The sequence below is a fragment of the Chiroxiphia lanceolata genome, chromosome 1, assembly GCF_009829145.1.
Source record: "Chiroxiphia lanceolata isolate bChiLan1 chromosome 1, bChiLan1.pri, whole genome shotgun sequence".
NCBI lineage: Eukaryota > Metazoa > Chordata > Aves > Passeriformes > Pipridae > Chiroxiphia > Chiroxiphia lanceolata.
Genome location: NC_045637.1, coordinates 86,576,037 through 86,647,638, shown reverse-complemented (window position 1 = coordinate 86,647,638; position 71,602 = coordinate 86,576,037). Strand labels below are relative to the sequence as shown.

The window sequence follows — 71,602 nt, the reverse complement described above, 5'->3', positions numbered from 1 at the left end:
GAAAGCCTTCAGGTGCTCCTGGGGCAACAGAAGAATGGTGGAAGCAATTGCTTCTGTTGTCCTGATGATTGCTGCCACCTTGAGTACACCCATCCCTTCATCAGTAACCCACCTTGCTTCCCAGGGCTTTGAATAAGACAAAGTTGGCCATTTGGATATCCTTCCTGAATCTTATGCATAACATCTTTTCCTTTAATTCTTCAGAAATTGAGTGAATCTGTACGGTTCTCATTTTACTCTTCTTATATTCCCTACCAGTGCTCCCTGGGCCCAACATGGTCCCAGCAATGGGATTCTGTGTCAGCTCTTCCAGAAGGCAGTGGGACTGACTACATTTGTACTGTAATTTTGAGTTCAATTCCTAAGAAAATACTAAGATCCATAATTTTACCTCAAAAATCTGAACAACTACATCATGTTGTCTGCACCAATTTTACTGCCTTCTTGTTGTCCTATTGCTTTAGAGGAGCTTTGTATGAAGACAGAGGTATTTCCTAGCAAAGGAGTGAGACTCAAGTTTACTGATGAGTGTAAAGTCTGGCTGTCTTGAAACATGAGCACTCTGGGTTGGAATGGCTGAGTTCTGAGAAAAGAGGGTAAAAGCTAAAAAGTTAATCTCTTACGAAATTAATTTATGATTTGAAGGTATCTAGAAGTGCGTAGGGAGAAAAAAATGGGATGAAGCCTAAAACAAAATTCCAGTAATTTATTTTGAAACCAAATTAAAAAAAAATTATTAGAACCACACCATGTCCCTTCATTAAAGGCTAGCACTATCTTCTAGTGAATTTTCTAATTGTCCTTTAAAAAAATTAAACCAGTATGATTTCCTTTCTTTCTTGAGTTCAACTTGCTTTTGACTGTTAACTGAACAAAATCTGATGAGGATGTTTTGCATGAAGTTATAATGTATTGCTGATATGTTATAATTTATACAAATTGAACTTCCACTGATCACTTCCGTGCTCACAGTAAAAAATTGAGTCTTGACTTCAAAGACAGATTAGAACTTGAATAGTGGTGTACTGATGGGCTGTCTTTTGTGGGTGTTTGTTTGTTTGTTTACATCGATGCGGTGTGCTAAGAAATCTATTGAACTTTCTGTAATTCATTCAACTTACACGTCAAGAGTCTGATTTGTAGGGGCTGCTCTAGTCCCCTTCAGACCTCGTTGGAAAGTTGCTATGACAGAGGAGCTAGGGATTTCCCCATCAAGGGAAGTCCCCACTTGATGGTGAAGCAGATCTAGACCCTTAAAGATACCTTTTGGTTATGAAAAGATACCTTTTGGTTTCATATACCTCTAGGCATATGAAAAAGTTTGTCCTCTGGCATATTGGCTCCAGGAAAATCATTATCCCTCCCATTCTACCTGTGTATTCAGGGAACTGGGTGTGTTACAGCAGTTACAGGAGGCACCTTTGCTTGCCTTGTTGATTCAGTTGTGTGCTAGGCATAGCTTATTCATACCCAAGTCTCCAATGAGTTAGTATGTAAGATTAAAACCGGTACATCTCCAGCCACATAAATTTGGCTTCATTTTCTTTGATCTTCTTTTCCTTTTAGTCACCAAATATATGTGCATATGCCTATACTTATGTGAAAAGCATGTACTCTCATAAGTAATAAAAGTAAAGGACAGAATATAAGGCCTGCACAAAAACACAGAATCCTATTTTTTTTCCCAATGTAGAATTGGTTTCTAAATATTTACATTTAACTAACACAATAAAGATGAGGAGCCATTTCCCCTCAATTTATATAATACATATTTCCAAAAGGGCCGAAAGCTTGATACATTGACAGGATATAAAACATAAAAACCCTTCAACTGAAATCAGCGCATTTCTACTTCCCTGGCTGCTTGGTAGACTCCAAGATGCTTTTTAGAGAGAGGGTTTTTCCTCCCTCTAGAAGTGTAGTTCCTCAGGTTTTTATTTGTAGGGCTTTTACAGTTCCCTTTCTAAACAATTCCTTTCCTCCCATTATTAGAAAATTTGATTTCATGGAGATCATTTGGGAGATTCAATAACCACTGGTTTTCAAAATATTGCAAATATGCAGGAAGGTAAATTAGCTATGTGAATTTAGGAGTTCCCTGGCAAATTTGAAAGTAATCATCTCACATTTATGTAGTTCCATTCATTACCAGGGATCTAGGTGCTTGCCAAATACACAGAAAGATGACAAATAATATTTAATGTGCTAAATTATGGTATCCAGTCAGTTAGAAGAAAGCTATGAATGAAATTACACTTCAATTTTATTTCAAGTTTATTTCCATTAGAATTTGATCCAGTTAGAACGTGTACTATTGGGAATCCGTAACTAATGGTTTGAATTGACCACCACACTGACTTTTACAGCCAACATTTGCAAAAACTGACAGAAGATCCCTGATGTGTTCTCTTTCCTTCATAGGGCAGTAAAACAGTGTTTTCAGCTCACTGTTCCTGAAGGGAGGTTGACCCAGAGACAAGAGTGCTCCTATGCAGATCCCAGCCTTGTGCTTGCATTTTGGCTTGCTTGATAACTCCCATCCTAATATGAACAAGGTCCAGGGCTGTGGCATGGAATTATTCATGAGCAGTTAGTTTCACTGTGAAATGTGCCCTCAAGCAAGAGGAACATGTTCTATCAACATTTTCTGGTAACCCACAGCACCCACATCCTCTGCAAGTGAGAGGCAATAGGTAACAAGGGTGATAAAAGCACTGCATACATTCTCTGAAACTCACAGGTCAAGATGAGTTTATTAATGATAGAAAACTCCTGAATGTTACCACTCAGTCCCCAATGCAGGGGAACCCCTCTTCCTCCCACCCAGCCTTTCTTTTTGAAGAGCACATAAAAGGTTTTGGACAAAATTTTATGTTTGTTTTATGGTGTCTGAATTACTGCACTAGTACTGTGTTTGATACTGTACTCTTGTGAGAAATAGATTGTTTTTGCATTAGACTCAGCACAGAGATGAAACAAGTTGCCCAGCACTGTTCAAAGGGAGTCTGTGGCAAAAGAGCTTTGGCTATCTTGCACATGACATAAATTTGGGATCTTTATATCATTTTGTGCTTTCCTCCATGTTTTGAGTGGCAGCTAATGGAAAAATAGGAACATGCAATGTTGTGAAGAGAAGTTTCTCTAGGATCAGTCAACAGACTGGTGGCAGCAAAGAAAATGGAAGTGGCCCTGCTGTGGAAAGTTTTCTTTTGACTCTGCATGCTATGAGGAATCTGCCTCCTGGTTAGTGTGAAGAAATGGTGTGATGTTTCTTTAAACAGCTGTCATTATCTGGTGCATTTCCCGATCTGAAATGATTTGAAAATCACTGCAGCCCTGCTACAAGAAATAGATGAACTGATATTTTGTATCAGTAGCAAATTGTTTGTGTGCACCCTAGAGTGCTAATGGAATTCCTGTAGAAGATATTCTGCAGGAACGTGAAGGAAAGGCATACAGATATCTCAAAGGTTTTGGAAAATGGTAAGCTGCTTGGTTACCCCCATTTGTATCTGGTAGTTGGTCATTCCCTTCAGTATTTCAGGGCAATAAGAGACTGAATGTCCAATGATACCTAAAGTGAGGCCAGTTTTGATTGAAAAAGACTGTGACTTGCTTTTCCCATAGGCTTTTTTCCTGCTGGTAGTTTCTGGGACTTTCCCTTCCTGGAAGGTAGTTCTCTGTGGCTTGCAGCTTATGACAAGCTTTCTCTCCAGTGCCCATCTGGCACTCTCGGGAGCTAAGCCAGCTTTCTGCCTCGTCTCACTACTCCCACTCAGAAAAGTTTTCAGAGCAGAGTAGAGTTGCAGATACAATTGTAAGGGGGTCACTTTTCTTAACCCAGCACAGCACTGTAGAGATTTTCCATTCTTTGGGTGTGGATATGAATGCTTTGCACAGTCTGGTTGGCAGGTTCTGTGTGGCCAGTTAGGTAAGTAGAGAAGGTAACTTTCTTCTGTTGACTCCATTTTGCAAGGTGTCAGCCTTCCACATGAAGATGTGTTCATTTTTGCACTTCTATTCATGCGGCAAAAATACTGGCAGACTCTTCACTTGCCACACAGCTACGTGTTTCCCAGAATAAGCAACACATTCTGGCTGGTGAAAGAAAGTTTCACCTGTCTGAAGTCTGAAAATAAATCCCTGTTGGTTGCTAAAAGCTGGCAGGTGCCTTCTAAAGGACATTGTGAATGAGGCAACAGAAATCTCTGGTAATCTTCCCTTAGAATGGGGTCAGTTGTATAGGAGGGAACAGAGCAGCGGATGGTGGACAAGAAGAGTCAAATCTGTTGAGGGGTTTTGGTGTATTGGCACTAGACTAGAAGTAGTTGCTGGTTTCACCCATGTTGTTTCATGCAACTGTGCTACACATGGCAGAAGTTATTTGAAGACATAACATAAGCACATTTGAATAAACCAAGCAGCATTTACTCTTACTATGGCATTTAGTACTCTGACCTGTTGCCTAGCAGTTTGAAGTAAGTTATATACTAAAGATTGGTGTGGTGACAATAGTCTTAGGCTGTATGTCAGGCTAACCAAAAGGTGCATTCTGATGGCTCTTGCAGAGCTTAACTTGGGTTGTTTGCTGGGGCAAAACAAAATATGGCCATTTGGCATAATTGCGACCTGGATCTGAGATACTTTTTTCTGGATCTCTTTCCCCCCGTGGTGTGGGGCTGCCCAGTTCTAGTTCCATCTCCATCTGAGGAACCATTTCCGACGGCTTAAGTGGATGGGGGGGGGGGGACGACGACTCCAGCGCCAGGGGTTTCTTCAGGTCCTGAGCCTGGAGGGGAGAGGTGCTCTCCCCTCCCCACGTGGTCCCATGGCAGCCACAGAGACAGCACACAGGGCACAGAGAGGAGGCAAGAGAGGGTTTATTGTTGGGGGGGTTACATTTATAGGCTTAGGAGGATTCACAGAGTAACCAATTACAGGTTGCAGGAAGGGGTTAACAACCAATAGGAAGGGGTTAAAAGGGGCCAATGAGAACACCTTAGGACATCTTCCCAGGACATTCCTGTATGGGAGACAATAGTCTTTCACAGGGGATGTCGGGAAGAAGAAAGCATGAGTTAGCAAAGAGACTACAAAAAGCCATTTTGAAACATGTTTAAACCACAGTTTTCTTGTATACTGCAGATTTCCTGCCACACTTTTTCACTGAGATTTTTGATGCATTCAAACCCACAATGGAGCAAGACTCTAGGACAGAGACTACAAACAGATTGCAGTTGAAAGGCTTGACATGAACACCTGTGCATTGATCTTGCTGCACTACCTAGTACAAGAATCATATCTCTTTGCCATGGGTCTAAACATTTCATTGTGTTGTTTATTCACTGCTTATTTCATCAAACTGAAGAGAAGGAGTGCATAATATTCTGTGAAAGATTAAATCTGAAGCCACGTTTCTCCAGGCAGGCTTGGTGTGAGTTGTCATGTTCAGTCTCTAACTGAAATTCATTTTACTGCTTTACTGTCTTTTTTAAAAATAAAAATATTTCCTAGTGCAAAACAGCAAAATAACTGCTTTACTCTGAACAGCATTTTTTCCTTGTAGTATTTTTGGTTACATGATTGATTAAAGTTCATTTTTTCTTTAGTAATGAAGTGACTAATAAACTATCTGTGCATGCAAAAAAAGATAATATTATAGTTGAGATGCTGAGACTCATGGTCTTCATTTTTAATTTCTTCAATTTTCGTATTCTTCACAAAAAAGTCAGTTCCTGATTTAGATTATGACAAGGTATATTGACAGACACCCACAAGAAACTATTAATATAGATTTTTTTTCCTTATGACTCTTTCTTATTCATGCCTTCTTAAAATAGGGGGAGAAAGTAGTAACTTTGCATGGATTAGTATCTGTGGCATAAGGATCTAGTGCAAGATTTTTATCTCAAGATCCAATGTAGAGACAAGGAAGGAAGTGGGATGTCAAGTGAGAAGCTTCAGGACCTGATTCTGTTACAGAATGTGTAGGTTCTAAATTTCAGTGTTTGTCTGAATCTTCGTTTCATCACTAATACAAGAGAAAAGGCAAAACTGGAATTACGGCTGAAGGAATTCATACTATGTAATGTGCATCCACTGAATTGCAGCTAAAAAAAAATTTACCCTTCAAAGCAATGATCCAAAGTAAAAAATATTGGTTGCAGTACTTCAGTGTAAACAAAAGATGTCACTATGAGATGCAAAAAACATTGAGGTAATTAAAGTTTGTCCTGAAACTTTTCAGATCATACCATTATGCTTTAAGAGTGATTATTTTTAGTTTCTTTCTTTCTACAAAGGGAAACCACTGAAGACACTCTGTGAAACTACTTCATCAAAAAAAAAAAAAAAAGCACCCCATGTTCTGATTTAGAATGCTCCTTTCTTGATAGGAATGTTTATAGAAATGCTTCCAAGTTCCTGTAAATGCCCCCACGTTTCACACGTTCTGGACCCTAAAGAAGATGCGGGTGAATCATTAAACCAAAATGAAAGAAGAAGGATATGGAGAATACAAAGTTTGTGAGTTGTAAAGACAAAGCATAGTATAAAGTGGAACAAAAGGGGAAGTTTCAAAGCAGTAGATATTAGAGAAAAAATGACACCAAACAAAGAGATTTTCTTCTGTCCTCATCCATACTTCAGTGGGATTAAACTAAATGCAACAGAACAATGTCTTATGCAGTGTGTATCTCAATTTTCATGATCCCATTGATGTCAAACTCCTCCTGACTCTTCTGGAAATAGGACTGCACTCGTGTTGTCATCAGGCTAAGCAGTAGGGCAGCATTTTCCCAAAAGTAGCATTATTAACAGCAAAGATGCATCTGCAGACACAGCCACGCTCCTTCCAAGGTCGGTTGGACTGACACTCTTGTTCTGAGTTACTTCCTCCAGAGGTACCTCCTGGGCTAGATCTGAAAATTTTTACCCGGGCCAACTGTCTCTGTTCCAGCTTTCTTGAGAGTTTCAGCTCTCCTCTCTGCTTCTCAAGTATGATAGAGCAGAGGGTGGTTGTCAGGCTTTTCTCCGTCTTTATTGAGGTCAAGTCCCCAGAAGCCCAGGCCATTTCCTCAAAACTAGTATTTGGCAGAAATGTCATCTCTGCATGCTTGATGCTCTTTATCCCTGCTTCCACTTCTGACTAGGCATCCTCTGCTAGACTATCATGATTCTTACGTGAATCTTATACATATTTTTCAGTCTTTGCTTTTTGTGGTTTTGGTTTTTTTTTCTTCTTTCTGAAGTGTGAGCACAAGATTCAGAGAGGAGGTAGTTCATGGGAAGAAATTAATTGTCACTCTGTTAGTCCTTTGGGGAATCTTTTCAATGCTCAGTACAACTGGAGACTTGCATTGATTTCTCTGTGAGTCCTGTCTGCTCTGAGGAACCTCCCCATTTAGGGGGAAATCCACATTCAGCCGCAGCTGGGGGAGTCCCAGGCAGCTGGACAAGACAAGAGAGGGATGTAAAGGACCTAGAAATTGCTTCAGAGAAACTAAGGCATCTGTGTAGGCAATCTGCAGTGCACACCAATAGATGTAACTGAGCTTGGAAGACCTGTAGACTTGAGAGCTAAGCCTGCTAGCTGTCCCATAATGAAACAAGCTGGCCACCTTGATCTCACTCCCTGGAAATAATGAGTCTGGAAATTTGGTGAAAGCTAGTTGTGGGAAGTGATGGGAACTTTTGCCTCATAAAGCAGTGGGGAAAAGCTGAGCAAACATGTCGGGATTTCACCACGTGAAAGAAGAAGAGAGGAGGCCTCTGATATTTGCAGAATTAAAAAAAAAATGTTTGTTTCACTAGTTGGGATGCAGAAGTTTCATATACCACATTGGGTCACATTCTGGTGAGACTTTATGCAGGGATACATGGGCAGGTACAGTGCGACAGGAAGCAGGCCATGTAGCTCAGCTGCTTGTCAATATATCTAGAAGTCAAACCCTTTCTTTCAATATTTATTTCCAGGTCCAATTTTGATTACTGGCACTATGCCATTGAATTAACACATCACTAGGTCAAGTCAACTGTGGACATAATCCTATGCTGTGTTTAGGATGAGAATCTACATATACATTTGCCTCCATTTAAGCAGTTTGTTCTGTGAAAACAACTCAGAAAAATAAGTTGGTTCGAGCCTATCCAAACCAATGGAAGTTTTCCTGTTTCTTCAACAGGATCTTCAGACCACAATATCATTTTCTAGCTGAATGGTAATGGAAGTGTTAGTGGTTTGATCTTACTAGAAAAAGTAAGATCACTGTACTAGGAAAAGTACAGTGCTGGTTTTTTGCCATCTTATGAAAATTATAAGGTAGGTGACAGCAGAAGATGTATTAAAAAATATTCAAATGTTGATAAAAGTGTTGATGAATTTTGGATCCTGTAAGAACTTCCCTGAAAGGTAAAAAGCACATGTTTCTTGCATTTTCATTACCTTGGCACCTCCTTAAATGAATCAGGTATGTCACTCTGCAGACTGTGGTGTTACATTAATTATAGTATGCCGTACAGCATTTAATGAGAGCAAGCCCATTAAATCAAATTCAGAAAAAAATCTGAAAGTCAAATTAATTCTACTTCTTAAAAAGTTTGTATAATATGTAGTATTTCCATTTCTTAGGCTATTTCTATCGTTACCACCTTTTCCTAAAATTTTTACATGTGTTTCTATATAGTAAGTCGTTACACGATATATTTATAAATGTTCTTTAGTTGCCAATTCTCATTTTTATTTTCTAACAATTTTAGGATATTCCTCTGTAGCTGTTCTTTCCAATTATACTGTTGTAAAATCTCATATATAGATCAAGAATCTTCACCGGTTAAATAAATCTCTATATGTAAACAGCTTCTTTTTTTTCTGGCCATGCAACAGCATAGTGCCTTCACTTGGCACTCATATCATATTCCAATAGTGGCATATGTAGACATATCTCTGTCTACATATGCACTGGATGCTGATTTATGAAAAAAGTGGTTTAAAATAAATCTACTCAGATGTAAGTGTTAAGGAGCTCATCAGAACTCTGAATTTGTACTGTATTTATTAATAGCTTATTGATTTCCCAGGGTGTCCAGACTGAAAATAAATATTGTATGGTATCGTGGCTGGAAATTAGAGTAAAACTTATCTGCTTTTTTTAGTAGGCTTTTTTTTTTCTTCTTCTTTGCAGTACACTTCACCGTTGCGGTAGATTCTTTAGAGTATCCTCATTTTACTTGACTGTAGTAAAATAAGGGATGCACCTGCTCTAGTAAGTAAATAATACTAAACTGTTTAATTTGGTAGACAATTATTTGAATTGTGCAAGCATTTACGAATCTCAGCCAGGGTACTGTAGAAGCAAATTGTATTTGGAAAATGTGTAATTCACAGAAGTGTTATAGTACTTTGGAATACTGTACAGTACCATAAAATAATACAAGGACAAGATATTATTAATTTGCATACAATTCTATTAAAACTAAAATTTTTACTCAGGTATCGCAAGACCCTTTGCTGTAAAGGGGGTTCTCTCCTCTTAGAGCTTACAATCAAAGAGTAGTCCAAAACCACAACAGTGTAACACAGTCTAGTAAGAAAGAGGGAACTTGAACTGGTCTCACTGTTATCATAATTAGGAAGCACAACAAAGGACCAGTTTACAGGAAAACATCAAGGCACATATAAGTAGGATAGAAGGATATACGGTGGTGTAGATCGCAAAATTTGACAGGTGGCTGTAGCACAAGTTCTTTGGTAGGACCCTCTCATACTAAGCATTTCAATGGCAAGCAATACAATTAGTAGATTAGGACTAGACTGTGATGGGTCCTACAAAAAGAATACTGGTAGGATTATAATTCATATGATTAAAAAAACCCCACGAATAAGAGGTGTCTCAAGAAAGGAGATGAAATAAAAATATTAATGTAGAAAGTTTGGCTTTGCTAAAACATTGGCATGGTGCAAGACTCTGCTGCCAAAGCTAGGAAAAAAAAAATTACTGGGCGAGTACAATTAACCATATTAAGCTTACTCTGATGATTACACATCCACAGTGAGTTGTCAGAAAGACAGGCTGAGTTATTAGTTTGGCTGAAATGATTCATGCCTAGAGTCGAAATGTGGATTTGTAAATGATGAGCATGAAGTTGTTAAGTGCATGGGGGGAGTGATTATTCAGAGATAAGGGGCAGAAGAAGCTAAGGGAACCAAACTGAGGGTTTGACAGAACACCCTGTCTGCCTTGGAGTGCTGGAGGGGAATGAAGTTGCCTCCAAACATCTTTCTGCTATAGAGGACGGAGAAGAATTAGGAAAAAATGGAGATCCTGAAGCCAAGTGTGAAATTTTCAGAAATGACGTTGTACTTGTGCAAAGAACAACTGGCAGACCACGAACGAGAAGCCTGCAGTGCTAGAACTGTAAGCTTCAGTTAAGAAGTCACTAGAGACAATGGTGAAAACAGTTCAGTTGAACTCAATTGCCAGGAACTGAACTGGGGAAGGCCTGAGATGTAATTAAAAAAACAGCTCTACACAGTGTGCTTAGAGGTGCCATGTGCAACACATCTGGAGTATCCGACATCATTAGTTAGGTGTATTTGCTAAGTAGAGACCATGTCACTAAATAATTCTAAAAGAAAGAGCTCTTCCATGTTTCAAGTATAAATCCTGCAAGAAATAGCTGCAATTAGTTAAGGGAGAAGACTGGTAGTATAGGATGAATTAATTGAAAGAGATTAAAATGCATATAAAGAAAACTGAGTAGATGGTTCGGAAGAAAACAAACCCAACCCAAACCAAAAACCCCACCTATGCAAAGGTGCATAGTGAAAAGAAAGAAAAATAACACAGATGTTGTAAATTAACAGGTAGAAATAATTGATAGAGTTCAGAAAAAAATACATTTTAAAATCAACAGGAAGAGCTATGTTTGCATTGCACTGATTTTGAAGAGAAAAATATGCTGCTTATATTTTTATCAATTCCTTTTATGTGAGTGTTGGCCATAATTTTAGGTATTTTGCCTTATTGATCAAAATTATGTTTACCTGCTCCATAATGAATCTTATTCCAAGAGAGATGGGAAGAGAAAAATCTGTAGAAGTAGCAGAAATAAGGACAGGATATAATCAAGGTTATTTGTGTGGGGAAGAGAAACAGACAGATAAGAAAAAAAGTTAAGAAAAAAGAGAGAGAGAGTGATGAAAGGAGGTGCAAAAGACCAGGAGATGGAATAGGGAAGGATCGTGATGGACAGAGAAGATATTAAATGAGGAAAGCAGATGAAAACTTACACTTGTGAGGTGAGAAGAAGGAGAAAGCCAAAGAAAAAGCATGAGCAACTGAAGGCAAGCTAAAACAAGGAGAAAAATCACAGTATATTTAATCGATTATCACTGGAAAGAAATTGGTGGCTTCTGGTATGATTTAGTACATCTTCCATAACATCCTGAAAGTTCTCAGCGAGAAAGGAGACCCACTATATTAGGCACTAAATAGCTATAAGGACTGATTTTAACACTTTTTCCCTGCTGGGCTTTTTTTGAGTGAAATCAACCTCTTCCCACAAGTATCTTTTTTTTGATCACAAATTCTAGCTCCAAGTTTATATCTGCCTTTTTCTTTTATGAATATTATTTTTTTTCACCAGAAGAAGATGGTTAAAAAGAATTTACTTTGTTCTGGATTATTTGTTCACTCTCCAATTCTCACTTTATGAACCCATGCTCTTATATTAGAAAGTTCTTCTGCTGATCATTACTGGAATGAGTGATCTTTCTACGCAGAAACATAGTGAAGCTACCTTTCATCTTTTCTTTCTAAAATGGTATCAAGAAGCTGCTGTCAGTATAGGTTCAGTTTGCTTCAGTCCTGTTAATTCTGTCTTCATTGCCTGTGGTAGGAGATAAATTTTTATTTCCTTTTTCAGACTAGAAGTCTTTTGGAAATCACCAGAAGATTTGTTTTAATGTGGTCTGTATCTCAGATACAAAGGTAACATTTTAGAGCTAACTTCAGGATAGGAGACTGAAGGGATAGATCTGAATGATGAAATGAAACTTGGGAGTACTTGGAACATTGCAAGACAGCAAAACAAAATCAAATATTTTGAGTTCTAATTGGAATGCACCCAAACCCAGCAAAATGTTTCAGTCAGGAGCAAAGGGTGAGAAATGCTTTGGGAAGTTCCAGCAAAAGCTGAGATTTGATTAAAATTAATCTTGAAGTTCCCCCACCCACATGTGTCACTTGATATTCAAAAATACTCACAGAAAACAGAAACTGTATGGAAGATTTTAGTTTCAGCTGCATTTCCTAGCCTAACTTGCAGGACCAAGAAGAAATGACAGAAGTTACTCTCATTGATTCTCTTAGAAAGTGGGAATCTCTTCTGAAAGGCTGCAGCGTAAGGAAAGATGCATTTCTTAAAAGGCTGTCCTTTAAAAGCTGAAGCAGTACAACCTGTTGGTGGTGGGTTTTTTTAATTTCTGCTTAAAGCTCTCCATTTATTCAAAAGAGTGAATGTCTAGTTATGCTTTGGAAACACATAATAAAATATGTTCCTCACTGGAAAGATGTTAAGATCCCCATAATTAGATGAAGAACAGTAAGAGGGAGGAAACAGTGTTATGCTCATTTTTCTGAGGTGCAGTTTTTAGCTTTTGGATATTTTTACCCCTTAGACTTCAATAGGTAAATAGATACAAAAGGCAGGTTTAAATAAAGAACTCTACTTTCAAAATGTAAATTAGATGTTTCAAAGTCTTCAGATATTCCAACTGAAGTATGTTGTCTAATTCATATGAAACTCTGCACTGTAGACCTACTGAAATGCAGAAAACAATGCCAAGTTTTATGAATCTTAAATCCAGTATCTTTGCTAATACCCTTCCTGTCATCCAGTAGTAAGGATGTGACATGAGAACTGGAAGGAGAGCTAAGACCATGGAATTAATATTAATTTTAGCTTACATAAATTATCTTTTTTATTATTATTATCTGAGGAGTTTAAGACTTTTAACAAAAGGGAAAAAAAAGGAAAGCAAAAAAATCTGTGAAATTGTAGAATATTGTAAGCAAGTCACCAAAAGCTGCAGGAAAAAGCAAACCCACACAAAATGATGTATAGAAGTAGATACAATACTAACATAAAGTTCAGATCCCCATCTTAGGTCCCTGATTACTGAAAGAGAGGGATGAATGTAAGAGATTTGATGTACAAAGAAACTGCAATGTTTAGATATAGCTTGAATATGGAGGTTTACAGAGCTGGTTAAGTAAAAGATGGTACATAACAGTGAGACTGAGCTGAGGATGTCTTGACAACTGAGAATGTGGAGAAGGTTTTTGGAAGAAAGGCTTGAAGTTCTGTCTGTGTTGTTTTTAAAGCTGATGGCTAGACACTATGAGAAAATATAGAAACAGGGTGTTCATTAGGAAGGCAGAGGGAAGGTCTAGGCAAAAAAATTGTGAAAGGCCGAGGCTAGTGGGGCAGAGCTACAATAGCAGCATTTTTATGTGAGATCTCCCTTAGCGGTAGGAGATACAAGGGAAAAAGAAGCAGAATCATTGAGTCTAAGACTTAGTTGAAGTTGGAAGCGATCTCTGGAGGTCACTTAGTCCAAGCTCCTGGTCAAAACAGGGAGTACATTACAGACAGATAAGCTTGCTCAGGCCTCGCCCAGTTGGGTTTTTGTTGCACACAATCTCTCTGGGCAGCTGTTTCAGTGCTTAACCACCCTCCCTATGGCCAGGTGTGAAAATCCAGAGGACCACGTTTGATGTTGAAGAATGGTACAACCATTTTATTTTAAAGGGATGATTTCAGCTTTAGGAAAAAGTGCCAGTGAATGAGATTTCAGAACTGGCCCTAAAGTATGGCACAGAAAGAATTGAGACTTTTCTGAAAAACTTTGGTGAGCTCTAGGGATAAGAGAACTTCTAATTTATTTACATTGGTACGTAGACAGTTAATGCTTATGTGATTTTGCAGATGCTATCCCTTTCAGTGGTTGACCTATCCATATTTATGACCCAGGTTTTTGTCCCTGTCTGTCTGAAATGTTCGTGGTCAGATATCTTTCCCGATGTTCAAAATATTCTGGGGAATCAGAGACAGAATTAAAAAGAAAGATTTAGTCTAGCCAGAATGCCTTCAATAGTGAGTGTTCTGTTTGGAGGTTCTTTTTGGCTTTCAAATATAAGATGAAATGCTTTATAGTGTGCAACCATCACCCAAAACCAAAGTCAATAAAAATACTGTTGATTTTGTTGAAAATAGAGTTAGGCTGACACTTTGCGGTTTTGAAAATTCTCCCCATAGGTGTCAACTGAAACTACTCAGAATATTGACTGTGATGGAAAAAAATGCATAAGTAATATTATTTGAGACTGAGAGTTACATTGCACAACCTAGTAATGCCATGTATTTGTGTAGGTGCTGGATCAACTCAGTTTTCTCACCTCTGTGCCAAACACAGTGTGACACCCTGCTCAAGGCAAGGCAGAACTACTTTATTATCAGAGCTACTTTTGTGCCAGGGGGCCACAAAATCATGAAACAGTAGCGTGAATGTCACAAGTGCACAACAAGCATGCAAAGCATGTAGCAGGCTCACAGCTAAACAGCATTCTGGATGTTTATTCAACTGCTAAGTAAAATTCATAATATAAGTAGTAGATTTCAGGCCCTAGAAGAGACTTGTACCTGGTGTAAATTTAAATTATCTGCTGGAGTGTGCGTTAGTTCCTTACAAGTTTGTGCATCTGGACTTCACTGTCAAAGGATCAGTGAGTGTAGTAGTGTTTTGACGTCAAAATCCAGTCAAGCTGATGTTTGGATGCAGCCTAAGGTGGGTACTTGGTTTCAGGAACTGGATAGTTTTCTTCTGTTTCTTCATCTAGAATTAACTTCAAGGCCTGTCTTTCATTTCCAAGTAGTGTAGTGCTTCTGACTTTGCTGCTGCCCACACAACTGTCATTTCTCCTGCATTTTTGCTGAAATAGTGACTTTCTCTCTGGTCAGCCACCAAACTAACATCATGGTAGAGTCACTGAAGGCTCACTAGAAAGAAATCTTGTCTAAAGACAAGAAGAGCCAAAGGCCAGTTTAAATGTGACATTGATCTGAAGTCACCACGGAATAATTCCACCTCCTGTAGGAACAACTGACGTCATCACTTGCATTGAACAAAGGGGTTTCCCCGGATTTTATCTCTCTGCAGCTAGTAGGTGTGGCCAGCTAAAGGAGGTGAGATTTGATTCAGTTCTTTGTGAAGAAGTTCAGTCTTTTGCAGCAAGGATTTCCATGCCTTGACTCAATGTATATAGGAGCATGCCCTTTGTTTCACATTATATTCCAGTCACTCTGAAAGTGGTGAGTTTGAGTAGAAAATATGAAGGCACATAATATGGTATTCTGGAGAAAAAAATCAGGAAGGAAAGAAGCCATCACAAGCTTTAGAGATCTGGTTGGATTTATGCTATCATGTACATGAAAATAAGTATATTTATGATGGGAAACACTGAAGATGACAAAGGTGAAACCCCATTACTGGAAACATTTTACAGAGTAGAACTGCCCTTGAGACGTTAATTCATAAAGCTGAACAATACCTTCAGTGAGCTCAATGAGCAGTAGATACTGCTGTATATAAAAGATCCTTATTTTGAGTCAAAGTTGAAGAACAAAGGCACAGTTGTGTCTGGTCAAACTGGTCAGCTGGCATGTCCAATGGTAGCTGAGAGCAGATGCCTAGGGGGGAATCAGAAGGTAAGGTAAGAATATAGTGTAACTTTTCCAGAATCTTCTTCTGGCCTTCAATAATGTGTAGCTCATGGACTTCCATTGCTAAAGGATTTCCTATTTAGTGATCCTTTATGGATTTTTCTAGTTGCTTATTGAGCCCATGCAGCACCTTTTTACATACACACTTGTGCAGCAAGGATTTACAAAGTTTAGCTCAATGTATAAAGGACCACTTCCTTTGTTCCAGCCTGCTCTGTGCAGGTTTTATCCAATGCCCCTTAGCTCTGGCATTGGAAAAGAGACTAGGGACAGCCATTGCCCATTCACTTTTCCTATGGCACCTAGTTTAATAGATCTCTAAACATATCCTTTGTCAGTCATCTTTTTTGCATAATGGAGTCTTCTAAGTCCATGTCTTACAGAGCCACATGTGGTATGTGTACCTGTGAATTATTCTCAAGCTCCAAAGCTTCCAGTTGAACAGGTGGTTTGGAAGGAAGGTTTGAGATCTGTTTTTCTCCTCAGAAAATACTGATTAATTTAAAATAATGTATTATTGTCATTGAAAATTATTAATTTGGTGGTAAAAACATTAAAGATTTAACAATACTCACTTTCATTTTTCTTCATCCCACTGTTTCCCATAAGCTGGTTTAGAAAGAAGATACTTTTCTTTACTTGAAAGATCAACTTTATTTTTGTACTGGAAACAGTTTATCAAGAAAAATACAGGCACTTCTCTGGGAAAAAAGGTCCAAAATCAAACTCCTCTCTGTGGTTGCTTTCATTCTCAGTGGCTGAAGCATAGATCCTTGGAGGGCAGGAGTGAAGATAAAAGGCAGACTTTCAGAAAAAGGAAAGCAAGCATTCACTTGTAACTAGTGTTTGACCCATCATGTTTTTTTCTTCTGCCATTTGATCTCTAGAGAGTGGAAGATAGTAAGGCTTGGAGCTGTGATGTGCAAGCAAGAAGGGGACTGGGAGGAATGGTGAGGTAAGTGAGGGACAAAGATTAAAGGGAAGAATAAAAGGGGAGTTGAATAAATATGTATGGCAGAAACAGGGTAATCTTGCTTCCACGTATGCAGAAAACCTGTGCTTTGGCTGTTGTATTGAGTAATGATTCATCACTGCAACACAATAAAGAAAACAATTTTACACTTTCTTTCTCGTTTCACATGGGCAGAGGAAAACAGCTTCTCGATTTTAAGATTTAGCATCAATGTTTTCAGTAGAGAATCAAGTATGGATTGAAGGTGCCAGACTGCCAAGTACACCAGAAGGTGCACAGAGACCGAAATCCTCTGTGTAACCACAGAAAGGCTCAGAGGCAGCAGCCTGTAGACTTCCCAAACATCAACATACAGTAGTCTTGTTCTAAGGGGATCCTTCCTTCCCTTTCTCTCTCCCTCCTTCCCTGGTACTAAAAATGGTTGAATGACCTCTTCCATGTCAGCAACTTGTTGAAAACCTTTCAGACTTAGGGGCAAAGGATACAGGTCTGTTGATTTCAGTGAATGTTGCACTTGATGGACTGGAGCTAGCTGACAGTCACTTTTTGGTGTCCAATAGAACATAAACTACATTGAGGTTTTCTGAGCACAGAGACATGTAGTAGTTTGATTTGATTCAGCAAAATCAACCCTTTTTATGAACATTCTATTCTGAATTTCTCTTATGGTCAAAGAAGCTCTAAATGTGCAGCACAGACAGGCTGTCATAGCTCCTGTTCCTCAAAAGTCGGTGCTTTGCCTTGTTCTGTTTCTTGATGAACTGCAGAAAATATTATTTCATGTCACTTGTGTTCTAAAATAATCCCCACTCTCAGAATGAGGTCTGCTTGTTTCAGACAGCATCCTGCTGCTACATAGACTGTCCACTGTAATGTCAAATGGAAATACTTTTCTTCTGTAGGATCACTCCCACAGGTGCCAGTGAAGGAGGCTTCAGCAAAGAAAGGATGGAAGATCCAGTGGAACAGCTCCTAGCTACCTGCTGTGTGAAGTTTTTTGCCCTTGAGCTTCTTGGGATTGGTATTTCAACCAGTATAACCTATTGCCATCAGGACTAGCACCAGCTCTGCTGCTCAGCTGTGAGTTGTAACAACACACATAACAGAGATATAGTCTTGGGAAAGTCAGAGCAGCAACTACCCACCACAGGGGACGTGTATCCCAATACCTACAGCTTCTGCTAGCCCTCCTCCTTCTTACATCCTTTCTGCTGAAAAAGACAACACACAAAGAGACATGGAGAAAAGTTAACGTGTTCATCTCTTTATATTGCTTCTCTGTTTCCTGTATTGAAGGGGCCAACATATTTGGTTAATATAGCTGCTAGCCTTTTGCAAATGCATTTGTCATAATCCTAATGACCCCACTATGTGGAATGAAGGTGAATCTGGTGAAGATGTTTAGATTCATGCACTGTGTTTGTGAACTTCTTCAAGTCTGGAAAATCTGCTGTTGTTCTTTAGCTTTGGCTTTTCGATCGTGTTTTCTGGGCAGTAAATCTCTGGAAACACTTCCAGAAAAAGGGATCTTGTGGTTCACCTGCCTGATCTATTTTTTGAAAGCAGGTTTGCTCTAGAAGATTTTGACTTTGGTATTTTTTTCCTACTGTGATATTTTATGTTCAGACCTTTAGAAAACCTGGTGGCGTTAAGCCGCTGCCATCCCATTGTTCTGTGGTGCTTCCGATTTGCATGGAAAATTATTCATGTTAATAACTCTCCATTGTTCACGTCTTATCTTCCTAAGTCATGTCAGAGAGCTACACAGTGCAAGGCCTCCTGTCAAAAGGCTTCTTTACACTTAAAGGCATGAAGGGATTTGCCTGAAGTGAATTCAGATGAATTAAAGGTTTTAGAGACTTAAGTAAAATCATGCCGAATTCTTAAGATTTTCTTAATTTCTCCTCAGGTCACGTTGTCCACCTGTGCCTCTGCTAGTAGTCTTTGACCCAAATACTTCTGCCTATGCTACTGCCAAGCCTTGTTGTGTTTTAAAGGGAGACTGACTATTGTTTTGCATGGTGATGGAAGACATTCAGCTCACAGTGTGATGGAAAGGTACTTTTTCAGCTGTGGTGGAGTTAGGATATTGATTACAGATATCACTTGAATTCAGCATTGCCTACCCTTGCATTTGCTGCAAAGGGGTATGCGTGTTCCTAAAAACTGTGAGGATAATTGCTGGTCAAGTAAAGTTATCGAGGCCTTTAGATTCATTGCCATTTTTCCCCATTTGTATACATAAGGTAATGTTCTGGATAAAAAAAATAATGGGTTTTAGAATTTAGGTTCATGAGCATCTTTTCTTAATCTTCAAAAACTGCTAACATGCTCATATTACAAGAAAAAAGCTAATGTTTGATGGATATAATCCAAACTGCAGAACTAATACTAATATAAGATGCAGTGACTTGTATGTAACTGCAGAAAATTGTAAAAACATGTTAAAAAAACATTAAAGCATCTTTTCAGTTGCTGTTTAAAACCACTCTTGTTTCTCAGTTTTTAAGCACTATCACTCAGCGCTGGTTTTGCTTCCTAATGTTGATTTGCTTTAAGCTGAGCTTTTGTTTCACAAACTTTGTGAAACACACCTGTTTAAACACTTTGGCAATATGGAGCAAACCTGAAAATGCCTCAGTATCTATTATTTCATAACTGAAACCCAGTCAGGTTTCTTTTGTATTTTAGTATGATATTGTAAGCCACACAGGAAACCTACCTTCATTTCTATAGTGACTTATTCTAGAATATTTGTTCAGATATTATCAACTATATTATATATTAAAATTACTCAGTGTTGGCACCACTCCTAAAGACAAATCCATGTACATGCATTATAGCTTTATTCAGATATTAAAAGAGTATAAAATGAGTTTCATTTTCTGACAGATGACAAATAAAGTAACCATCAAAGCAAGTGGAATAATAATCAAATGAAAAAAGTCACTGTGAAATTTCCTGAAATGTCTTCTCTCTTTGTTTACAAAAAGATAGGTCAAATGAATCTTGTGTGACAAATGGTGTTCCTTTTCCTACTGAAGTCAATGACTGAGCTACATGAGTTCACTGACAGCATAAGCTGTTCCTGTTAAGCAGTATGTGCCTTCATGGACTTCAGTGTAAATTTGCATTACCCTATCCAGGTCTAACTAGAGTTTGACTATTGCATTCCCTCCTGGTGGGTTTGACTTTTCCTGAACAAAGTACAACTGTCTACAATGAAGAGACAAAAATATTTTTGCTTACAGAACCAAATTCAAAGACATGAGTAAATGAAACATACTTAGTAATTCTACTAATAAGCTGAACATTCAGCCCATGTTATCAGCATTGCCAGATGGATTTCAGTGGAAATATGCTGCTTTTTCACAAGTAGTGCTCTGGAAGATTACACAGTTTTCTCAGGTTAAGGGGGAGTTTAGACATAAGGAGGACTGAAAACTTTCTGGTCTCAGAGACAAACACATGCCCTTTCTTTCCACCCTTCTCCACATTCCAGTTTCCCTCAGAATTTGTATAATGGCATTTTTCAGAAACCTTTTCACAATATTACCCAAACCTCAAAAGACTCATTAAAAAGCCTTACCTGGAAGGAAGGTCCTTTTTTGAATTAGTAACTGTTTTGAAGATGAAAAGCAAAGGTGGGAGCTATTCATCATTTTTCACAATTAAAGGAAGTCACAAGAGGAAGGTAGGCGCAGGAGTCAGTGCCAGGTCCAGCATTGTCCAACACATTCACAAATAGGCTGGAGAAGATGGTGGATAGGCAAAGTGGCTGATGATAAAAGTTGTTTCAATAGTCCAAAACAAAAGCTGCCCGAGAAAGTAGCACAGGGATCTTACATTATCAACTGACTGGGCAGTAAAATGGCACAGAAAATATAATGCTGATAGAATACAAAAGAGTGCATATGGGAAAAATACAGCCCTAATAAATGCAAACAGTCCTGAATGAGCACTTGTCACTCAAGAAAGAGATCTTGGAGTTGCTGTAAATATTAACATAAAAACACCAATTTAACATTCAGGGATGGGGTGTGTCCTTGGCTCATAAACTTGACCTGCTGGTTGCCAGAAACTGGAAGATATAAAAGGAAAAAGAACCCCGTTCTGTACTCACCCTGTTTCTCATAGGTATCCACTACTTGCCACTGTTGAGAGAAGATGTGGAGCTATATGGATCCTTACTAAGACCTGGAACAGCTGCTCTTCTATTCTTATGTAGAATTAATGGTTTGAGAGAGTAGATCTAACCTGGAGTCACAAAGGAAAGTGAAACTATTGAGAAGTATACAACCTTGGAACCAATGTGTCAAGTCCCAGACAAAGGACCAAAGGATCAGAACAAAAAAAAAAAAGCCTTAGAAGAGACCACAATGAGACTCTGAATTAACCCTTGACAGCTTGGAAGCTTACAGGGTGTTCTGGTGCTTTAGCACAGGGGTTGACCAGGAGTCTAAAATACCACAGTAAAATATCACAGAAACACCTGAAGAGCTCAGAGACAGATGTGAGCATTACCTCCTGCAACTGCAAGGTGTTCAGTAGTAGCAGAAAGTGAAAGACATCAGCTTAGAGAACAGAGTGTATACAAAGAAGGTAATATCATCAGTTCCAGTAGTTCTTCCCTTGGAAGGAGACAATGGTTGAAAAGAAAACCAATGAGCTGTCAGCCTCAAAGCAGACAGTACCCATCCCAGACCAGTAATTCTTATCTTCTCTGACACAACTTTACTGGTGATTTCACCTGCTGTGCTGAACAAGGCATATGGGATATTGTAATGTCTGAAAATATCTTTAGTTTAATACCTTGAATTTACACCATGTGCAGCGGAGTGCAGGTTTACATATCAACATCGGGTGTTAATCTGTACTTAACTGAGCCACATCAGTGGAATGCTTTGTCAGCAGTGGATACATTGCTCAGGAGACACAGTGCTCAGCAGGAGATGATGTTAGAACAGGGATTTGCAAACATCAGGATGTGAAGTCCTGTCATTGTTACTGCTTCCTGAGCTTGACATGATTCACATCCCCAAAGGTATTTAATTGTTGAGAGAAGTAGCAATTATACTGATCTAGGGTGTCTCAGGTGGCCATATGTTTGGAGAGAAAACACATTTTTTATTATAACTAACAGAAGGCAGGCAGACAGGCAAGAGGCAATGAGTTTGCTGCTTAACCTGAGAACAACTTAGGGGTTTACACCTACACAGTCTAAGAGGCATGTTTCTTCCTGTAAGCATGCTCTGTGCTCTGCTTCCCACTCATCTTCTGTTCTCAGCTGTGCTATGGACTACTCCCAGCCCACTGAAGTGTCCTGGACATGCAGAATCCCAGATGCACTGGAGAAATACTGCCAGACTTTCTAGGTAATCATGTGGCTTGGAAGGACCCTGTTGCCACAGTCAGACAGGCAACTGCAACAGGCCAAAACAGGAAACCAAGTGAAAACTCTGCAAGAAAAATCAAGCAACTGACTCTGGACGATAATATTATTGTATCAAGAGTGAGCCACCAGGAAAAGTAACAGTGCAAGCCCCTCAAAGACTAACTGAACGTTCTTGGAGAATGTAGTGAATATGTTGGACATATAAGTATTTGGATTATGTTTTTCATATGTGGTATTTAAGGGCTAATATCTTAGATTTTGGCCAAGAAAATGTAACATGGAATTAAGAACTGTAGCTTTAACTGCTTTCAAATTTTCAAACACAGGAGATCTTAAGATATACCCCATTAAGGAAAAGCTATTGGGAAAATGTCAACAAAATAAAGATCTCTGCCCAGCACTTTGGCTGTAGCCAGGCCATGATTACTGAAAATCACATTTTACAATGGATATCATGTGATGGTGGAGGATGGGGAACTACCTCCTGGCACTGACCACTGCTACTTCTGCAGCTGGTTCAAAGATTTCTGCTGATTTTAGGGGATCAAGACCTAACGCCTCTCAACTGATGGCTGAACATCTCAATTATGTTCATCAGGTTTCAGGGGCTACATCAAAATCTGACCTCTTTCTACTCTGAATGGTTTTCATGGACCAGTATATAATGGTCCGTGGGCTTCCTCCACAGAGGTGTTGTGAAGGCTGTGTGTGTTCCCCTAGCGTTACACGTATATGCCCTGGAAGCAAGAGGTTACGTTTTTATAACATTATTTTTCCATTTGAGGACACTTTTACGTGTGCCCAGAGAGAGGAAAACATGCTTAGCTTATCAAGAGAACACATTTGGATATTTTCACTCACACTCAGCAATGGACTATTCTTAGTTACTAGGAATATGCATGTGCCTTGCAGCATGCTTTTTGATAGCCTTGTTTCTATTCTTTAGGGATGTAGTATTTTACCATATTTCCAAAGAATCTGGCTTTAAATAAAATGTCTCACTCTTTTTTTAACATGGCTGTTTCTCACAGTGAAAAATAAATAGAGGTGCTGCTAAGACCAATTTCTTTCTTATATACAGATTGGAAGTAAACGTGTCAGGTTGATCTGGCAAGGCAGATATGTGCATAATATGTGCAAGGCAAAGTACTACAAATTCAGGGTTAAAACTGCCAGCTATGAATGTTAAAAGAAATTATGTAATTTTTAACTACTTAGTGAAATCAGAATTTTCAAGGCCTATTATTTTCTGTATCTCTATTTTCTAAATGCTTAAACCAAACACCCCACAGCAGTCCCGGTATCTGCACTTCATTCGCAATCCATCATGAGTTTTAAGGTGGATTAATTTATTTTAAAGCCTGAAGTACATGCAAACAAAATTAGCTGCTGGCAGGTTTAGAGACACAGAAGTGCAGTAATTTGGTACATGGTTGCCATGGCAGCTAACCTACCTCTAAATTATCCTACATGCTTTTCTCAGCCATTCTCTAGCATTGTTCCTCCTGTCTGAATTGTTAGGGTTTTGGTTTTGGTTTGTTTTTTGGTTTTTTTTAAGACTTGTATTTTGCAAAGCCCTTCTTTGTGCCATTTTGGCCTCATCTGCTGGCTCAGCCCTTACGTCCTGGTGTAGTCTACATTCTGTTGATATCCAGTAATGGAAAGGGGAAGCAAGAGGAGTACAAGGCAGAATTATGGTCTTCCAGCTACTCTGCCTGTTGAGAGCAGCTTCCTGAAAGCTAATTTTTTCTGAAGTAAACCACAGTGGTAAATTCCTTCATTTTCAGGACTTAAAGCTCACTCAAATATCATTGATTTTGACAAAGTTACTGTAGATTCCCAGTGACATAATAAAAGCCAAATTTGGCCTTAAGACAGTGAATATATCAAATGATGAATGAATTCTGCTCTGAGGCTACATGGCAGTAAATCAATCTCTTCTATCCAGAGAACAGGTCTTGAAATGCTTTGGCAATGTTTATTACCAAACAGAAATATTAAAAGAATGGGCAAGGAGTCCTGCAAGCTCTTTCCCTTCCGTTGATCTCCCTCTCAGCACAGTTACAAAACAAGCCTGGTGCCATTTATGAATTTTAAGGTTTCATTATTTATTTCTGGCAAAACAGTTCCTTTCTGTCAAAATGCTCTGTTTCAGAGGAAAAACATTCCACTGGCTATTTCTGACCAATCATTCTTTTTATCTCCCGTCTTGCCATCTCTGAGAACTAAGTTGTGACGCTGCTTCACAGGAACCCAGCCCAGGTCTTATCAGTTCCTGACAGATCATGGATAGCTGACATGCCTTCTGCCTATGGCTGAATGTGAGCTCAGGGTTTAGAGAAAGTGTGATCAGAAGATAAGAAGTAGAGAGTATTTACTTACTTATTTTTAACATAGTAAGCTCAACGTACTGTCAATGCAGAAGTTCTGTCTAATTTTTAAGAAGGTTCAGTTTCATTATCAGTTTGGCTGGCTGTTAGTTTTCAGGCAGTTGCCTAGAAGTGGTCGCTGCTGCTGAACACTAGGCATTGCCAGATACATTTGTGTGTGAAGTCAAGAAGTGGGGATTACTCAATTTACTATCCTCATATCACAAAGAAGTAGGAAAATCCCCAGATTTGTGGGATTATAGGCCATGCTAAAGTGATCTCTTTTCAGGGATACTGACTGAAGATTATGAGATTCAGCAGGACCTTTTTGCTCTTATTTTCCGTGTTCATTTATTCAGTCCAGTCATCTCAGGACAGCTTGCTTTTTAAAATGAACTTCAAAAACCAGTGCAGATACTAAGCACAAGGAATAAGATCTTGAGAAGTGACAATGAATAAACACTTTATGAGGTTTAGGCTTGCTGAAAACCTGCCCCCTTAAATGCATTATATGGTAGTTTATTAAACAATGGCTGAAGAACAAAAGCAATCCCTTTTTTGAATAACTGGGTAAGAGACACAAGTCTGGAAACAGTATCAAGATTCCCTCTTTAGACCTGTGGATATACAAAAGATATACTATACACCACAGTAAATGTTTAAGAGAGAAGTGGATTTTCTCTCACTGCTTTTTAATCCTGGTGTGTTACACTCTTCCACTCTGATTTTTGCTCTTTCACTGTAAAATGTTGCATGCATGCAATAGAAGTCTAATATGGGAAAGCACTGCAGGCTGAAGTAGGCATCCTGAAGAGAGTAACAAAACTTGAAATTGAAACAGAGGATCACAATTCCCACGAGGCTGTGTAACACTTCCTATTCAGAAAAATGTCAGATACTAAGCTAGATATACTTGTTTTCCATCTATATTGCCTAATATAATAATTTCACATGAATCGCCCATGTACGGTACTTTTCAGCACTCTTTGAAAAGGCCAGAAATATTGTTACTTGCAGTTTACAGATAGGAGAACTGAGTTATGGGGAAGTGAATTGATGAGCCAAGACTTCCAGCATATTGACCACAAGGCCTTCCAGTTATCATGGACCTCTTAACACAACACAGATCCCTGCAGTTATTAGGGATATTATTCACTTTTTGTTAGTGTTGCTGGCAACTTTCACTTTGGGGATACAATGTGTTTAGTAGCTATTATGGCAAGCCATGATTCATACTGTTTGTACCTCAGTCATATTTTGTATGGTATGAGGATAAAGTACATTACATTCTGGAGAGCTTTACCAATGAAATATTAAAGCCAATATCTGTGATAAAGCTCACTGCTATGCTTTTCACCAGTATGAAAGGGGAAGGGAGAAGTGCAGTGCTTCAAGTTGGGTGGTTATCCTTCCTGGCCTTACAGAGAGACTGCTATGATGTTTTTGAGGCTGATGATGACATGATACAGCCCTGTAAACTCTGTGGAGCCTCAGGGAGGGAAAGGTTTGGGAATGCTTTAAGTGCAAAACCAGTGTTTCCCTAGGGTTCCCCATAAATTTAAGCATCTGTGGTGATGACATGGCTGTTTCAAGGTAAGAGTTTTCCATCATTCTAGGTAGTTAAACTGGTGGTTTAATCTCTGTTGGCTTTCAAGCATGTCATTGGCTTCTGTGGGAACAGCACTGTTTTTTTGAAGATGTGGCAATAGAATCACAAGCCCCAGCTGAGGTGTCTGGTCCTGATCCCTGTCTCTGTATGGACAGGTCTGACCCCACAGGGAGTGAGTTGTCACTCCCCAGCTTTTTACAGGGATTGTTCTCTGAATAAATTCATTCTTGGGTCAGACGGGTGTTGAGGGTTGCTTAAGCAAAGGGGAACAGAGGTGCTGTTAAGGGTAGTGTGAGGACGTGTGACCACCTCTTTGGCAACAGCAGACGTTTGACTGCAACTGGAGGTTGTGAAATTATTCCCTTAGAGTTTGCTTGTATTGGCAACCACTACCACTACGTAAGAATCTCCCCATCACTAATCTATCCCTTGGAGAGTTCATCCACCCGTTATTTCATACCTGGCTTTGCTGCTTGTTGACTTAACCCTGTTTTCCATCTTTCACCCTTCCACAACCTATTTTGAGCTGCAGATGCCCCTGACCTGCCTAGTCCTACCAAGGTGTGCCCAAAAAATGACATCTTGGCATCACTTTTTATAAACATCTCACACTGATGCATGTATAAATGCACAGGCAACCTGATGGTGGTCACACAGCAGCATCCTTCTCTGTTTTGCATTTGAGCCTCTAAGGATTTCAGGCTTTTTGGGCACTGATACTCAGCTAGTTAATGGGAGAGACCTTATGTAGTAGTATCCTGCCCCTGCTTATTTGAACTCTGTGTATCCCTTAAGTCCTTCCCTGTATCCCCTATCTCATTAACTCTTTGGAGAAAATTTCCTTCACTAACTACCAAATCCCTCATCACCACACCTCCCTAAAACACATCCCCGTGGCTAGAGGGATGTGGCTCTATCATGTCACATTTTAGGAAGCAAAGCATGGAGGTGGAAGTACTGAGCATGGCTTTGAAGCCACGCCTGCCAAGGCTCAGCAATGAGCATCATTCCCTGCTTGAGGAGGAAGGCTAGGAGGAAGGCTAGACCAGGCAATCTCTGGTGCTGTCAACCAGTACGATCCTGCTATGTTTGCTTCCAACTATTTGCTTTCTCCTCTCTGTTTGCTTCAGTTAGGACATGAATGTCCTTGGTGTCCCTGTCTGCCTGCAGCGTAGTTGGAATGACAGGGCAGAACACTGCTGCAACGTGCCATGCCAAGGCACAGGCCGCTGTGCGAGGCTCTGCTCCCGGCACAGCCAGAGCCTCACACGCCTGCATCCTGCATCCCTCCTCCGCCCGACGCGTGGGCACTGCCACGCCAGAGTGGCACAGGCTGGCAAGCGGGAGGCTGTGACAAGCAGCCCTGGCGCCCAAGGCCAGGGTGCGTCCTGCCAGGGCCCGTTCCAGGCCGAAACAACCGAGGGTTCGGGATGGCAGAGGCGGGCGGGCAGCACCTGCCCGCTCCCGCACCGCAGCCTTGCGCTCCCTGGGCCCACGGGCGGCGGGTGGTCCATGCCGGGGAGCCTCCTGCGGGAGCCGCTCCGGTGGCCGATGCTGATGCTGATACCGATGCCGACCCCGCTGCGGTCACAGCCGGCGCTTATTCACCGCTCCCGGAACGCCCGCCGGGTGCCGTCGGCCGCGGCAGGTGGGGCAGGTCGGCGGCGCGGGGGCCGCTGGGATGCGTAGTTCGACGGGGCGCGCGGCAAGCGCATGGCGCGGCGGCGCGGACTACAAGCCCCAGGGCGGCCCGCGGGGGCCGTGCCCGCGCGCGGGGGCGGTGGCAGGAGGTGGTTCCTGGTGGCGCGGCCCCGCGGCTCGCGCCGCTCCCGGGGGCGGCCGAGCGGAAGCCCGCCCCCAGCCGCCCGGCATCCAGGAGGGAGACAGCCACGGCCAGGGAGGGAGGGATGCGCCTCGCCCTGTCCGACAGCGGCGAGCAGAAGCCGCCCTTAATTAGCAATTAGCTCGTTCCCAGTCATCCACTCCCCCCCTTCCCCTCCGGCAAGCACTGTCCCATGCACGCCGACCCGCCGCCGGCAGCAGCGGCCGACGGCTTCTCCCGCGGTGCTGGCGTGCGGGTCGCTTAAGCCATGGGGAATGGGATGAACAAGGTAACGCGGTGGTGGCCGTGCGCGAGTGCATGTGCTTGGGCCCGGCGCGGCGGTGCCTGGGCTGGCGGTCCCTCCCCGCCTCGGGGCGGGCGGGATGCCGCGGCTCCTCCGCCTTTGTCTCGCCCGTGCGCGGCGGGCAGCCGCTCCCGAAACAAAGGCCTGGGCAGCAGAGGCTTTTCCCTTTCGACTTCGGGGGTCCCCCGCCTCGGGGCGAGGGCGGAGGGACGGGGAGCGCGGCCGCGCCGCTCCCTCGGGGCGCGCCTCCTCCTCCTCCTCCTCCTCCTCCCCCTTCCCGGCCGCAGCACGGGCGGGTGGCGGGAGGGGGGCCCTGGTTTCGGTGATGCGCGCCCGGGCTTCCCCTCCCCGGGCAGAGGGAGTTCCCAGCGGTCGCTGACGGCCGCCGTGCCCCCCGGCGCCGAGCTTCAGTGTCCCTTGTGTGTCCCCCCGCCCTGGGGGGCGGCCTGGGGCAGAGCCCGCACCCCCCGACCCGCGGCAGGACCCGGGGCTTTGGACTCTCAGCGAGCGCGGGGCTTGCTCCGTTCCCAGGGCGCGGAGCAGCCCGTGGATACGGGCTGTCGCTGTAGGGCTGGGCCCGGTGCCGGTGGGACAGGAAAGCGCGCGGCCCCAGTGGAGATCGCAGCGAGGAAGGAAGATGGATCTGTTTTGCGAAGGGTGTTGGCCTTTTGGCAGTGGGGGCTTATTGTGTGCCCGATTCCCCTGGCGTGTCATGGTCGTTATCAAGGGACAACTGTGATTTTTCTCAGTATCTCCACCTCTGTTTTAAACCCAGGTTTGAAAGTGTGGTGGTAACTAGCCTTTTATATATAGCTTACTATGAGGAGCAGGAGTTGAGTAATCTCTTCTCTTTTACATCCTACTTTGAGTGCTTTGGGAGTAGCTTTGCTGCGTGCATGGCCTACGACAGAGCGGAGAACAGCTAGAAATAGCTGCTCACATGTTGTCCCGGTCAGACATCCTTGCCCCTGGAAGTCAGATTGGTGAACATCCAGAGTGCTTAGTGTGCCACCTGGAAGGTGAAGCCTTTTCATCCTATAGGTAGAGACGTGGAAATAGGAACTTTAGGCAGAAGAAAGATCTGGCTGGTGAGGAACTGAGTTACTGGGTACGAGGTAGAACCTCCTTTGGTCCTTCTCTCCAATTTTGCTTTTGAAGTCTGGGGATGATATTGTGATATGTAGCCACTCATTGCAGTCATCTTCTAGGAGTGGCTAGTTAGGAAGAAACACAGCTAGAAAGACTCCTTTTAGGCTTCTGGTATGTTTGTAGTATTTTTCTACGAATGTTTGAAATTATCAAAACATTTAGAGGGACAGGATATGGGATGCTAAAATTGCAATCTGGAGAGAAAAAAAATAATCAAAAGGACAAGTCTTGGCCATCTGAAGCTGCATTAGATCTTGCTGTGGTACCATGTGGCAATCTGTGACTGGCTAATTTGGTAATTTTAATTCTGTTAAATGTTGCCCTGGCATGTACCAGCCAGAGCTTTCAGGAGAAGCATAATACTATTTGGATTTTTCTCGCTTTTCTGATGACTGTATCCAAGCGGATGAGACATTCAGCATTTGGGAGGAGCTGGCTCCTTTAAGGAGGCTGTAACCATGCTAGATACTGGCCATAAGGGTTTATTTTTTTAGGGGTCTCGCATGTGGGTCTGCTACTTGCCACCTTCAGAATGTGCCCCTGGATCATCTATTCGTTTTGATCTCATGAATCAGCAAATGCTGGAGGGGCAAGGGGAGGTATGGAGTCATTAGCACAGATGTTGGGGGGTATTTGCTTGACTCAGCTTTGCCAGTCGATACAAATTGCTTTAGTTTCCAACTGAAATGTTGTTTTTTGTGGTTAAGCTCTATACGGATGGTAGGAGAAAATAATCAGCTTATTCAATTGTGGATTATTTCATTTAAGGAATCTCTTTGTACTGATGCCAGGGGAAGAGGATTAATGGTGACCTGTGATGGGTGTGGTAAGGAAGAGCTCCAGAGACTGCTACAGCCTGTGTAGCTGCTTTTGGAGCCTTTCTCAGTGGCATGGTTCCCTCCTTATTTTTCTGTCTCCTGATACTGATATATTTCATAGCAAATAGCAGTCTCACCTGGCTTTGTGGCCATTAGGGCTGATCAAGGGCTGGAGGTCTGGCATTCTTTTTAGATGGTGTTTGTCTTTTGTTGCTAGTTTTCTCTGTAATATTAGCCCTGCGTAGTTTTTTTCCCCTTCAGTCCACCCAAGCCTTCTGACTTTTCCCAAATTAAATTGAAAGCATTGGTTTACACATACCCTTCTTATTCTGCTCAGAGAAGGAGAATTGGCTAGTGAATGTGCATTGACTTGGCTACTATTAATTTTCAGTACTTTACTTTTTTTTTTTCTTACATCTGTTAAGTCAGAATGATTAATGGGGTCTGACTTGGACCCCAGGAAATTGTCTGGGTGGCCTGATTTGTCTTCATGCTTAATGTCTAACGTTGAAGTCTGTGGTTGAAAAACTACGAAGATGTTTTCCAGGAGCTGAAGTCTAGCAGCTGAGATGGTGACAAGATTTCATTATTGGTGAACAGGATATGCTTAGTGAAGAGTTTTTCCTGGGTTTTAGTTGTTGCTCATCCCTGTTACAGTTAACTGCCGGTTATTCGTGTAAACCCTTCAGAAGGTTTGAGTGCTATCTCTACAAAAAAGGCAGATGAGCCCTGTTCATTGTAGGAGTGGATTTATGAGAAATTTAAACCAGTGTGGCTACTTAGAGCTGATGTAACCACTTTTATGGAAGTCAGAGAAGCTATGCCAGTTCACGTCAGCAACAAATATCCCTCCATGATGCGTGCCACTCTCCTGTGGTCCTGGACAAAGGTAGGCTTGTCTGTTCCTTTTAGCAGAGCCTGGCCATCTCTGAGAAAGCCCTATGAACTTCTCTGGAAGTTCATCAGTATTAATGCATCTAGAAGCAGCAAGGAGTTAGATGCTTTGTTACAAGCATTTGTCTGTATAGGAAACAGCAGTGAAGCAGCCCTTTAAGCCATTTTCCTGAAGGGTTTATTATCAGAGAGGACTGATGAGAAGCATTAGCAACTGGAGCAGCCGTTGTCTGTTGCAGGGCTCTGCCTTCGTGAAAGGTGGAGGATGTGACCTGCTCTCACATGCGAGGTACAAATGAAGACAGGCATTGGTGTCCTTGTCCCTTGCTTGTGAATTCTTCTACATCTGTTATTTAGTCTGTGGTCATTTTCTCAATGCTTCGGATGATGTTTCAGATGATGTAAAGAGGCTACTGTTTTTATTCATAAAGCAGTGGTTGAAAAGTTCACAAAAACAACCACCTTATTTTTCTACTCTTCTGACTCCCACCCGTTCTCTCTCACACGCCCCTAGCAGCCATCGGCCTTCATTTTGCACAGCCCAGAGTTGCAGTTACTGAAGGCAGTGTGAGATGACACAGCTGAAGGTTCCCAGCCATAGTCGAGTGCTGAAGTATTAGTCAGCATGACACAAAGATTCACTTCTTTCCAGGTAGCTTTCACCCATAGTAATGTTTCTTGCTTCTAGAATGACTAGGACAACAGGGGTAACATCTGTCCTTGGTTGCAGGGTGTCCTAATTTCCTATCTAGCGTATAAGGTTGCTTCATGGTGCACAAATGCAGACTTCTGGATTTTTCCTCCTTTGCCAACAAGAAACCTCATTTCTGCAACCCCCCGGTGTTTCGTGGTACCTTTAATTTCTAATGTCTAAGCTTAATGACTGTGACTGGAAATTAAGCTTTTATCGTCTCTTGAGAGTGCACATTTGATGCAGAAATAGTGGCCTAGAGTCTAAAATGCTATAGTCGACAGTAGTGAGGGTGTGATTGGAGATTTGTGCTGCAGATAGGAAATACCAGGCAGCTGTTTAAAAATATCAGCAAGGGTTTTTTCATTTTTTTATTTGTTACGCCGAAGTTGGTGATCTGGTTGGTGACATTCATTCATAACTTGACTCCCTTTTGCTTTAGAACATGATTTTGTTTCAAGAATTTGGCCTCTTTTGCAATGACTCTTCTGTACTGTCCTCTCTGGAGCAGCTACAGGCTTCTATTTACTAGCCTGGGATGGTGGCCTTGGAGCTGTACTTCTAGCAGAGTCATCAAGTGTACTTAAATTATTGAATTGTCCCTTGAAACCATGAGTCTTGTGTGTGTGGAAAGGGACCACAGGATGTTGTAAAGGTTCTCTTCCCTACTTGATACTCTGGCATTGGAAACTGCCTTGAGGATTTTTGCTGCCCTTGTAAGGATGTTGAATTTCTACAAATGAAGAGGGAAGGAAAGGGAAGAAAGCTTTCTGAGCTTATCTTTGCAACACTTACAGTTGTGTATTTGTACCAGACTTAAGAACCATTTTCTTGACCAGGTAGTGTTGTCAATGAGCCCTTAATTTGCAAGCAAGGGTCTACAAGCATCAAGCTCCATCAAGGGTCCTCCAGAAGCCATCAGGGGGAGAACTGAGTTTAGAGAATTAGTTTGAGAACTGTGTTTAGAGCTGATGTGACACAGCAGGTAGAGAGAGATCACCCAGCAAAGCACAGAGGGAGGAATGTTTGCACAAACTGAAGCTGCAGGGAGTACAAGAAGTGTTGCGGCCTTTCTGTTTTCTGCAAGGCGAGATAAATAACAGCGAACATGATGATGCTTTTATTGAACCAAAGTCCTGCAGTTAGAGCAGGTCAGAAGCTATTTTGCTGGCTCTTCTGCTGGCCTGCTAACCTTTGCATGGTGGGTTGGTTTGCCTTTCAGCAGAAAGGCTGCAGTGAAACGGAGGCTGTAGTGATAATCCCTGATGAAAAGTCCTTCATGACTTTCGGAACTTCACGGCTGCTGGATCGAGCAAAATGGGTGGAGTTTTCCCTTTAAATAGCTGTCTGAGAGTCTGTTGCTGCTGTTGTGGTGACACTCGGGTGTTGCTAAGGGTTTAGGAAGTCAGCACTGACATATCTGTACTGGTGGTATGCTCAGCATGCACTGAAGAAAAATGGATCGTATGGTTTCATCACCACAGTTCTGGTCTCTTCCAACTATGTGAGTGTGGGTCAGAGACTTCAGGTGGCAGATAACAAAATTCTTGGCCAGAAAATGTGTGTTTAGTGTGTGTGTGTGGGCTTTTTTGAGGTCTTACTGCTCTTCCCAAGTTAAAAGGGTTATAAGAGGGTGGGAGGTGTAGCACTGCGGTGTCATCTGCCTCTGTGTACATGCACGTGTCCTCAGACTGCACAGACTGGTCCTTGGGCAGACCTTGAGACTCCCAAGTTAAAGAATGTCCTGTAATCGAGACCTGTGCAGGCTTTTGGCAGTGTTAGGATGAGTGGTTAGATCTGGAAGAGAAACACACAACTCATGGACTTTCAGCAGTTTTCTTTCTATGTGAACACACAAGTTGTTGTTGTTCGCAATGATTTCCTTTAAGAGCCCTACAGTGCTGCAGCCCTGACCTGCAAGGCTTTGCACTTCAAAAGCCTCGAAGGATGTCGTTTTGCAGGGCTTTGTCCAGTTTCATACCAACTTTAGGCAAATCACCTTTGCTGTGTGAAGTTTCATCATTAGTTCCATGAGGGTAACTCTTACCCTGCTGGGGGGGGCAGGGGGAAGGGTGTTTTTCGAGGCCCACTTCATATTTGTAAACCACATCTGCTATCCTTCTAGAGCCTCCATTATGCGAGAGTCCTCACGATTAACTACCCCTGTCTGCCAACAAACTCTGTCAAGGCATGGTTTGCCTAGAGCTGTTTAGTTTGAGAAGGTTGCAAAGAGGCATGAAATGTTGTCAGCATGTTTTAGATTGCATTTGACAATAGTCTGCTAAAGTAGTATGTTCCATCCTGTATGCAAATTGAACTTTGTCAAATTGTCTTACCACAAGATATCTATATTTGATACTATATTTCTTTCTCACAGATTCTGCCTGGCTTGTTCATTGGCAACTTTAAAGGTAAGATTAGTTTTATCATTATCTCTAGGTTACTTAACAGGTGTCTTAAGGTGTTGTTTCACAGGCCCTTGGAATTCTCTGGCATCTCTGTAGCTTTTTAACCCCATCTTGCTTCATTTCTGGATTCACCTGGTAACACTTGAAGAAGAAGTCGTTTGCTCTCTCATCCGTGTGCTGTGCTGCGCTGCAAGTACTTTGAGAAAAGAAAAATGAATGCCATCTCCTTGGAGCATGCTTCAGCTGGAATTCCTAAACACTGGCCTGCTTTAAATGATTCTTGTGCTTGGCAGACAAGCCTGTGATCCAGGCAGATTCTTTGTAAGTCTTATTTCAAGCCTTCCTTATAAGTAAAGGCTTACTATGCCTCATGCTCATTGCTTTCATTATTTTGGTTATTTATAACAACTGCTAAAGAGTTCTGTTATCACCGCTTGTGAGACTGATAGGTCTGCTGGTTGCAGTCTGACCACTGATACTTGTACTGTCCATGTTGCAGCTGTAAGTTTCTCTGGATTTTTTTCCTTTATGCATGAGGTTTATTTTCTGCGTAAAGAAAACCAGTCATATTTAGAAAACAGGAAACTTTATGTAGACATCCAAATAAATGGCCTGTTCTCAAAGCATTCTGTTAGGAGCAGTTCCAGCTGACACTCCCTACTCAGAAGTAAACCAGTTGTGCATGTACAGTTTTTTTTTTAATAGATGTAGACCCCACATTTCCTATGCTTCGGTAAAACAGAGCAGGGCTCGTAGGGGCTACTGCTATATCCTGTCCTTCTGGTCTGAGTGATACTACAAACAAACAGTCTGTTAAGACTGGCAACATCTGCATTGCATTTAGATGGTGCTGCACATTCTCTCTGCCTCATACCCACCCTTCCTTCCTTGCCCCCCATCCCGAAACCTGTGAGTTCAGTGGTTTTTGCCTGATTTACCTGCCACTGGATCTACTGGCCCACACTGTGGGTCCAGTGCTTGCTGCCCCTTGGGAAGTGGAGCCAATCACCTTGGGAGGCAGCCCGGAGGTACATGTGAAGTTAAAAACTGCCTTCTGCCACACCACAGATACAAGTACAGAGGCTAGCATGTGAGGGAGTTAATCATGCCATGGTAAGGAAAATGAGAGGATGGAGGTGATTTCATATTGGTGGAAGTAGATAATAAAAGGAAAAAAAAGAAACAAGTAGGAAAAAAGGAAAATAAGGCGAAGAGGATAGTTTTGAAAACACTTTGGATGGACTACTGCATGGGCTGATGACAAAATTAACTAACTTGGTCACAGCCATGTTGCTTCCTCTTTTTGTTTTCTTTTTCTGAAGTAATTTAGGAGAGGAGTGGAATTGGGAGGATGTTTGATACTGGAGTTCTTTAGGTTTCGAGCAGTCTGGCAAGGTGGGCAGGATGAGCTGTGGTAACATGGCAGTCAATCTGTCCCTCTCACTGTGGCCATCCTGCTGGTAAGCCCTTGACAGTCTGCCTTGGGGAGTGAAACTCAGCCAGAACATCTGTTTGCTGGTGCAGTTCTGTTTTCAGTGGAAGGGAGTTGGCCAAGGTTGTGGAGTGAGTCAGCATCTCTGCCAGTGCCAGGGCCCATGACCCTCTCGCCTGTGCTACCCCGGCTGTTCAGCTTCACGCCTTGGGAGCGGTCCCTAAATGGCACGTCAGGTCACTCCTGTGCGGATAGCACAGGCGTGTGCTGAAGGTGGTGGGAGTGGGCAGTGTTTCTGGGAGCCTAGCTGAAAGAAAAGCAGAGGGTGAAATGCTTCAGCTGCCTCCATAAGAGAGAGTAAAAGAGGAGCTGGTTTTAATCTCTGTGTTTGTGTTGTGGGGTCTGGTTTTTTAAACGGATTAAAAACCACAAAAAGTGCATTTATTTATTGCTATGACTTTTGCTCATATTGCATTTAATCATTATGTTCTACCATCACAAGCATCTGTTTCAATCTCAGATAAGCTACTGTAGCTGGAGAGGAAGAGAGAAGAGAGGTGTTACTGTCCTTCACTAATACAAAAGCATACTTTTACAATTTTCACTTTTTTCTGCATCCCCTGCCCCTCAACACCCCCCTGCCTCACTGCTTAGGAGCAGTTGCAATAAGCTCTCCATGCAGTGAAGTCATCCCATTTAGGAACAGGTTTATTACCAGTGTATTTTTCTGGAGGAGTTTGATTACTGTGTTCTTGGAGCATGTTCTGATTTGTGGTACTTTTTCAAAAAGCGGTTGATTAGTTTTGAGACTGCTGAGAAATACTCGGCAGCATATACAGTTGGGACTGGTCAGAATGTCCTGATTTGGGCAGCTGAAATGACTAGATGCATATAAAGACATGGGTTTACAACATTATTTCCCGTAATGTACTTTTGACTAGTCTCCCATTTCTTCAGCTTCTTCTTAGTAGCTTGAATTGAATAAAGTTGCATCTTGTCAGTAACAGGAGGAAACACTGATTCCCTGGCTTTGTGCATCTCACCTGGATACAGGGCTCAGGGTCTGGGTCCTTGAACAGGAGCTAGAGAAGAGGGAGCTTCTCCAAAAGCTGAGTCAGAGGAATGTCTAAATTGCTCTGATGTGCCCTCTGGAGGGCCTTTCCCCAGTGGCACCTCGGGGACCCTTGTCAGGCAACAGTTTCCAGAGCTGTATCAAAATACCATTCTACACACACTCTTGTCTCCCTGCTGCCTCAGAGACCTCTGGGGATACTGACAGATGGAGAAAAGGCACAGTTGTTCCAGATAGGTGCCTGCCTGCTGAGAGAAAGCATGGTGTTAGGGATGCTAAACACTGTAATTTCAGAGGGCTGTTGCCTGGAGAAGGCAGTCAGCAATTGTTCTGATTGGGGAATTATTATTCAATATTCAGAAATATTTCTACTTTTAGGCCTAATCAACATAAAACCAATCTATGACAGAGCAGTGTGAACTCTTCTGCAGTTAACTGGGAGATAAACTGAGGCCCAGGAAAAACTAGTGAAATGAACCTGTGGCAGAAATGGGAACTGAGCTTGCTGCTTCTGTTTCGTTTGCTGCTGCGCAAACCTTTGAGCACATAGAATGAGAGGGGCTTTAATAACCACTTTAAGGGGCTTTAGGGTAGAAAGTTAGTGTAGTCCTGATTATGGAGAGCACTGAAATATCTCTTGAAATCCCCCTAGCCCACAGGGCTTGATTATGTATCTGAAAAACTTTCCTGAAAAAGCACAGATCTTGGCATGTTTTCAAGTGCTTTTTATCTTACAAGCTCATCAGTAGCACATTAAAATTGTGGTATGCTCCTGAGAGGGTGTATTTGAGATTGCACAGCTAGAGGGCAGAAAAAAATCAAGAAGAACCATAGGTGTCCGTACAAAATACCAAGACTGAGTCTGGTCTGTAAGCCCAGAAGGAAACAGAGCTCTTGGGCTTCTTCTGTGAAAGTGGAGTTATTTCTTTGCAAATGGGAGGGTAGGGTGCTAAGAGAGAAAAATGAGGGAAGAGAAAGAGGCAGTTAACTCTTCTTCCCACCTCTAATTTTGGGGAAAATTTGGTTTGTTTCTGTTGTACCTTAGAGATGAAATGCCTCAAAAGACAAAGAATATACTATGGTACTGCAAGTCCATGTGTCTTCTGCACTGGTGACCTGAGGTCTCTTGAAAGTCACCTGTGCTTACAATGAAAATGGGTGCTTTGTTCTTTAAGGGATTGACAGGACAGCCTGTTTCTCTGCACAAATGGAAAAAAAAGTCCATTTCTTCTGATAATAGATCTAAATGGGTGCTCAGTTTGCTTCCAAATGAAAAGGTATAGCAGTGGCAAGAACCAGGATGCAAGAGTGTTTCTACCTGCAGTATTAAAGAGCTTGTGTCCTGCCTTGCTTGTAATCATTCAAGGTTTTTCCAATGGAATATTTAGGGGTTTTTTAATTTGAAGGGGAAAGCCACAATAAGAGGTTTAATTCCCCCTGAAGAGTCCAGTGTTGCTGTGGATGATCTGGAGGGTCTTGGGAAAGTTTTTGCCCTTCCCATTATTAAGCGTATAAAAAGGCAGTGTCCACCAAGTGGTTCTGCTGTGTTTCTAGATTCAATTAATTCCCGTTATCATCTGCTTAATGTTGGTTTTAAAGTTCCATTTTCTAAGATTTAATTTCAGGTACTGTAAACAGGAGAGGGTGAAGATACCATTCCCTTTTTCAGGTTCATCTTTTGAAGGAAGACAATTTATAGGTGCTCTGATTAAACAGTGCTGAACTTGTTTCCTCACCTTTCTCATTCCCCAAAAAAGTCCTTCCGAGAGGGTGGGTCAGAATATGTACTAGAACATAGTGTGAAGTGGAGAAAGGAGACATGGATCTTTTGTTCACGTGCTTAGTTTCTGTGTGTGTCTCTGTAAGTGCAGATAACAGGACTGGGAACAAAACTCTCCTGATGGGGAACGTTTTTCTTCAGGTGTCCATCTCTAGTTCTCTCCAAAGCAGAAAATAAAGTTGCTTGATTTAAAAAAAACCCACAACATCTGGTGATGATGAAACTGTAGTCTCTATACATCTGCAGATTAAGACTTAACACTGTTGTACGTAATGGGCTGACTTGCTTTCTTTAAGCACTTACCTCGGTTTTCTCTACTTAACCTAAAATGTTATACTGAAAACTTAATACTGTCTTACTGTGTTGTAGGAGTATGTCTGTCTTCTCAGACTTAAAAAGTCAGAAACGTGGGCTTTGGAGAATCAAGAAGGGAGGATGTCTTTAGTTTGGAATAGCTGGCTAATGGGAAGAGGGGTGACAAAATGAAAATAAACTGAAACTAATCTCACTTATTTTGTGGATGTATTTAAACTTCTAAATTCACAAGTGAGTTATAGTCAAGTGTTGCAGATCAGGCCCATATCATTGTAATGCTTTTTTGCCCCCCTATTCCTGGCAGCATGCTTTTGTATTTTATTGTTAGCAGCAGAGGTGGAAAAGACTTCACAGCTGTTTCTTTCTATCTAACTCTACAAAAGGAGAAATATTTATCCCTCACCTTGGATCTCTATGGAGGCACTAAAATACTAAAGTAAGAGAAAATGGTTGTAGGTACATTTGAGACTTCACCACTCTAGTATTGGAGTCCTTCAGTCATTGATGTGTCGTAATTGGAGTGGTTGGAACAGTGTTGTCTCCCTTTTGCTTATGGGGATGGAAGCACACTGCACTAGGTGATTTGCTCCCCAGCCACACCATAAGGCTTCCCAGAGCTGCTGGGAAACAAATTCTGACAGCCCCCTGGTCCTATTTTGATGACTTTGGCATTGCTTTTACAATTAAGTGTTTCCAGCTCTCTGCATATGAGTAGAGGTTGAGCTAGGAGTCATAGAGTCAAACTGAGGGAAAATAGGCTAAATGCAGGGGGGGGAGAGAAGATGACTTCCCCAGTGTGAATTGTGTCCTTTTGTGTGAGGAGTGATCTTCCAGAAGGCTTTGCTCAGAAGTCCACATCAGCTGAGAAGCGTTTTGATGTATGAAACAGAATATTAGGTAACCTGCTGTAAAGAGTAATACCACATTTGAGGGACCCTTTAGAGGATGCACAAGATGAACTCTGATAGGTAGGTTTGATCTTAAAGTTTGAAAATAGGGTGTTTCACACTGTGATTTCAAAATGTGAGCCTGCATGTGCTTGTATAGCACGGTGCTTCAGTAAAGAAATTAGAATTGCTGTGGTGATGGTGGTTCTTTTGGCTTTTGGTGGTTCTTTACATAACCCTTTTTTTTTTTTTTGTTATTTATGGTATGAGACTATGAGTGACAGGATATCTTATTTGTACTGCTGTTTAAATAGCTTTATCTATAGTATCTGTAGAGACTTACGCAGGTGGTGGGGAATTTCCCCTCTGTAAACTGTTTGAAATTTAGATCCAGATAATACAGTCGTTGGCTGGGAAGCCTTTTCTTCTCTACTTCAGTGATTTGAATGGTTGTTTCCTAAATATATTGAGGACCTGCTGGTTACTCTGGGATGTAGATCTGGGATGGCCATTTCCAGCTTGTTTCTAGGAATATCTGAAATCTCACTGTATAGTTTTGATTTGCTGAAATTCCCTTAGCCTAAGTCTTGGTTAACTGAAGAAATAAGATATTTCAGTCATTTTGAATTTTACTGTGTCCACTAGGCCTTTCAGACTGGTTCAAAGCAGTCAATGTTTAATTTGAGTCATATCTTCTTTTAAAGAAGTTTGCCTTGTGTGGTAAGCCATTTCTTACCATGTAGGTCATATTGATAATTAGAGATTGGGGTCTCATTGTGCTAGGTATACATTAGTTTCATGAGTTCCAGCCAGCAGGCTCTGAAATCTGTTCTTAGTCTTTGTAAAACAGAAAGCAGTGATTTTTAGGGACACTTGGGCTGGTTTATGGGCTTCCAAATCCTTGCCTGCTTAGTTTTTCCCTAAGGAATCAAGACTGTCCTATAAACTGTTAAAAAAAAAAGAAGATCAAGTGGATTAGAAGACCTCTCCTGGCAAACATGAGCATTTCTTCTTTGAAATGTTTACTCTGAGATTTTTAGGAAATTTTAATTGTTCTGTGCAGCTAGACATTAGTTCTGTTTCAGACAGAATTTGTGTTAATTCTCTTCTGAACAGTTAGACATCTGTGTTGATCATGCAGGCTTGACCAGTAGTGAGTAAAATCAATGAAGTTTTCACTCTCCAATTTTTTAGCTGTAGAAAAGCTTTCATTAGGATTGGGTTTAAATTTTACTGCCTGTTACTGTGCTCACATGGATCTTGTCTATGCGACAGTATAATTAAATGTCCAGTTCCTCTTTGTGATGTAGAAAAGGCATTGAAACTTTATAGTAGGTGGATAAGATGACACAAGAGATGCTAATTGAACTCTTGCACGTACATAAAGAATGTACAGGTGATGCTATTGTTATTTTTGTACCTAGAGAGAGCCAGTTTGAAACCTTTGTGGTCAGTGCTCTTTTTTTGTGTGCAGCCAGGCTAGTGTGAACAGATTGGATGGGCAGATTTCGAAGGCAGGTGTTCACATCACAAAACCACTGCTGTAATTGCCATGGTGTGCTGTGCCATTCTCAAGCAAAAGGGTCAAAAGTAAATGGGTGAATGGACACACGCTAACTTTTACCTGTATTGGTGGTTCTTTCAGGTAATTTTCTGACATGCTGATAGTTTAATATGGGGAAAGTTGCTCACTGATGACAGGTAGTCTATTTTACCTTTTTTTTTCCTCATAGAAACAAGCCTATGCTTTCACAATATCTAGCATCAACTTTTCAGTCGCCCCAGTTTTCTTTCCAGTTTTGAATGTTAGAAACCCCTTGGTTACAGGTCTAGGAAACACCTTTTCATAACTGCACTTCCTTGCTGTAGCATTTTGCTTTTTCGTACGTTCGATATCTTTATCATCTTGATCTCTCTTTAGACTCTAAATTATGGTATGTATTGGCTAAATGCACATTTTTCCCTACTGGTCCACAGGAAATAAGAATGTAGTTATTGTTTTGGCTTGTCTGTTAATAATTCAAGGAATATGGTTGGCTTGCCTTCTCAGACCTGAATATCACAAGGTCTGTCTCCCAAGTGAAAATGTTTCTCCTGAAGGGGGATTTGTGGGTAGAGAGGAGGTAAACTATTTCTTGTACAGCTCTGACTGCATGTTCAGATGGCCATCACCTGCACGGAAGCATGCATAAACTTATATTTCAGATGCAAAATACATGAAACTTCTGACTTAAAAACACATTCCTGAGTCACTTAAGCTTGTTCTTTATATAGTATGTAATTTGTTTTGGAGTTAGAAGTGTGTCTTCCCATTACCCACTCTGATTATGGTGTTCTAGAATAGCTGCATTTGGGGTTTTGCCTTACTTTATGAAGCTTCAAGAAAAATGTACCGATGATAGGTGGCTTTTCAACATGCACAATGGAAAGGGGAGTGGGCTATTTCAAGAGATTAAAAAATTTCTTTTTTTCCCTCTGTTGCAGATGCCCGAGATGTAGAGCAATTGAGTAAGAATAACATTACGCACATTCTTTCAATCCATGACAGTGCCCGCCCTATGCTTGAGGTAAGAGGTGTGGGGGACTCCATAGTAAATCCTTACTTTGTAGTTGACTGCTACAGTCATCTCAGGGTTAACTTCTTGTTCTCTACAATTGGTGTTTTGAGACTGATTTTCTTGACAGCTGTGGTTTTGGCATCCAGACACAGATTTTGTTGTAGCTGCTGTTATAACAGCAAGAAATCTAACTGAGAAAGGAAAAGAATTACAGTGTCGATGTACCAAAGTAATGGTATTATGTTATTAATTTAATAGTAAAGGTACGTTTCCTTCTCTGTGGAGTTCAAGCATCACATAAACAACATTCCATCTCCACTCCAGCCCTACTTTGTACGTGGGCTCCTTTCTTGAATCTCTATAGCAGATGGCTGTCTAAGAGGTTTGCAGTCCTTTTCTATGTGAAATAGCCTTATTTACACTTGGGGTGTAGGAGGAATCAGTGATCCCCCTGATGTATTATATAAATACATCTAATATATCAGGGCATCTGTAGTCTCCAACACTTTAATATAAAGTATTATTCCCCATTTTACTAGAGGAAAACTGATCTGAAGACCTGTAATTTGCTGTATTATCTTGAGGTGGGACCAGGCTACAGTTCTCCTGTGTTGGACTGTTATGCTTTCTTCTTTATACCAGCTTACTGTGGAAAAAGGGGAGTCTGACTGGGCTTTGCCACACCTTAAAATCCCGCTGTTTGATTTATGTCAGGAACTATTGTCCCCTAAAATTTGTTCATTGCTTCCTTGCATTCTACTTCTCATGAAATATGGCAAAACAGTGGGTAAAGCAGTTGCTGATGTTACCCCCTGTATGCTGCTGGGAATGTCTGCTTTTCATTCTCACGTAAAAAGTCTCTAGTGAATTCAGTCCTTAAACTACAGGATTTCCTCCTGTCCCAGGCAAGTCAATAGGTAAACCGAACAAAAAAGTGTCCCCAGTATATCACAATCAAAACCAATATCAAGGTAACGATGAATTCAGGGTTGACCTTGAACTTATAAATGTGCTGGACTAGAGTTTTAGATGTTGACTTTGTCATACTGCCTATTTGATTTCTGTTGTGCCTGATGCTTGTTAAGTCTGAAACAGACTGAATTTCAAGAGTGGTCTTAGTTGAAGGGATAAACACTTGTGCTGAGTGAGGGAGATATAATGTTGCCTGTAGGATGCTGGTCTTTAAAATGAATAGAAGATTGTTTTGGTTTATCATGGTTAGATAAGTAGGGAGACTAATTATGGCACAGATCAGCTGCAGCCTCAGGCCAGTGTTTCTGGTGGTGGTGGTGGTTTTGGCAGCCCACACACCACCTCCGTACTTAATGGTGGTGCATCTGTTTGTGAGGCTGCATGGTAAATAGATCCGGGAGCTTTTGAGAGTTAAATATAACCGAGTCACCATTTCTTCCTCTAGCTATGGCCACAAAAGCCATGAAGGATTATATTTACCCAGATCTGTTCCCAATCTGGTTCATAACAGTGTCTCAAAAGTTACAATGTCACGGGAACAAGCAGTGGCTGGTTGAGGATGAATCTGCTTTAATCACCCCTTCTTCCAACTGTGCCTTTGATTTTCTCAGCATGCAGTATAGTCCTTTATGTGATGGTGGTCTGGAAAAGAACTGTTAAAACTTCTCTCCAGTTCCTAAAGTAGTGGAAGGATTTCAAATTCCGCTTGTTTGGGAGCTGAGTTAATTTTAATTACTTTGTCAACCATGGTCTTACTGGGGTGATTGTTTGCAACTGAATGCTTCTGTTTAGGAACAACAGCCTAGAAAACTTCTGTTAGGTTTTGTTACTTCCTTTGTTATTTACATCCTTGCCTGATTGTAGGTAGGTTTGTTTTCAGTTTGTGTATCTGCATTGTGCTTGGGGACTGTTCTCATGTCTACTGAAATAAAATGGGAAAGCTTTCCCTGTGTGTATCCCTCATCACCTTTCTCCTCAGATTTCACTCACGGAGTGACTATATTTGTGTTCAAAAATTCATTTGATGTTATTTGGACCTTTAAACATGCAATTGCAGTGATAAGAGAATATCTTTTGCCTGAGATTGCCTATTTTATGTGTATATATTTACATGAATGCTGATCACCTGTTAAAAGCTGTCTTTTCTTCAACTGTGGTAGTTGCCTTTGTCTTTTGCAAGCACTATTTCATCTCAAGTACTTCCTAGTCAGCCTGTAGGAAATGCTACAAATACTTCATGAGACAAAGCTTTCTGTGCAAGCTAAGGAAGGTAAGCGTTTTTAGACATTGAAAAGCCAGTAGTGTTTTAGTAACTTGTCAACAGAGAGAATTTGGCCTTTTTTGGCTGTCTGGGTTCCTGTGATATATATGTCTATCTCACAAAAAAACCTGTAGATAACTGGTAGCATGTCCAAGAGAAAGGACTGCATGCTGTATGGAACAAGGTGTGTTATTTCAGATGAAATGAGTAAGAACGGTGTCCAGCAGCACCATGTGTGCTTCTGCAGAGGCACAGAGGCAGTAGCCTTGGTGAATCAAGTTGGCTCCTCTAGAGCACTTTGGATGGCTGCCCATGGAACAGTCACAGATGTTTTATAAATCCACACAAAAGCCATATACAGAGGAGAATAATTAGGTTTCTTGCCACCTGCTTTCTATTCTATTTCTCAGGAGTTCAGGATTTAAAATATCTGTTCAGAATGTGAGACACTGAAAGGTAGATAAGGAAACATGTCTCCAAGTGTGCTTTAAATAATAGTGTGTTATCTGTCTGGACTTCTGTAAGGCCTTTGATGTGGTCTCCCACAACATCCTTCTCTATATAGGAGAGATACGGATTTAGTGGCTGGACTGTGGTGGATGAGGAATTGGTTAGATGGTCTCATCCACAGGGTAGTGGTCAATAGCTCAGTGTCCAGATGGAGATGAGTCATGAGTGGTGCCCCTCAGGGGTCTGTATCGGAACCAGTAATGTTCAATATCTTCATCAGTGATGTAGACAGTGGAACTGAGTGTACTGTCAGCAGATTTGCAGGTGATACCAAGCTGAGTGGTGTGGTTGACACACCTGAAGGATGGGATGCCATCCAGAGAGACCTGGACAAGCTCAAGAAGTGGGCCTTTTGGAACCTCATGAGATTTAACAAGACCAAGTGCAAGGTGCTGCAAATGGGTCAGGGCAACCCCTGGTGTCAACACAGGCTGGGGGATGAACAGATTGAGAATGGCCGTGCGGAGGAGTTGGGGTGGTGGTGAATGAGAGGCTGGACATGAGCCAGCAATGTGTGTTTGCAACCCAGAAAACCAATTGTATTCTGGGCTGCATCAAAAGCAGTGTGGCCAGCAGGTTGAGGAAGGTGATTCTGCCCCAATTCTCCTCTCTGGTGAGACCCCACCTGGGGTATTGTGCACAGCTCTCAGATCCCCAGGACAGGAAGAATGTGAACCTGTTAGAGCAGGCAGCAATTGCTGTGTGTAGCACAGCAAGGAGTACAGCATGAGTTCTGGGGGAGGGAGAGGTGCTCGGAGTTCTTCTGGTCAGATGGGTGCTCAGACCCTGTCCCAGAGAGGGATTATGCCCAGAGGCAGGGACGGATAGGGATTCTCTGGGTCCCCATGTAGAAAACCCACTTCAGAACTGTGTGCCATTGTGGCTGGCAAATGACAAGTCACAGTTTTTGACTGGAAGTAACCATGAGGGTTAGTAATTGCTGAAATATATTTCCAGAGGCAATGGTGGGTTTTCTCGCATACAAAGGTCTTTGAGCTTTGCATTTTATTGCCATATCATTTCACAGTCCTTGGTCTGTCTGAGACACTTTGAGGTGACGATTGTGGTGACTGTTTTGTGCATTGCAGACACCTGTCCATCAGTCACAAAATGGACTGAAACTACCAGCTTCTTTCACACAGTCCACCACACATTTGTCAGTTACCAGTAATGTTACTGCTGCTCTTGACCTGCACCAGAGGTTTGATCTAGTAAATGTATGAATCCCATTAGCAGTCGCCTGTGGTTGTGGAGTCCTTTGGCATTAATTTATTTATAGCATTATCATTGTCAAACTGACTACTGCTGCGTTGCAGGAAGCTTTGTACGCAGCACTCAGACACTGTAACGATCACACTAATGCAGATCTTAAATCAGTAAGAGTTTGTGGGTGCATTCCTGTACTGTCCCTTCCCACTTAAGCTTTCTGTTGTTTACTCTATGACAAACTGCATTAAGAATAGCTTTTTGTATTTGTACTGCTTCTGTGTGCGTGTCAGTTTTCTTTCTTTGTTTTCTATTGCTACAGAATATTTGGTTTGTTTTTATTTTCAATATGTTGATTTTTTTCCCCATCACTCTACATAGTTAACCAGAGCACCCTCAGAGGACAGTTATCTGTTTGGGTTTTCTTTGTATTCTGATGTCATTAATAATATCAGCTTAATCTGGTACATGCAGAGCACTGGTTTTCCCCTCTTTTTTCCTGAATTGATGACTACTTAAATAAAAATGTTGATATGGTAGGTGGGTGGAGGGACAGGGAAGGCAGAGAAGAGCTAATTGCTGACTGAACTGCCGCATGCAGTTTTGGGCACCACAATTAAAAAAAGATAATAAGCCATTAGAGAGTGTCCAAAGGAGGGCTATGAAGATGGTGAAGGGCCTTGAGGGGAAGTTGTATGAGGAGTGGCTGAGATCACTTGGTCTGTTCAGCCTGGTGAAGATGAGACTGAGGGGAAACCTCATTGCAGTCTACAACTTCCTCATGAGAGGAAGAGGAGGGGCAGGTACTGATCTCTTCACTCTTGTGACCAGTGACAGGATCTGAGGAAATGGCATGAAGCTGAGTCAAGGGAGGTTTAGGTTGGATATCAGGAAAAAGTTTTTCACTCAGAGGGTGGTTGAGTACTGAAACAGGCTCCCCAGGGAAGTGGTCACAGCACCCAGCCTGTCTGAGTTCAAAAAGCGTTTGGACAATGCTCTCAGGCACAGAGTATGATTCTTGGGGTATCCTATGCAAAACCAGAAGTTGGACTCAATGATCTTGATGGGACCCTTCCAACTCAGCATATTTTATGATTCTATGATCTTTCTTGTCCAGTCTGTTAGCTTGTGCAGACAGCACAACTTAAATGAACTGTGTCTTTGGAAATAAAGAACTTCTTAGCCAGGTTGTCTTATAAAGAAGTTTAGATATTTTTTCCTTGCAAATTCTAAAATTTTTGTCAGAGTAGAAATAGAGTTTCAAATACTGAGTGTCTAAGGAGCTGAACTGAAAGGGAAGAGCAGAGTTAAAAAACTCTGTGATAATCTTTTAGAACAATCTTTCATACTCCCTGAGTAAACAATCAAATGCATGAGTAGAATACATGCAATGAAAAGATGCTGTAACTGGAACAAAACCGGTAAGTGTGAAGAAGAGAAGTCGTAGAAAAATAAAGATGCTATGGTGAAGCTGTGTAAGTTCTCTGCTCCTGTTTTATCTCTGCTGAATGCTGTGAAATACCTGTTTTATAAGGTGTTAAGAATGAGCAGCTTGCAGCTGGGGAAATCACAAGAGGAAGAGCTGGATCAAGATTATGAATTTAAAAAAAACCTGTGACTGGCTGGTAAATCCAGACCTGTGTAGGAAAGTGAAGAGCTAAATGGCTGAACATCTATAAAAACCTGAGAAATGTTTCTAAGATCAAATGGTCAGAGCCTGTGGACCTAATACAGATAATACTTTCATATCAGCTTGCATTAGATCTGGAATCTCATTTCATATATTTCAAGTCCGGCTGTATTTTGTAAATCTTATGCGGTTTTAGTTGAGCTTGATAGTTTTGCATGTTTACAGATGATCTTTAGACTATACATATGCAGTGCTTTTAGAAAAGGAAAGCAAACTGAATTATTATAGAACTGAACTGGCAGCTGTGGCACAATGCAAGTAATCTGCTTGGCATAGTTTGTAGATAGTATTTTTGCAACTATTTTTGTTTTGACTATAGAAATGTATCATATCTGCTATTAGCACTTAATGTTTACTATCGGGGAACTTTTTGCCTCATCTTCTTTAAGTTCTGTAATTTTTTCATTCCATCACCAGTTTGGGGAAACTGGTAATAGAAAGAAAACTTCTTTCTCTCATGACTGCGCTTTCTGGATTGATTTTACATTTTGTGTGTGTGTGTAATAGGAATTACCCTGTGCTAAAACAAAAAGGAAAAATTTATGCCCCCCCCATTCTCCCAGCTGATAACTTTGGAAGTGCTGAAAGCTGCTTTAGTGCTTTGTTCTGTAATCATAGATTCATAGAATGGTTTGGGTTGGAAGGGGACCTTAAAGATCATCTAGTTCCAACCCCCCTGCCATGGACAGGGACACCTTTTACTAGACCAGGTCGCTCAGAGCCCCGTCCAGCCTGGCCTTGAACAATTCCAGGGATGAGGCATCCACAGCTTCTCTGGGCAACCTGTTCCAGTACCTCACCATCGTCATAGTAAGGAATTTCTCCCTAATATCCAATCTACACCTACTCTCTCTGTCTGAAATCATTCTCCCTTGTCTTGTCACTACATGCTCTTGTAAAAGTCCTTCTCCTTTTTTTCTTGTAGACTCTCTTCATGTACTGGAAGGCCACAATTAGGACACCCCAAAGCCTTCTCTTCTCCAATCTGAACAATCCCAATTCTCTCAGCCTTTCCTCATAGGAGAGGTGCTCCTTCCCTCTAAACATCTTGGTGGCCCTCCTCTGGACTCATTCTGACAGGTCCATGTCTTTCCTGTACTGGGGGCCTGTACTGTTAGAAGCTGGATGCAGCACTCCAGATGGGTTCTCACCAGAGCAGAATAGAGGGGCAGAATCACCTCCCTCAACCTGCTGTCCACGCTGCTTTTGATGCAGCCGAGGATGCAGTTGGCTTTCTGGGCTGCGAGCGCACATTGCTGGGCCGTGTTGAGCTTCTCATCCACCAGCATCCCCAAGTCCTTCTCTGCACGGCTGCTCTTGATCTGTTCATCCCTCACTATCTGAGGACTGTCCTCACACAGATAGTAGTCCAGAAAGAATTTGTCTGGGCTCCAAAGCATCACTGCTCAACACAAAATAACTAAATAGGGAAAAACTGGGAAACCAATCAGCCATACTTTTTTTAAAAAAAATGCTTATTCTAGACAGATGCTGCTCAGCAGGTGAGAACTGTTAAAACTGTGTTACAATATTGGGTAGCATGCAGAAGTCTTGAACTGTAGGAGGCCTTTCATATATGCATATTGCATCTTGATGACATGAGGAGTGAAGTCTCTGCTGGGTTATGGCTGGGCATCATGTTCTCTGCACAGGCTCTGCTATCATCAGTATCCAACCTAAAGACTTACAGAAACTGTTAAAGAGGGAGATAGCAAGACAGCCTTCAAAATCAGAGTTGCTGATATCATATAGCAAGGTCACTGCAGTTGTATAAATATCAGCTCTACAAAATAATAATTTAGTTATCGGACTGTAGTATTACCATCCATGGCACTGAACTCTTATATCACCAGTGTTAGAAGCTGTTGATTTTCAGCCATTGTGCTAACTTCAAGAGAAAGTGTACAAGCACTTCTTCTAACAAAAACTTAACTTTCTTCTATGATGTTTCACTGCCTTTTCATGGTAAGGGTTTCCCCTTATGAGACGTTTCAGAAGACCATGCTGAGCAAAAAAGCTACCATTTTTCTTTCAGGTGTAGCGGCACCAGACAATTCTAATTTAAAGTAATGCCCCGTCTGGCATTGGTTCTGCCTGTGAAGTTGGGACCTCTGACTAATTTTTCAAAAATGACATTGGTAGCCCACTAAGAAGCCACCAACAGACTTCCACAAAGCAGCTTTTAAAGTGTGTCAGGCCAGGCCTTCATCATGGGGTACCCTTGGCAGAGGCTGCTTTGGTAATACACTAAATTAGTTCACAGTTTGAATTGCTCATCACACATGAGCTATGCCAAGGGAAGCACGTTCCTATAGTGGCAGCGAGGAGAGGATGAGGACTGTTTGAAGCTTTCAATGGTGAGCTGTTTGCACGAGAGATGTTTAGACCAGTAAACGCCTGGTGTTTCTTTTTGCTTGGATGCGGTGCTAACCAGAACAAGGACAAGTGCTCTGACCTGCTCATGCAGAGGACATGATGTGGAGAGTACGTTAGACCATGCTTCTAATCACAGAATTATAGAATGGTTTGGGTAGAAAGGGACCTTAAAGATCACCTAGTTCCTCCTCCCCTGCCATCGATGGGCAGGATCACCTTCCACTAGACCATCCAACCTGGCCTTGAACACTTCCAGGGATGGGGCATCCATAGCCTCTCTGGGCAAGCTGTTCCAGTGTCTCCTCATCCTCCCAGTAAAGAGTTTCTTTCTAATACATAATCTAAACTTGCCCTCTTTCAGTTTGAAGCCATTCTCCCTTATCCTGTCACTATGTGCCTTTGTAAAAAGTAATGTGAGTGTATTCCAGAGGGGGAGTAATCATATTTCAGCATTCCCTTAAAGAAAGAGGCGGTTGGGATATATTGTTTTATTTTGGACTCAGAGTTCCCCTTGCGGGTTCAGGGATGAAGTGTGATAGGTAGTGCTCAGATGTTAGATGTGCCCTGACATGCCTAGGGTCTTGAATAAGTCACGTAGTCAAGGGAGATTAACAAAGTCCTTCCTCTCAGCTGAAGTATGTAGTTCTGTAAATATTCTTGATGTGACCTAAAGGAGATAAACCACAATTTAATACAAATTCATTAGTGTTTTCTCACACTCTGCATTCCTTCAGATGAGCCAGGTTAGAATTGCAGTTCAGGGTTAGAATTAGAAATAATAAGTACAGCTCTCCATGCAAGTAAAATAAAATCCTTAAGTCTTCAACATTTCTCTCTTATAATTTTAGAGAGAAGAGAGGGGGAACGAGGGCTTTAACATGACACTTTATATTTATGATTGGCACATTCCAGCTTTAATAATAAGAAACTTTTCAGAAGTGTCACTGAGACTACTTCCTAAGAAAACCATGAACCAACATTGCAAAAAACTCTGACTTGTAAAAAGTAATGTATTATTCCTGATAACACAAACCAAATGTATAAATTCTGCAAGAGCATCACATTTGCTGCTGTTTGTATTGTTCATGTAATTGCAATTTCATTTACAATATTTTTCAAAACCAAACCTAAGTGTGTTGTTCACTAAAGTCAATTAGTGGTTGTTTTTTGGCCGAAACAAAAATGCATTTTCTATGAGTCATTAATAAAATCAGCACTAATGGTGATTGCTACAGAAAGTAACTGAAAGGACAAACAAACGGTTGAACGGTTTTCAGTTTAGCAGGTTCAGTTTGGTGCATTACTGGACAAAACCCTTTATAAACTCTTGTTGGTTTGGCTTGAGGAAGCTTTGTGCTGGCTGTTTCCCACTTTAGCCTTTCTGCTGAAATGCCCCTAAACAAAAATAAGTCCTCCTGTCCTCATCTGTTGATGTGACGACTCAAATTAACACATGGTTTTTGACTAACCTGAAAGAACTTACCAGGTGCTGGAGGTTTTCTATTTGCATCTCGGTTCACAGATTTAAGTTTAGGGGTTTATGTTTAAAAAAAATTTCTTGGAAGTCGTTGATGGTATCTTTACATAAATGTAAATAGAGAAGTTTAATGCCAAAAATACAATCCTGCTCTTTTTAAACTTTTTTTTTTTTACAGACCCTCCTCCCCCCCCCCCCCCCCCCCCCCCGCCCTTGGAGAGCAGAAATTTTGTAATTTGAGGTTCTTTGTTCCTCTCCTCACCTTCTAACATCTGAAATTCCAGATTCAGGCTTCCAGTGCTAACTAGAACCTCATAAATGTATATACAGCAGTGGAGGAGACAATGTTCTGAAAAATGTCTGTAAAAACATTACATTACTTGGAAAACCCACTAAACATGAAATAACGAGTAGCATTTTTAGTCCTTATTCTCATGCAGAATGTTTTGCTAGAGTACTGTGTTTTATATAAAAATCGCTCAACAGTTTTCTTTCACATATAAACTGTATGTTAGTATAATTTAGGGTGTAATCAAACTGAATATCATTCTTAATGACTCCAGAATATCTTTGATCATTGCAGAGAAGCAACCATCCCTACAAGTGTTGCATTTCTCTCACAGTACTTTTTGTACTTTATCCAGTTCGGAGCTGAAATCATTCTTGGTATTGTGCAATTAAATCTGTGTGTGCTCTTGAGAGATCCTGTTTTCAGTCACTAACCCATTATCTGACATTTAGCACTTAAAGGTAAGTCATTTTGCTACTGCAAAATTCTGTATGTTCTACTAAAAAACCTAAATGCCAGTTTTGACAAGTTCAGTTAAGATGAAGTTGGAGGTTTTTTAAATAGATTATAAGTAAGTAGAATAGAAACAGAGTTTTCCTTAAACTGGACTGTTACGGTCCTGAGCACTGAATGAAATACTGGATTTAATAACAAAGATTTATCCTTTTTAAAAGCTAACGATATTGGGAAAGTCTTGTTCTTTAGTTTTGCTGACTTTTCCAAATGTGAGAAAACTGTTCCATTTCTAACTTTAGTAGATCGACCTCTAAAATAATTAGAAATTTGAAAATGACTGCAATTCCATGAATACCTTAACTTAGTGTAATACCTCTGCATTTGTATATATGCACCTAAATCTGGTTTTAATGCCTTAATAGTCACTGCAGCAGAACTGACTTACTAATTCCAGAATTTGCGATGAAATTGTGCAAGTTCTGTTGTTGTTTCTCAAAGAACAGTGAATTTTAGAAATTTTACTTAACTCTCTCTTGTTTCAGCTTTGACAATCTTGAAATCACAATACTTGCTCTAGTTTTGTTAGCTCTCACTGTATCGGTTTAACTGTAGCACTTAGTTTCAGGGCCTAAGAGAGACAGAAATCTAGTTTTGGTGGTTACTCTGCTGAAACAGAAAACAAAAAAGTAAATTATATTTTATTTTACTGATTTTTTGGGAGGACAATGTCCTGAGGATAAATACACCGAAAGAAATGGGAGTGCTGCTTTTATTTGATGAGGGCATCAGTTAGGATCACCATGTGAATAATAAGCAAAAAGTTTACAGAAGAGTGTGTGTGTGTGTGTGTGTGTGAAGAAAGGAAAGTGAGCAATGATTAAAAGTAACAAGTGGAAAGTAGTAGTGAATTGAGATAAGAAGAAAAAAGCATGTAATTGTTCAACATCTCATTGACCTAGGAGCTTGAGTCTGTACACATTTCATATGCATGTAATGTTTTATTACCTGAGAACCTGCATAGATTCTGTATAATTAAAAATGTTGAATTGATTATTTATTTTTTTTGTTTTAATTGGGTAATCTGGGAAAAAGTATGTTTGGAGAGATATGACATGACTGACATAGCTGTCAGCTGAAGAAATGTTTGAATAACCACATATTATCAGCAGTATTCAATAAATAAAGGGGATGTATTGCTTCGTATAGGATTTAAAATAGTATTTCTCTTTTCATCAGTCTTTAAGCTTTGCAAGCTTTTCATTTTGCTTCGAATAAATACCATATTTTGGGATGATTAGCTATTCTGTAGCACCTAATTTAGTGTGTGTAGGTGAAGTGGTACAATACTTGTTTTGAATTGTTCTGTCCTTCCTTCACTATATAATTATTAGAAATTGTCATTCCTAGGGAACAAAGTATAGTTAATTTAAAAATAAATAAATAAAGACTTCCATATAGTTGACATAAAATTTATATTTGTTTTTCCATCTTTAATATGCAGATTTGGTTCACCTTGGCATATTGCAACTGCAGCCAGATTCAGTTTTATTTAATGAAACTGCTGACTAGCTACTAATTTGGAAGCTTTTGAAATTTTCACTAGGAGCTGGTCTGCCTGATTCTTCAACAGTCTTTTGATTTAGCTTACTCTTAGTCGCTGTTTCAGTGATTGTTGCCTTTTTATGCTTTGCAGTTTCAGAATGGCAAACTGGTAGGTAATAAAGTAGTGATGTCTCTTTCTTGCATGCTAGTACCACATCTAAAATGTTTGCTTGCTTGATTTTAATTGTTCTGCTTCAAAAGGTCCCCTTGGGACAGTTCTTCGAATTTATTTGTAGGGTATGTGCACAGGAAAGACAGCAGTGTCTTGAGGCACAAATATAAAAATATTTTGATTTGGGGTAGTTTTTTTCAAACAGAGCCACAGACAGCAGAGTTCAGTAATGAAGTATCTTTCTATTGCTAATATGTTTAAAAAAGAAAGTCTATACAGTGTGTGTGAGAAAAAACTAATTCCAGCAATCAACGCAGGAATATCTACATGAAAAATCATGAGTCTCATTTATGAATACCTGGCCCATACAATCTTGTGGTGGTGGTGTATTTCAGGTATCCAATTATGATGAATGATATTTGATCCTATTATTATAATTTATTATTTCAATCTAGAGAAGCAAAACTCGATGGTAGGGTGGGATCCTCAGGAGTTACCAACTCTGGCCAAACTATGTTTGGTTCGAAGTCACTGAGAGTTTCACTGTTGATTTTTGTGGGAGCTGGGTTAGGTCACTGCACAGTACTTTTGAAATCCCACCTCTAACTATTTCTGAGTTGAGTGTGTGATTATTTCCTCACAGGGAGGAGTCCATCACCACAGCCTTCCAAAAACACAGGTGACACGCATCGGTCAAAATACCAAATTCCAGTAACTTTAACCATCTTCTGCCTGAGAAGCTTTATTAATAAGGTTAACAGGCTGATGCTGAGCACTTGTGAGCACAGTAGTGAAAAGTGTGCTGTGGGCTTCACTGGAAATTGTAAGTGCTGAAGATGCCCAGGATCAGGCTTTGGATGAGCCATTCAGTACCATGTGTGGTCTCTCACAGGCTAGTTTCGTGATTGCTTTCAGTAGTTGGAACTAGCCAGCCATGACAAAAAAAGAACACTGTGGGTCTTAAACTTGTGCTGGTGCTACTTCTGCTTTTAAAGTGAACATTATCTGAAAGTCCCTCTACACTCAGCCTGTGAAAAGCACTTAGCATGTGCCATAGCTTCTGAAATCTGCAGAACAACTTCCTGGAGGAGCGAACCTTCTGGCATACTGTGCTCCAGAGTTAGCCTATCTCCTACCCTCAATTTTCAGTTTTTTCAATGGCATGGAGTTGGGGAAAGAATAGCATGTAAATTTACTTTCGGGTCACAGGCCCTCATTTTACTGGAGTGACTCACTTGAAGTGATATTAGTGTCCGAGGTAAACCTCTCAGATGTGTCATACAAGGTGCTTATTATCGTAATTAATCTGTCACAATATAATTCTCATCCTTGGCTCAGCAGCGTATCAATATACGTATTACTGCTACATTGTCTTTCTAAATGAATGTGTCTGTGCAAGCTGTTGTGCATCACCTTGTGGCTGTGGAGCCATCCTGCTTTCCTACAACAGGCATCCCTTTTCCTCATACAAGGCAAGAGGGACTGTTGCTTGCTGATGGTGTTGCTTCTGGCCACAGGCTGCTTTGGCTTCCAAACTGACTTCATTCTTATTCTCTCCCCTTGGCTGCATATTGCCATGCAGCTCTCATGCAAAATGCCACATGTGTTGTCCCTGGCTTGATGCTGTCCTTCTCCCTCCTCAGGCACTGCTGCTTCTTCGTCTCATGCTAAGCATTGTCTGCAGAGCCTTCCCCACGCTGACTCTGCCTTCCCCAAACCAGAAGGCCATAGACAGAGGCAATTCTCCTCTGGCCTGTGGCATGCTGGGGGTGGACTGTGAGGAAGACTGGTAGAGCATGTTGGGGACAGGGGAGGCTCTTAAATCTGTGTGGCTATGAAGAAGATACTGTCTTGAAGGGGTTCTGCTAGGTTGAGAAAATAATTGGTGCCATGTGTAAGTGGTGATGAAGAGATGGGGTAGAGGTATCGCCACAACCTTTCTGACATAGTGGCGAAGTTCACGCATCTTGCAGAGGATTAACATGGTGATGTGTCACGGTGCAGGAGTCAGGATCTCTTATAAAAGGGATTGCTCTTTGGTGTGAGATAGCAAGGGAAGAAGCCAAGTGAGTGTAGGGGAAATAAAGAGGGCTTTCTGAGCTAGCAAAGCAAAAGTGTTGGAGGCGGTGCTGCCTCAGGTAGCCATCACACTCGAGCAGTGAAAATTCCTCCCCTCCTCCCAGCTGGCATACGAAATGCCTGGTAGGTACATGTTGTGTTCCACCTCGGTGGCAAAGGATCTCTTCTAGACAGATGTGTGATGTTACATGTGTGGTGTTGAACATGTGGGGTTATTACAGGGGTGTGTATTGTTTCAAAAAGATAAGGTAAGGTGCGATTTATGGTCACCCTTTTGCTTGAATTCTTATCTTTACAAGTGCATCTGAGAATCTGTAACTCTGCATCTGAGATAATTCTAAAGAGTTCCAGTGAATGGTTTAGTTTTTGTGTGACTGAGCTGCAAGTTGTATTCTTGGAAGTCCTATTTGAGAAGTCAGCTAAATATGCTTTCAGAAGTGTTCTGTTTCTTAACAGTCATAGGAGCAAAGCAAGCTTTGAAAATAAAATGACAGTTAAAATGAACGTTGACAATGCAAAGCAGTAGAATATGAGTATAGTGGTGTTTTAAATATACCCAGTAACATATTTTAATGCATCAGAAATGGTTATCTAACTTCCCTAATTGATCTCATAACTTATGATAGCTGACTAAGAAAGACAGGCTAACATTGTGGAAGAAAAGTATGAGTTTTATGGTTGTCCTTCTTGAAGATTTCCCCCCCCCTCCCAAAAAAAAAGACAAAATCCATACCACAAACATGTTTCTTCTTTGAAATGCATTTTGTTTGGTTTATCATCTTTAAAGAAAAATTATTGCATGGGATCAAAAGAAGCATCTGTTCAGAGAAAGGGGAGGGCAGGAAAACATGTAACTTAGTTTTACTAGAAATGTTAGAGCAATTATATTTTCAGAAGGAGGTTTAGACCTTTTTAATAAAGATGCTTCTGTTTTAAAAAGCTCGCTATTTGGTCTTGGGAGAAGAATGACTAAGCACTATGTGCTGGTGTCTTAGCAACAAAGGTGATGTGAAAAGCAGTGTTTTAAAATCTGACTGTATAGAGACAATCCATGCATGTGTAAATGATAGTGTTGCTGCCTAAAAGTCATTAATATTGCATCAGTCTAGAGCAGGACTTGTCCCTGAGTAGATAAAGGTGTTTAACCTGAATCTTTTCTTCTCATTCCTTTTTGCTACTTCTTACAGGGAATGAAGTATCTGTGCATTCCTGCTGCTGACTCACCCTCGCAGAACTTGTAAGTTTTCTTTAAAAATAAATCACAAAACCCCAGAAATCCCCTAGTACTGTGATGCCTGTTTTACAATTTGCTGAAAGATTTGATTACACAAATGTGGTTTTCCATCACTTAAGAAAACACAGTAACACTTTATTTCAGACTCCTTTTTGTTTGTAAGGTTTGTAGGAGTCTCAGTTTGTAAACACTTTTCATTTGTGGCCTTAAACTTTAGGAATTCCCTAGTGAATCTGCTCCTAATTCAGTCCCAGTTTATTCTAGCCACTGCTTTTGTAAGTCTTTTTGCTTGGCTCCTCACTTTTGTTAGTGCTATCTCCAGCCATTAACAAAAAGAAAATATTTGAAAGAGGTGTGAAGCCTGGTGCTTCAAGGGCTGAAATAAATTCCTCCCTGTGAGCCTCCAAAACAAAGTTCCAGTGTGCAAACTACCCCTGCAACTATCTTCTCTGGACTTCCTGAACCTGCCTCAGAAGTCCCTGCTGCCCTTAGTAGTTAAGCTGGCATGGCAGGGAGTTTCTGCCCTGCAGTGATTCTTACCTTGAGGATGTATGTACTGCAGCTAGGGTGTCCCAGCCTTCCTCTTCCTTATCCCTGCTAATGTTCACATAATGCTCATTTCTTTCCCTTGGTTTTAATTGAGCGTAGCAAGTCTTGATTCCAAGGAAAAACCAAAACAAGAGAACTTGAATGGTGACCAGCTCTTTCTTCTAGAGCTCACTGTTTATTTTTGGGGAGAGGTGAGGGGGGTTTCAGCCACATCCTGCTACCAAGTTTTGTAGAGAAACAAGTAGTTGAAAGAGGCCTGGTAGGTACGGAAGGAAATGCAGCACTGCTTTTCTCTCATATCACAGCAGTATTCCGGCTCATGCTTTCGGGGGATATTTTTAGAGTATGTGTTTCTCATAATCTAGAAAGATTCCAGTGTGGCATGTGTGATGATCTGCCTTTTCATTCTGCATTTCTGTCATGATTTTAGGGTAAGGGAAAAAAAAAGGCACCACACCCTTACCCCCAATAAAAACACCCAAACCCTTAAATTTCAAGACAGGTCTGTAGTGAGAAGGCAGATAGCTAACTGCCTTTGTCATGGACAAATTCCATGGCCTTAATATTCAAAATTAATAAAAATAAGTAAATGTAAAAAAAAAATCCTTATTAGAAGGAAAACAAATATGAGATTAGAGGGAAACATTCACATGTTGGCATTTTGAGGTCTGTGACATTTCTGAAAACGTTTTGCCAATCTGCTTCCTTTGTTAGAGATGTGGATTGATTGGGAATAGAAAGAGAAAGGATGGCATTTATTATGAGTGTTAATCAGTGTACAGTTCAGCTCCTCTCTCACTATTAAATATCAAGGAGTTACATTGAAAAACCTCCTGTGTTTGAGCTGTCTGGCGCAGTACCAAGGCTCTTAAAGCTTCAGTAAGAAGATAGAATATTTGCATGAGTATTGTTTCTGTTATGCTGCAGGCATCTAAAATACTTGCTTTGGTATCAGGTGGTTGCAAGTAAACGTCATTACTTCTAATATTGATACATTCTATCACTTAAAATAAAACTTGATGAGTAACCTATTTTTCTTTTTTTTGTTGCTTTATACAGTCCAGGTCTTCAAGTCAAATCAAATCATGATGCTCACAAATAGCAACGTTGCTTGCTTTGCACATACAGTCTTCTGAAAGCAAGAGGAAGCTGCCTTTGTTCAGCCTGTGAGGACTGGGCACAGTCTTATCTAGGAAGGGTTAACCATACTGCCTGTGCCCACTGTGCAGGGAGGGATAGCTGGGGAACAGGAAAGGGAATTGCTCCCTCTACAACACCTTTTGCGTATCTACCCTTATCTACCCTTTTCTTTCGAAAAAAGGGATTCTGCTGGTGCCAGGAAAAAACCCCAAACAACTGAAGCAGCATCCTGTATTGCAAATCCATGTGTTCTCTTAGCAGTGGTTGACAGGCATAACTGACCAGATACACACTGCTGTTTCCCAACAGCAAGCCTGTCAGAAGCTTTGCTAATACTTTGCTAGCAGGTTGATGAGGTCCAGCTGGAAGCCTTTACCCACTGAATTTTGGGACTGTGAGCTCTTAATGTGCTTCAGCATAGTTTTTGTGAAGGAAACTTCTGGGTTTTCATGTGTATAATGCACATTTACTCCTAGTAAGCTTGTTTAGTGGAGTTCTCTTCCTCAGAAGGATGAATTGCCAGGGAAATACAGCAGGGATTCCCCTGTTAGCATGTGAACGTCCACTGAAGCGTCTCAAAAGCTTGATTCTACTCCCTTGTTCTGCCCGTACCAAGCACAGGAAGCAAGTAGTTGTTTTTGAGACTCAAGGTGTTTCCTAGATGTTATAAATCAGTGTTTTCCCTGGTCTGTGAAAATTTTACCTTGGGCCAGTGGCTGCTCCAGAAATGTCATCTCCTGTAGAACTTGTCGCTAAAAAGTAAATTCTGTAGAAATTAAATCTTCCCTTCCTGCCCTGTTCCAGTTAATTGTCTTCAGCTTTGCATTTCTAAGGAATTAACCTCCAACAGTCAGGCAATTAGTGGTGATAATACAGAAGCCAGATGACCTATTAAGAGAAGGAAATTTTGGTGGATTTTTGTTGCATTTAGGTTAGAAACATTGAGATGATTTGTCCCATCTGATTTCGATGCTCTCTTTTTAACCTTCACAAATACTTGTAGAAGTCCGACTAGCAACAAATGAAAATAAGCTCTGGCATCATAGCTCTGCGCTCGGTCTAGTTTTGGATTATGCAGCATGCTAATGTGTAAGTTTAGGTAACCTTTACGACATGCTGGTAGGGGCATTGTACTGGTGGTTCTTCCTGTGGTATTTTCCCACTGTGAAGATGATGCAGTTCAGGATGCGTTAAGCTGGGAGATGTGAAAGCCAGATATCATGTAATAAATTGTCCTGAAGTCCAACAAATAGGCTGCAAATCAACACATTTGTCAAGTGCTTTCCTGTTAGAGATGGTAATCAACTGTTTTGTGGTTAATGTAAGACTTGACATTCTTCTTTGCGTTTAGCATTTGCCACACAGCTAACTGGTCCTCAGTCTCAGTTTTCATGTAAATATGGTTTTACCATAACTTTGAAAATTAGTTTAGGCAACTGTGTCTGCTGGCTCCAGAAGAGTCCCTGGTACCATAGGGTTGTGGAGGAGTACATTTCTCCTCTTCTCTGATTCAAGGTGAGGAGGGGCTGTGGTTCTGCAGAACAGCACTAATTCTAAATGTGACTGTTTGTCTTCTTGTTTTCATGAATGCTTGTAAACACACTTGTCAGCACTTCAGCAGCCCGAGCATCAGCAATAAGAAAGGGCAAAAAAACCTGAGTGGATGTAGTGCATTATGTTTAATACCTTGCAAAGGTGTTGCGCTCAGTCACAGATATTTTTCAAATCAAAGCGCTGAAATGTCTAACCAAAACTTGTGCTAGACCACTGAAGCGAATTCACTGGTGCTTGAAGCTGCCCTCATGGCCAGATTTTCTAGAGAGAAAGAGAAAAGACGGATATCTGAGAAGATTGGGATGTTGTCAATACAGACCTAACTAAGTTGCGTTTGACTGAATTCTTTCAGTCTCAGCTAAGTGCTTCTTCTTTGTGCAATAGCAATGCTTCTTGCACACACAGACAGACATCTCCTTTGTCCGCTGAGTTCATTTATGTGAAGCCTCTTGTGCTCCCCTGGCAGACCTGAGCACCATGATTTGTTAGAACTCAGCCAGTGAAAGTGTTTTGGAGTGGCAATCTGAGTACAAATGCATTTGTAAGGCTTTGTCTGTCTTCACTAATCCCACATACTTCATCTGTCCCTTGAAAAACATAAAACCCTGAGTTGCCATGCTGTCCCAAGCTTGGGATTGCATGGTGCCTTGAGATTTTCCAAATAAGTTGCTCAGGTCTTCTCCAGCTATGCTCTCCATGTTGTATCCAGTGATGCAGGGGCTGCCTTGGAGAGAGAGTCCTGGACTTTGGGATCCCTGTGTTCTGATATCCCAGCTTTAGGTATCACTGCCTTTGCAAGTTCCACAGGCAGCGTCACTATTGCATCACTGTTGTCCTCCAGGTCTTGAGTGTTTATAGTATCAGCAGCTGCACTGTTAGGCAGGAAAGGGAGCTTCCTTTTATGTGGGTATTCCTGATTTTTGTGTGGCTGCTGGTGCTGGGCTGAGGTTTTTTTGTTTTACCCTTGTGGTATAATATTCACCCAGAGAGGGGAAACATCTTGAATGCAGGACGTTGTGTTTCATGGGTGTTGAGCGCAATATGCTTTCACGTTTGCCTTTGCTAATAAGCCTGGTAATGACTGCCCCTGAAGAACCTCTTTCCTCTGTCCACATTGCTCACATTGCTACTGTTTGTGAGCTTGAATTGCAAGAGCACTCAAAGGCCACAGTGACATCCAGCTCTGTTGAACTAAGGTGCTGCTTGCACCTGCAATAAAACTGCAGGCAGTGCCAAAGGCTTTGCAGTCGGAATGGCAGGGTGAGCAACTTGTGACTGGGATGCAAAGAAGCAGTGCTGCATGCTTACTGAGGTGATGACAGCTGCCCAGTTATTATCCTTCAGACTTGTCCCGCTTAAAATGAAAGAGCATATGTAAAGGATAATGAGATTACACACCTTAAGATTTGTAAACTGAGTCTTCTCTACCTTTTCTCCTCTGTTGCTTTAAAAAAGGTAGGCTGTATGCAGGGATTGGCTGACACCCTGAATAAGAGCAGGCAGAAGAAGTACTACTGTCTGAGAGGAGAAAATTGGAAGGACCTGAAGAAGCCAGGGCTTGAATTGACCATTTTTTCATAGCAGGGACAATGGGGAGAGATTTCATGTTGCAAAGAAGAAAGGCCTAACATTTGGATGTGTTCTAGCACATGGTTTGAAGGAGGAGGTAAAGTCAAAGTTAAGTGTCCATTTGGGCAGTGAATAGTCTCTCTTCGTGAGAGACAATATGAGAACTATTTGTGTAGTTGTGCTGAGATCCATCTGACATCTGAGCATATGTGCGGACATGTGAGGTCAAGTTGCTGGTTTAAAGAGGAATAAAACACAAACCGAAATACAGATTTGACAGTCATCAGAATAAAGTGTTTGTTAATGTTATCACACTGTAGTGCCTAAAATACCGGTTTCTTATTCAGATAGAGTGGAGAATAGCTGTGCCAGTGAGTTTTGTGTTTCATTGGCAGACACTAACTTTTACTTTGTATGACCTGTATTCAGTTCTGAATTCTAGAAACATTGTTGAGCTTTCAGATATATTTCTCTCTTTCTAAGTAGTGATTTTACTAAATAGATCACTTTCTTTATTCCCCTTCTGCTTTTGTTTTCAGAGCAAGGCATTTCAGAGAGAGCATCAAATTTATCCATGAGTGCCGGCTCACAGGTGAAGGCTGCTTAGTTCATTGGTATGTATACGCTTCCTACAAAAAAATTTTAAGGGTTTCTCTACCTTGATTTGAATGCTCATAATTTTAATAAGTTAGTGAAATGCTCCCTTTATCCAAACAGCCTCAGAAGATTTGCAAATGCTATTAAAACCTCATGCTAGGACTTTTGAGTCTCTGGAGTGGGCAGGTGCCTAGAAAGAAAAGGAACCCAAGAAATTTTTCTTGACCATCTCTTATCAAACATTTTTGTAGGATTAATTTGACTAGGAATGTGTTGACTGGAGACATATTATTTATTTCCCATTATTTTAATTGCTGTATTTCTAAGTGTTATTTCCATAATCCTAATAATTTGATTAGTTTCTCTAACAGCTATTTTGGAAACTTCAGAATTGTTAAAAAAATTTCCTCTGAAGAGAAATTGAATTTTTTTCCTCTTTTTTTTGTCTTTAAACTGCTGAAGCATTTAAATGTTGCATTTGTTAATAGCAAGTATCTGATTGGAGATATGCTCCCGGGACTGTAGAGAATAAAAAAGGAAATCCCACCCTGGGTTTTTTTCTTGCTCTCTGCTACTGGTTGTAGTCTTTGTGCTGTATGTCCAAGTGACATATCTGAGTCTATATCTGGAATCCGACTCATCTTGTGATTTGAACACTGGTCTTATACACAGGCCTTGAGCATAAATCCTCACTTTGCTATTGACTTATGATAGGGTATGAGCCATTTGGTCAGTCTTGGTGTATGGGAAATAGGAATAAGTAGTTTGAATTCTGATGGAGTTTTGAAAAACATATATTAAAATCTGTGAAGATTTCAGAAACATAAAATGTTTTTGACATGCCAAGTGAAAGAGTCTGTAACTCTTTTTACTCTGGTAAATGTAACTCAAACACATTTTTTATACTCACAGTAGTAAAAGTTCTGAGTTTGTCCAGTGCTGTCCAACTAGGCATAATGAATGATTCTTACTCTATCCCAGCATTTCATATGGGGAAACTGGAGTCCTGAGAGTTGAAGGTGCACAGTTGCAATGGATAGCAGAAAGAGGAACTCAAGCAACCAGACACATGTACTTTTTAACGGTTCAGTTAAAGTTCATTTTGGCCCCATGAAATTGAAGCTTTTATTCATGATGGAGAAGGAACAGTATTATTTCACTGCTCTGATCTATATAAGCAGAAGAAAGAAAGTGGGTGACTTATTTCTGCCTTATTAAGAACCAAATCTAACTTAAAATGTGTGCATTGTCCCCTGCTTTTGTGAAGACTTCATGTTTATTTCTTCTTTTTCAGTCTCTCATGAATTACCACTGAGAATCCACTTTCTCAATCATGTTGTAGATTCGTTCTGCTACATTTGAAAAAGCAGTGCCAAAACTATATAACTCAAAATATTTTAATATTTCTTCCTTGTGGCAAGCAACACAGCACTCTGCTGTGATGTTGAGAAATGGTGCTTTTAACTGTGACAGATGAAGTATAGTACTGCTTCAGTGTATTGCACCTCATTTTTCATGCAGCCTTGCAGGTGTCTCCAGGAGTGTAACACTGGTAGTTGCCTACATCATGACCATCACAGACTTTGGTTGGGAAGATGCACTGTCTGTTGTCCGCGCAGCGAGATCCTGTGCCAATCCAAACATGGGCTTCCAGAGACAGCTACAGGAGTTTGAAAAACATGATGTTGATCAGGTAAATGAACTGCAAACAAGAGTTGTGAAACACAGCTCCAAGTCAGATCATGGGCTACTTTTCATTAGTTTGTGGTCTCTGTGGTTTATCTGACCCTGTTTTTGCTCTGAGGGAGTGGCTTCTTAACCCAGCCTGCTCCACTGAGGAGGTACAGATAGAACTGAGAGTATCAAGGAATGCTAGATGGGAGAAGGGATGAAGCACAGCACCTAAACACCTCCTGCCTGACTGTGCTCTCAATTTAGTGATTGCTTCATATGTGCTAAGACACAATACAAGACTGATGCCTTTAGAGGGGTAAAAACTAAAGAGTGAGTTGCTCAGAACACAGCAGAAAGACCAGCCTATAAGTACCAGTTGCATAAATAGTTGTTTTCCCCACAACACATTCATTTGGAATAGTAAGCAGGAAAGAAATCGTAATCATAAGTCTTTGCTATCCAGGAGTTAAACGAGGTTCTCATTATGACTTACATGTTGTGTCCCACTCACGTTCTGTTGCTAAGACAATAAATTTTTGGTGTATAGGGCAGTCTTAAATCTGACCCTTTTTTTTCTTATTAGCCTTTGAAGGCTTTGTATGACTAGGAGAATTAAGGGAAGAGTAGGACTGCCAAGTGGTTTTCATAAGACAAAAATTAGTTTCTTACTCTGAAAAAGAACTGTCCCACGCAGAAGACCTGCTCCTTGTGGGTGATTGGTGACTTCCACTTATGTTAACAACCTAGTCTGGCTGCTCCCTTCATTTTCCATTGCTCAGCATGTTGCTGTTCTCTGGGCTTTTGTGCTTATGGTGCTTATTAAAAATCAACAACAGAGGCAAACCAAAATCGGAAAGCAAAATACATAAGGCAAAGGATGTTGTTTTTTTATTCCATCCCTGTCATTCTGCTGCAGAAAGCTCAGAGTTTAGAAATTACCATTTGTTTTGTATGATGCAGTTTGCAACTGTAAATATTTGTGTTTTTTTAATATTTAACTGAATGTTTCCTGGATCGTTTGGAACTGGTATAAATGGTAGAATAACTGATTTTTAAGAGACAAAAGTCAGAGAGGGACTTTCCAGACTTGTCTCCTTCCTCCCTTACAGTCATTTCTACTCTAATTGGTTTGGTCTAACAGCAATGACAATTAGGGCTGTATGCAAATAGCCTGATAAAGACAGTAACGTCTCTCTTTTTTCATCCACCATGGACAACGCATTCTGTCTTTTTTCACTGAGGGGGAGGCAGTAGGTTGCAAAAAGAAGTATCCACCTGTATTCACTGGCTGGGCTGGAGTTTCTTACTGTCTCTTAACAGCAACCACATCCTTAGCAGGTGTCTGTTTACACACCTGATTTCAGTGGAATAATGCCATCTGCCAAGGGTGTGAACTTTTTTCAGATTTCAGCATGGGTGTTTTGCTGTGCCACTACAGGGTGATGGTATCCTGTAGGCTCTCTGGAATGGTGTCCTTTAGATCTTGGTCTTACAGGGTGGGGTTTAGTCACTAGGGTCACAATATGGTTTGTACCTGTTCCAAACCTCCACTTGGTAGCCTGAGGCTTCAAATTTGACTCAGGACCTCGCGATCTTTTACGAATGAGAGGGAGGAACTATGTTGAGGTCTTGTCTCCCAATGTCCTAGCAAATGGTCTTTATGGATCAAGCTGTTCATGAGCCCCAAACAGAACAAAGCTATGAAGGCTAAGGTTTGAAAAATTAATATTTCCCCCTCTGGGACACAGCAACTTGGGGCTGTGTTTACTAGCTGCTTCTGCAGAGAAGTGCAACAAAATTGTCAGGGGTTGGACAGTTCCTCAATTGGAATTGTCCTCAGTTGGACTCAAATTCTCCAACTGGCAAAGATGTGACAGAGAAGGATGTAAATGTGATTAAGGTGTATAAAACTGAGTGGACAGAGAAAGTGAAGATGTGAAACTTCCACTCCTTCCTTTGAGATGGGATTATCAGTTGGCAGGTCCAAATCAAGGAAAAGGAGGGGGGGAGTGTTACACAATATGCACTTATGGAGCTTGTTGACATGCAGATATCTTGTGGGAAAAAAATTGTGGGTTTAAGAATGTGATCTCATGACAGAAAAATTAATTTGTTGTTATCAAACACAAAGATACTGCCTCAGACTCTGAAAGCACCTGAGCTGAAAATTGCTGTGGGCTGAGGAAATGGCTAGGGAAAAGGTCCCAGCATTACTGGGACCTTTGCTTGATTCTTGCCTCGGCATTTACATCTGGCTACTCTCATACCAGGATACAGGGCTGGATTGTGCTTCAGCTGGACCTGATACTTCTGTTACCATGTTCAGTCATTCATGTCAGTAACATACACGGTCCTATGCTATAGCTTGTAAAGCTCTTGAACTTTTTCTTCCTAGAAGATATCTTCTGGGATATCTACAGTACATTTTTTACTACTAGTGTTTGTAAGAGTAGTTAATTTGTGATCTTCAAACTTCTTGCAGCCTGTTGTGACTTGGGCAAGTTGGCTGATCATATTCATCTTATTGTTTATGTATGCAGCAGGAACAGGGAGATTTTAAGTCCAGGATTTCCTTGCCCAACAGGTGTTCCTTATTCTGTATTACTCCAGTCAGCCATGCTGTTCCACAAATGTGTCATTTTAGGAGATGTAAGGGATCTCAGTGATTTCAAATATATTTCCCTGTGCCTATGTATTCTGTGCTGTGGGCATGCAATATTTGGAGTGGTTTTCTGCTTATAATCTTAAAGACCCTGGAAATTCTCTAGGACAGGAAGAAGTATTACTTCTCCATCAATCTTGTGTTATTGTTTCATCATACTGTGTATGTATGTTCAATTTCTGCAGTTCAGGCAGTGGCTGAAAGAAGAATACGGGGAAAACTCTTCTCAGGATCTGCAAGAAGCCAAAAATCTTCTGAGCAAATATAAAGAGCAGGCAGAGTTGCATCAGACTACTGGAGGAAGACAGTGGAATAACAACTTCTCGTCTGTGCCATCTCTCTCATACAGCAACTACACAACAGAGACCTAATCGTAGGAGGTCGATTTTCTTCTTGCTCCCTTTGCAAAACATCTTGCTGTGTTTTCCATCCCATCTTCAAGACTTTCAGCAGTAAACCATGCAAACAGTTGATTTATAGAAAGCTTCTTGATGACATTATGTGTGTGTGTGTATGAGTGTGTTTCACACAGTTTTATAATTCAGGCAGGATCAAGCTCTGTTTATGCCCAGAGACAGGATCCAGTTACTGTGGCTGAGGCAGCTTGTCCGCCAGCCACAGCTGTTACCCCTTATGCCCATGTTGCCTGGCATTTGGTGTGAGGTTAGCTCAACTCCTCTTGTTGTAGGCTAGCAAAGGGCTTGAAGAAATGAAGTCCGGTGATTCAAGCTGTGGCAGTTTGTTATCTCTGCACTATTAGTGTGGGAAAGATGTTATTGCACCTGAAAAAGGGAACTTAAGTCTGTGTGTCTGCTGCTCCTGTTCACAGTCCATTGGCAAGTAATACTGTGGAGGTGGGTCTGAACTTGAATGCTAGGCTGCAAGCTGGAGCGGGTGAGATGTGAATGCACGTACCTTTCTACAAGCAGTAGCATCTAGGAGAGAAGTGGGACAGACAGCTCTGAGTAATAACACCTTCAACTGCCACAGTCATACTTGCTTCAGTGCACGTGAGACGGGGCTGTCGGTAGAACTGCCACAGACCAAGAGCACCGAGCCTGTTACCACAGCTCAGCTGATGTGCAGTGATTTAAGCCATGGTCCCTTGACTGTGCATCTGGTCTCCCAACATAAGCTTCTCTGGAGAACAGCTTATCAGGTCTCCAGTGCCACTGAACTTCATTCCCCACGGAGCACGTGCCTCTTCAACACACACCCCTGCGCACATGATAACGTGTCTCCAGAGTGGGCTCAGTGTGAGTGCGAGCACCTGTTTCTTTGCTTGTGCTGTGGTTTGCTCTTTGACTTCAGCTACCTCAAAAACGCTGTTCTTGTCATTGTGGTTGTAAATGCAACCTTGATAATTGCCTTGTGTAATCTTAATCTGACACGGAGTGAAGTAAGTGGGTGTGTGAGTGTGAGTGTGCGTGCGCATGTATATTTCACAAATGTCTGTATTTGAGAAGTTTATTGTTTTCTTTTAAAATTGCCCATATTTCTCACTGGTTTAAAGATTAAGTTGTTGGAATTCAACTTTCTTGCCATTTAAACACCACTATGTATTTTGCTGTGATCAAATTGGTAGGAACGCATTTGTAAAATATATTTTAAACTAGGTTAAAACTAGGGGCCCTACTCTGTTCTTGGTAACGTTGTGTGTTTCTGGAATGGAGCCATTACCTGACTCAAGTGGATTGTAAGAGTGTGACTTCAAACATGTCAGTAGGAATGCTGTGCAGCATATTGATTTCTGATGGCGTAATGGGGGGTGACACTGATGCCAAGATAATGATTTCTTGTCTTTAACTTGGAGGACGGAAGGCCCACTCTTCTTGAAGATTCCAGAAAATAAAAAATACCTCCCAAACAGCCAAGATAGAAAACCAAAAACAACCCCCTCATTTGTTCAAAGGTGGTGTATATATCATGCTAAAAGCTGAGCACTGGGTGAGAAGCAGTAAGCATACTAGATAGACTGTCATCTCCCATTCTTCACAAGATTCCTCTACATGTGATTTTCTGCTTGCTTTGGGTGGCAGTGAATTCTTTGGAGGAGAGCAAGGCTTTTGGGTCGAGTAAGCTCTGGCTGTTAAATATCTGTTGTTAAGTATCTTAAAAAAATATGTTATGGCTTGTGAAATACGGGTCGTGCATATCAATAATTGCTTAAAAGGAAAAAAGGGAACGGGGTGAAACTGGCCTGACCATTTCATCTGAGTTCAAGCCTGCATCAGGGTTCTCATTGCACTAACTGCTTTAAGTGTACTCAGCATGATGAGAGCAGGATAATCATATCTGTGTTGCAGTAAGGGAAGTTGGAGTTGGGAAAAGTGCTGGAATTGACCTTGTTTTCAAGCTTGCAGCTAAATGAACCACTGCCAAATATATGGATATACTGTATATTTGGCATATCCAGCAATTGCTGCTCTGTGTTTGTCTGGTAAGAGAGGTATTTAGCTGCCCTTGAATATGTTGATCTGCAAATAATTGGCTAAGAATTCCAGCCCAGCAGTGTCCACGTTGGCAGTCCCTTCCGTGCTCTGAGAGCAGATGTGGTAATTGGAAAATGTTTTCCTCGGTAACAGGGTCTGACACATGATCAGGATGCGGGTCCATTTGTTCAACCCTCTACTCACAATAGGATATGTAGGGCAACGTCAGCCCATCCCCAAAGGGCAGCTTTGTCAGAAGTATTCTGCCTGTGGTCTTGCAGCCAGTTCATCCTTTAGCTGGCTGCCGACACTGTATCCCATAACACTCCTGGCACTCTAGTCTTTGCAGTAGTAATCCTGTGAGTGCTGGTAAGTTGGCAGTTGTTTTTGCTGTTCTGGCAAATATAAGGCAGAATGGGAGATATCTATTAATGTTCGTGTGTCCAAGATTTAATCTATACTGGTTTTTTTTTTTTTTAAATAGTTTGGTTATCCCCAAAGAGTCAGTCTCACAAATAGGATTTTTTTAGAACTGAATTTGGCTTTAGGGCCACATAGCCACATCAACGTGCATTATGCTGCAGCTCGAAAGCAGATACAGGGTAAAGTTGAAGACAGAGGGAATGCCATATTGTCAGCAAGTGAAAATGCCTCTCTCTTCTTAAAAGATGGAAGAGGTATTTTCTGTAGCCTCTTGCTTCAACATCTTGTTAAGTGGTCTTTATGACCACTTGAATGTGGTTTGTCCATGTAGAGAGCAGAATGGTAGTTTACTCCCTAATTACCACAGGTGCAGGAAGAGAGAGTAACTACAGTTCTCACCTTTTAGAGAGGGAGAGGAGCTAACACAGACTGAGAACATGACATGATTTGTCTTCCAACAAGCCTTTCAGTGGCAATTTGTAGGACTTTCCAGCTCTCTGGAACATGACTAGACCCAATCCACCTCTCAATAGTTGGCCTTTATAGTGTAGATGATGCATTCAGTTATTTTGTTTCTGTACTTCAAAACACTGTCCTCATTTTGATGTTCACTGGAAAATGTATAAAGTTTATAACACCTTACTGGATATCCAAATTTGAAATGTATAATCGATTTTATTTTTTTTTTTGCGGGGGGTTAAACTTGATATCCATGTGTGATTATAAGCAGATGTCTAGTGTTATAGAATGTAGGTAATGGGTAAATGCATTATTAGTATTTATTACTCTGTTTTTTTAACCTGGAAAAAGTTGCTTCCTTACATTTTGTGGTTGAGTGGGAAGATATGGCAAATCATATCTCTGTTTTTTAAAAAGGACAATAATAACATTGTTTGCTACTACTGGCCACCACTTGTAGAGATGTCATTGAAAAATTATAGCAATTACTTCCACTAGTTTAAAAACTCTAAATCTGATAAACTTCTTGATTCTGTCTTCCTCTTCATGGGCATCTTAGCGAAGCCTTGATTGCTTTTTCCAAATGTTTGTATTTAATACGTTCTACAATTTTTTTATAAATAAAATTAAATGTTAATACCTGATCTGCGTTTGTATTTCTTGAAATCAATAATAGTGTCCAGAAGGCTTCTTCTCACTGTTTGTATCCCTGCAGGTACAGTAAGAGTACAAGACTAACTCATTTTGGTATTTAGATTACTTTTTTCTCCTGCACACAGACTTCTTGAAACTTCCCCTCTCTTCACCGAGTTTTTCCAGGTGAGTTCAAGAATCTTCACAAGAATCTCTTGATAGTCTCTCAAGAGGATGTTGGATGTTGCTGTCTTACTTATTGTTGCCAGCTCATCTTTGCAACAGGGTATGTGGTGAATCCAATTTTTTTTATTATTTTGAAATACCTTCTTTTCTATAGCACACTGATTTAGGGCTTGATCAGCTGTAAAACCTACCTGGTTTTCA

The 71,602-nt window shown here is 41.1% G+C and overlaps 1 protein-coding gene and 1 long non-coding RNA gene across 3 annotated transcripts in view; both read left to right on the top strand.

The window, feature by feature from the left end:
• The window catches only part of LOC116793758, a 25,474-nt gene extending 7,342 nt beyond the window's left edge, over nt 1–18,132 (top strand). The window contains exons 3-4 of the long non-coding RNA XR_004359588.1: nt 16,671–16,738; nt 17,659–18,132. This is a non-coding gene — a long non-coding RNA (uncharacterized LOC116793758). The remainder of the gene's footprint in view (nt 1–16,670; nt 16,739–17,658) is intronic.
• Nucleotides 18,133–27,934: 9,802 nt separating this feature from the next.
• On the top strand, nt 27,935–71,226 carry DUSP22 (dual specificity phosphatase 22). Of its 2 annotated transcripts, none has more exons than XM_032701487.1 (7): nt 27,935–28,240; nt 34,185–34,218; nt 42,186–42,268; nt 57,477–57,526; nt 62,875–62,949; nt 64,454–64,625; nt 67,454–71,226. In XM_032701487.1, the coding sequence occupies exons 1-7, from the start codon at nt 28,220–28,222 to the stop codon at nt 67,637–67,639; spliced, it is 621 nt and encodes a 206-aa protein (XP_032557378.1). In that variant the 5' UTR covers nt 27,935–28,219; the 3' UTR covers nt 67,640–71,226. The 2 variants fall into 2 exon arrangements, with proteins under 2 accessions (XP_032557378.1, XP_032557300.1); XM_032701409.1 differs by lacking the exon at nt 27,935–28,240 and adding an exon at nt 30,949–31,111 and having other exon boundaries at nt 67,454–69,247.
• The last annotated feature ends 376 nt before the right edge of the window (nt 71,227–71,602 follow it).

What these genes read in the sequence shown, in the direction of transcription:
- DUSP22 (XM_032701409.1), top strand. Translation starts at nt 31,025, where the DNA reads ATGGAAGTCAGAGAAGCTATGCCAGTTCACGTCAGCAACAAATATCCC. An exon ending in TCCTGTGGTCCTGGACAAAG is followed by an intron (nt 31,112 to 34,184) that starts GTAGGCTTGTCT and finishes TCTTTCTCACAG; the next exon opens with ATTCTGCCTGGCTTGTTCAT. An exon ending in GACTCACCCTCGCAGAACTT is followed by an intron (nt 57,527 to 62,874) that starts GTAAGTTTTCTT and finishes TTTTGTTTTCAG; the next exon opens with AGCAAGGCATTTCAGAGAGA.